The 72,089-nt window shown below is 44.8% G+C and overlaps 1 long non-coding RNA gene across 2 annotated transcripts; it reads right to left on the bottom strand.

Moving 5' to 3' along the window:
- Positions 1 to 44,421: 44,421 nt before the first annotated feature.
- Positions 44,422 to 52,808, bottom strand: LOC129604738 (uncharacterized). 2 transcript variants are annotated; one of them, XR_008695921.1, is made up of 4 exons: positions 45,492 to 52,808; positions 45,314 to 45,401; positions 44,938 to 44,976; positions 44,422 to 44,722 (listed from the first exon to the last, which is right to left on the bottom strand). It is a non-coding gene; the product is annotated as an uncharacterized LOC129604738 (long non-coding RNA). The 2 variants fall into 2 exon arrangements; XR_008695920.1 differs by lacking the exon at positions 44,938 to 44,976 and having other exon boundaries at positions 44,424 to 44,722.
- Between the last annotated feature and the right edge of the window lie 19,281 nt (positions 52,809 to 72,089).

Here is a 72,089-nt window from a genome sequence, read left to right as displayed (position 1 = left end):
TATTGCCTTGGTTGCCCCATCCTTGGACTGCACTGCTTTACATTCCCCATTTGTACCTAATAATATATTTCAAAGAGCATGACAGCAAACGCGGAGTATTTTTAATTCCCTCGATCCCCCCATGCACCACCCGCCAACCCCCCCCCCCCCCCCCCCGTCTTCTGTGCGTTTTAAAAGGCATGAAGTCGGCTGGGTTTGTCAGTAATAGTTGATAACTAATTCATTGGTCCTCTCTCTTTTTCAAAACCCAGTGGTTTTTCATCTTATTTCCCACTTTAGAAGTTTCACTTTTAATCTTTTACTTTAGTCGGACTGTCTGGATGCCGAGTCCCATGCTGGGTGTTTTATATATCCTACCAACAATAAAACTGTCTTTATGAACTCACTGCATCTTTAAACTTATCATTCCCGAGTGGTGAAGTGGAAATGCTGGAAACCTCAAAAAAAAAAAAAAAAAAAAAGTTTCAAATTTGTGTGTTTGTGTGTTTAGGTTAGTATCTAATTTGAATGTTATCTTCAATAATTCCAACATGAGAAAGGCGAGTTACTTCCACATTTCTAAGCAAAGCCACGCCGTGCATAATTTTCCATATCAGCCGTAACTGGGGGCTAACTGACTGGAGAGCCACCTCAGGCCAGCGCTTTGGAGACTGCAGGCAATATCTATCACAATCAAAGGCTTTTTTATGCAAATGTGTGCTGACTGACTCTTTTAGAAGTAAAAAGGCTTTTGTATTTTCCCATTGAGAATCACTCTCATTAGGAGATGAAAATCCCTCTAACGGAGCCACCGCAGCAACTTACAGCTGCCCTTCCGTGTGCATCATCAGCGCTACATTAGTAAATTTGGAGCTACATGATAATAATTGTCATAAAAGCACAGATCGCACTGCATCACTGAGTCCTGGCAGCGTCACGGTGCATCGGTGCAGCTCTGGGAATGTCTGTGTAACGCTTTCCACTGGATTCATGATTATTAACGGCTGTGGACGTCATCTGGATAGAGAAGCTTCATAGCTGCATCTGCTGCAGTACTTTGTACAGGACTCATGACTTTGTCACACTGACATTTAATATGAAAGCAAGTCTGTTTTTTTTTGTTTTGTTGTTTTTTAATTTTTGTAAGGTTGCAGCAACCTGCCTGCCAGCAGTGTCATCAAATAGCAAGCAATGGCCATTATGAAAGTCACGATAAACATCACAACGCTGAGAGAAAGCCTATTGAAACATCTGAGCTGGGGTAAAACTCAAAACTCTATTATGCAATAAACTATTGCCCTCTGTTGGGCACTGCTACTATCTGCATTGGCTCTGGCTCTGAGGTATCACAGCAGACAGACTGAGAATGACGCGGGTCCCCCACCCTCACGTTTCCATGTGGAAAATAATTTTTCACTATTTATACAGAAACTCTGTGACTTTAATGTGCAAGCAGGGGCCTGTGCTTTCTATTAGTATATCCTCTGTGTATTTTCAGTCTAGGGCAATAACGCTGGCAGGACTCCACACCTTCCTCTTTTTTTGATGTAGTTTAGGTGGATAATTGGATAACACAGGTTTATCCTCAGCAAGCACTTTGTATGAGCAATCCAATTTCACATCCTCCTGAAGGGAAACCATTATTCTTAACCAGGGCTTGATACTCTACTCACCCTTGCACAGAAATGAAGCACAAGGTTCTCCCCAAATCCTATCAGCTCCTAACCTTGTTAGCAGCCAATCTGTATTATTGTGCTATAATTCCATATTTTGCCCTGTCCTCACCGTGGCACCGCCGTTTGAGAAGATAAAGCTTTTGCTGCGGTTCTGTTGTCAACAATGCCTCGGTGGACTGTTTGTCTTCTATTTGGGAGCGCTGGCACGTTCCACCGCGCTGTTCAAACATTTGTGGCGATCCTTTAACAATTCTACGTTGTGCTTTAGGAAGCGATTGCTCGTCCATCTTACATGTTAGGTTGCTTCACAGATTATGGCACTGAGACTGAAAAGAATATATACACACAGGGAACTTTACAGTAATATGACGGTTTGTCCTACATCTGTGACTCACTGAAGGCCTGGTTTCATTCTTGGCTTTTATACTTATAAAATCTGGAACTATTCAAATGCAAGATACTTGTATAAATACATACATTATATTAAATGTGGCCCATAATAATAAAAATAAGTAATGGCAGTTTTTAATAGATGGGTCTCAGATGTGCTGCCTGCTTTTGTAATTGCAGAGAAAGTTGCCTCAAGCTCGTTTCCATTTTTGGGCAAATGTGGTTCTGCCTGATTGGATGATTGATTTCAGGTTAGCCGGCCAGAAGGCAAGGTAGGCCAAGGATTTTAGCTCGGAAGGCGTGACATTGTGCACGTTGGGAAAAGTTTGCGAATAAAACCCACATTGATTTACACGTTAAGCGCTTTTTGATTAGAATAGACGCTGTTTAATTGGTGGGCTTTTAGGGGCCTGTGCAGGAGCCTTGAAATGAGGAGAACTGAATGATAATAACGCAGTCTTAGCTGTAAAGTGGATGTGACAGCAGCATAGCACTGTGCGTTGCCCTGCCTTGTTTACTCAGTACAGTAGGTGCTGTTCAGCAGGACATCTGCTCATCTGACAGGTGTATCTTGTGAAAAAAACAAGTAAAAATTGTCTATACGCCGAGCACTGTGGGGATGTGGGAATGAAACACACAGAAGTCTTAGTCGGGGATTTCCAGGACTCACTGAGAATGTAGGATGTAAGCCACATTATTCGCTGCATACTGCTTTCAATATACGTTTCATATCCAATGAAAAATTGGTGTTCATGAAGTATCTAGTGCCAGAAGTGAAGCGCAGACAGGAAGCATCACAGTGGATATTCAAGGAGTTGTCAAAGAGATGTGTTCTATTCAACACCAGAACATTGGAGCAACTGTTTGATGGGAGACACACAATTTAAATAGTTCTCAGGTTTGTTTTCTGGGGAACAGATGAGAAGATTGATATGAAACACATACACGAGCCAAAGTACAGCAGCCCAGCAGCGTGAGGTCTGGATAAACCAGTAGCCACCAACTCATCCAAGGCTCAAACACAAAAATGTGTTTCCTGTCCTCCATGAAAGAAATGTGCCGACATGAATATGATCAGTGTAAACACACAGTGCATCATCTTCAAAACACTCTGGATGATGTGCGATGGGCTTTTTGCATAATTGAAGACAATTTAGACTGAAACAATGCAGATGTGCATCCAATACTAGATTAGCATCAAGGGTTTCGATCACAGCAGCGTGTGGATGATGAGAAGCAGGAAGGAGCTGCGGTCCGGTACCGCTTAGAGCTAGAGTTCTGGTTCTGCCTCGGTCCAGCCGTTTGCAGGTCGCACCGGCCCTTTGCGAGTCCGCAGCCCTGTACCTGGGATTAAACACGTTGTAAAGCTTGTTTCTCTTCCAGTGGAAAATGGACAGATCCCAGGAGGAACAACCCTCCGTGGCTGGCTTCACAGCTCCCCGCCCGCCCGCCCGCCCAGCAGCCAGCGTGGCCTCGGGTCTTTTGCATCGACTGTATAGGGAGCAAGCCAAAACAGTGAGGCAGCAGATTTGCCCCTTGAACAGTCAGTGTGAGAGGCCTTAAATGACTACTGCTACTGTTACTAGTGTTTTTTTCTGAAGAGACAAAACAAAACATGTTAATTGGTGAAACGAGGGGGTGGGGGTTCTTATGGAAATAGGAGCAAACATGCACTGTACTGAAAGCTAATAAGCTTGTAGACAGCAGTGCAGGTCCAACCCATTGTTATTCCATCACGCTGTTGACTAGCGACTCAGATAAAATATGGCTTATGGTGGCATCTGCTGCAGTTGTGGTGTTTGGGTGTGCAAGCTGTTGGTGGTAATGAGAACCAAGTCTGTGACCTGTCAGGAACTAGGTAGCATTAAATCCTAACTACCCTCCTGAATCGTCCCCTCGCTTGCCTTCTTCAGCTTTTATGACAATCTCAGTGGGTATATCAGGGAAGCCAAATTGTATATGGAACTGTGCAAACAACCAGGTGTTTTTGTGCTGGTTCACAAGGTCCCCCGGGCCCCATCTCCACCAGCTCTCAGGGACTTCAGGGATCACGCCTCAGACAAGCCATACAATATTGTGAGCAACAACGAATAAATACACAACACAAAAACTTACTCAACTTCAGAGGAAGATGTAACAAAGGCCTGGTGCGGTTCAAGGAAGACTGGAGACATCTGCGTCCCTCCGAGATTTAAATGTGTGTTGTTAGGCCTTTTATTTTTAGACCCACGGCTCCCAGTGGGGGTTGTAAGCGTGTAATACTGTGTTTGTGTGTACCTGCAACTAAATAACTCACTGTCAAGTGCAACCACTCTGCTTTCACCACTGCCTGAATAATCCACACATCTAATTTTACATTTTTTAAACATTTCTACTATTCCAGTTGGGCAAAGGAGCTTCCCTGGGGACCTATTACGCTGCTGGCTTGTAAGCAACTGTTCAGGAAATGGAGGCTTTTTAAAGAACACAGAGAAATTATTTGTTTACAAGTTGCCGTTGTCCTATATGTGCGGCATAAACAAACTTTATGTAATAGATCATTACTTTGGTTTGTGCTCATTTACAGGTGCAATGAAGAGGTGGAGGAAGCAGGAATATCCAGCAGCAGTTTAAATAAAAAAAAACAGGAACTAGACTTCAAACAGGTGCTGCCCTTGGTTAGACAGATAAGATTAAATACAATCATGAAACTTGAAGTGCTCAACAGCAAATCACTGGTCCCAAACCTCAAATTATGTGGGAATGACAAATACTCAAGGTTTTTTAAAGCTGTGGCAAAAAAAGGGAAAGCATGAATTTAAAAACTACTTTCGCTGCCGCTGCCCAGACTGAAAGAACCCAATAGATGAAATCACCTCAGCTGCTAAACGGTGTGTTCTTACATATGCTGTGTTCCTACTCGTTTGATCAGTTCACGTCGTCACACGCACACAAAGAATTAAAAGTGGATGCTTGATTTCTGGTCAACAGTCACTGTTATTCAATGGTTATTTACTCAAAGGTGTGTTAATAGAAATACCAAAACCAAAATGACTGGAGGCCACAAAAGCAACAACTAAACTATTCCATTACTTAACACAAGACAGTTCAAGAAACAAGTTAGTGTAGAACCACAGGAACCTGAACAGGTGACCTGACTACTGATTTGGAGGAATAGAGAAAAAACAGGAAGTGGGCGTGGACACAGAATAAACAGGAAGTGGGCGTGGACATAGAATAAACAGAAACACATGGAGAGATCATGACAGCACTATTGTAATGAAGCCAAATCCAACATTCACCTGGAGCTAAGACACTTTGAAGTACCAGCATCAGCATCACATAGTGTATGAGTTACTGTAACTGGGAAATTACTAAAATTACACATTTGCCCACAAAATGAGAGACATCTGACAGTTACTTAAGTGTCTTTTCTTCTTTCAATAACACCTTCAGACAGAGAAATTATCTGATTATCTATGTGTATGATCCTAAAAGCATCTGGATAATGTCTTTGCTCTGAGATGATGTCGTCAGTGTGTGTCCTCCTTTCAGGCTGTGTTTGCGCAGAAAGATTTCACAATTCGATTGAAAACGTTAAATTATCTCCACAATAAGATAATTTTATGCTCCGCTAGGTAATCGTATACCTTTTGTATGAGACGTGTATTTCAGGAGAGCACATGAAACCATTACTCCGGTTGATACCATGGCTGGTAATTGTCCCTTTCCAAAGCAGAAACACATCCCAGCTTAGCGGCTCCGCCTGTAGATGGAGATTTATTTGCGGGCGACGCGCTGTGGTAGTAAACACAGCTTGGTGCAGAGCCCCGTTCCACATCTTTGGTGTCTCCAGCAAGATGGAGTTACACTTAAAGCTTTTCCCTTGCAACGTAATAATAGATTAAAAAGATCTTATGCATGTAAGCCTTTTATATTACTGCACAATAGTACCGGAGGGCATGCTGCTGCTCTGAGCCTCTAACAATGCCATATCTCATGAGCTGAATGAGACATTTCCAGCCTTATAAATACTGCTTTTAATGTCCCACCTGGGCCTGTAGGTCTGCCTCCCTCAAGCTGTATTTCTACACGTGTTGCAGGATGAAATGATGAATTGATACGCGCTGTTTAATAGGCCTTTGTTGACTCATTAACACTACAGCTATACATAAAGTTTACTTCCTCACATTTAGGTGCAAAAGGGAAAACTTTCTCAATATACTAGCATGCTGTCAAAAGCACCAGAGCACTTTTAAAATTTCTCCTGGGTCATGTCCATTATTGATCTAGCTGCCATTCCTGCTCTCAGCTCTGGCTCTGTATGATGTGGGACCTGTCAAACACAACATGCATGCCTGGGCGCTTCCCACACGCAGCCACACTGGAAACCCAGCCACATCCAGCCCCGTGCACTTATTCCTGAAAAGAATGTTGAATTTTTTTTTCCGCTCCTCATCAAATGGCGATTATGCGCGGAGCTACTTGAAAATTTGACACATTTCTCTTCTCAGTTCTACTGGTCTGACATTTGGAGTCTTTGAGGTGAAGCCACGGCGACGATGTTTTGAAGAAGCAAAGAAAGTCAGAAGGCAATGAGAGACGATTGGGTTTAGATACAAAAGGAGGGTATTTAAAAATCCACACGTAATGTACTGAACAAGCAAACACAGGCGTACAGTATGTGCATTGTTTCTTTAATGTTAAAGGCGACGACAGTAATAACGTCCCATTTATTGGAGTCGGAAAGTGCTGAGTGCTGTTACTGTGGCACATTTCATCGAAAATTTGTTTTTCATTTCATTTATATTCATTCATTATCTCTGATAGTTTGCAGTGCAGTGTGATTGTGTCAAGTCATCTATTACTGAAAATGCCCAGCTCCAACATATTTCATGCACATTCTCCTCCAATTAATATCCAGCAAAGCTGCCGTCTTTTTCATATCTGATGAAAACTTGGGGTGGTTACCAATTAGTCTGCTGTTAATTATCTCCTTCTCCTTTGATCTATGACTGCTCTGTCAGACACACTCATTTATTCATCTCTTTTGCTTGGTGAGATGGACTTCTTGAATATTGCACAGATTGATGCACATTAAAAATGGCTTCAGAAGCAGGCTGCAGTCTTGTGAGAGCGAACACATGGCTGTTGCATTTTGGGCGTGAGCGTATCTGTCACACACACACACACACACACACACACACACACACACACACACACACACACACACACACACACACACACACACACACACACACACCTAATCTCCAGTTCCCTGTTGTGTAAATCTTGGACTATTTTAACTCATGGATTCATCTAAAATGCACTCAAACTAAATGTATTCTAATCAATACTGTCTGTTAAAATCTCTCACCTGCAATACTCCATAATCATGAAGCAAACCTCTAGTTTGACCCTCCCTATTAGTCCAGGGGGGGGGTTTGGGTGAGACTTGCACTGCTACAGTAAACACTATAACACCATTGTTTGTGCGTGCAGATAATATGCTCAGTTCTTCTTCTGTGCAGTGGACAGTAAGTTGAATGTGCTTGACACCCAGGATTAGCATTAACGTCAGCATCGGAGACAACCTCGACAACTGCAACCACGCAACAAAAACTACGCTGAGAGGGGATAGAGGCGTCTGCTTTGTGGTCGCGTACGGCGCCGCTCCGCTGAAACACTGTGGCAGTGTTCAACTTGCCAGGAGTCTGAGAGAGCTTGTTTTGAAATGCTAAAGCGATATCCTTGCTTTCACTCACACCTTTATTCACACTAAAACAGATTTCTGCTCGCTGTGAGTTGGCAGACGGCCCGGATTCTCCCGATGGCGTTGACCCAAACGAATATGTAAATGAAATATGGCTCGTGCATTTAAAGCCTCTTTATCAAAGCGGATACTGTACATACAGTGCCGCTCCATACGTGCGCAGCCTGACAACGAGCTGCTAATGTGCATTCGGGTTTTAAACACAATCACTTACTGTACACAACGGGTCGGTATGTTGGATCCACGATTGGGTATCAACACCGAGAGGAAGTGAGACGACACAGTGGGAAGAGGGAGGGGGAGAAGAGTGGAAAACTAGATGGAAATCTGCATCCCTCAAGCCCCGTCTTTGAGTCCCTCCAGTGAGGAATCCCACTCAAGGGTAAAGGATAATCTCCAGCCGAGAGATGGTTCCCCATTGGCCAAAGCCTCCGCTGTAAGACGGCAACGGACCTTTGATCATGCCACAACAGGTTAAAGCGATTACAAATGAGCACAGAAATAAAATAATTCAAAACGAAAAGCTGCCAGTCAGTGAGAAGCACATGATGTACCAATGAATAAACACGGAGCAAGGCTTTAAGCGAAGGCTAAGGATCCCATTTACTTTCATGACGGAGATAGTTTCATCAGAGAAAATTAATAAAAACATAATCATTGTTGCAGCTGGGCTAATCTTCTCGTGGTGTTTGTTATCAGTTCATGCAGTGGAACAATTAAGGTTTTATTGTTTTTAGAATTAATGATATTTCTAAAGGAAGTTTGCTGCCAAACCTGTGGCAATGATTTAATTCCGCCCTGTTAATCAATCTGTTATGCTCTTGACATTTTTGTTGTAAGCGTTTTTCACTTAATGGAGAAACAACATGGAAAAACAAAGCATATTAAGTTTGCTCAGTTTTTGGCACAATGAACTGAGCCGCATGCTAATTTGTGCTAATCGTGTTCCTGGTGCTGTTAAGGGATGTTCATTTTTGTGCTGTCTACTTGGAGAAGGATGTCATTGCTAATGTATGGCCTGGAAGGAGCAGACTCACCGCGCGTCCTCCTGGGACAGGACTAATTACGTGTTCAGAATCTGTAGCATGGCTCTCTGGGCTTTTATGCTTCTGTCACTTCTCATCCACTCGGCTGGATTGGATATATCCCAAGAACAACCTACAGCCTTGATTCCCTCTGCAACAACAGGTCACAGCGAGTTCAACGGGTGTGGAATGAGTCTAATTATTGGGGTCTAGATGGGTGCAGAATACATATTAGGGGAGCAGGCTTTGACCCCCCCTCACCGACACAGAGCAAGTAAGACACTGGCTTTCCCACACGGCAGACACAGCCTTGTTACAGCCCTAGATGTAGGCTAGGCTACTTCTAAGAAGATTGGGGGTGTTAGAAATCAGGCATTCTTGGGCTTCTTTGGGATTAGGATTTGAGGATCAACTTGGATCAGCTGAATAATGTAATCTTATTGACATGAGGAATCGCTATGACAGCCTAAACCAGAAATACAACAATCTGCATTAGACGGGGAGAAGAAAGTCTGGCGTGATCTCACTTTGCGAGATCGTATCGCGACTTATCTCGTTAAAGCAGCGTTTCCTCCCAGAGACACTGATCATTGCTTCGAGTTCTCAGCAAAGTTGTGGCGCGCTGGAGTTTTGATTGTTATCATGTGCCCTTAAAAGTTCAAAGTCAAGGATGTTCCTTCAATGCCAATTTCATCGCTGAACCGCGGAGGTTTAAAATAAGAGGAGGGAGAATTGAGCTGTGATGAATTGCACTCGGCACAGGAAACGCCGACACCCGAATGGAACTTTCCTCCTGCGTGTGCACCATTTTATTCCTCTCTAATCTTCAAAAGTAAACTACAATTCTGAAGGGTGGAAAACAAGCCCATTGACAACCTCCAAGCCCAAGGGATGCAGTTGAACGCATGCCTGGTTTGTTGTATTCGCATGTAGACCCTCCCAATTCCCCTGTCTGCTTGTGTCTCTGTCTTCTGTCGGCGGGGCAGTGGATCAGAACCCCCTATACATGCCGTACACAGTTAGCAGGTCGTTCTTCTGGAGCCCCACATAGCTGTCAGTGAGCCGGGCCCGCCAGATTTATCATAGTCTCTGAATTTTGTATTTCAGGCTTGTGAGGGCAAAAGTTGATGCTGACGTTCTGAGTGACAAGCTGCTTTACCATACGGAAATTCCAACCGGACCGTTCCATATTCATGGCCTGATTTAAATTCTGGCACTGTACATGGGTTCCTACAAGATATCGAGGAAGACAGTCAGTGTATCCTGTTCAAATCCCAAACAGCGCCGCGGACCCGCCTAAGCCGAGCCGCGGCGCACGCTGCTTGGTTGAACTTTTAAAGGTTAGTTCCACACAAAACAGCAACAGCGATCTTCACGCGCACAGAGGCTTTAACGCGCGCCGACGTCTGAGGTTTCTGAGGATAAAACTCCCAGTGCTTCCACACGGTGCAATCCTTAAAAATGCAGATGCCCAGAAATTGAAACTCTCTGCACAGACAGGAAGTGATGACATTCTGAGGTCCGTCGAGTGGTTTTAGCCTCACCTCTCAGAGCAGAACCCGGCGAGTGGACCGGCCGCGGCCCGACGGCCGGGAGACCCGTCGCACTCGCTTTTCCCGGCGCTGACGCGCACTCGCGTGGACGCGGTGATGGCATTGTTACATCATAAGCGCGCCGCTCCTCAGCATTATCACAAAACGAGCCGAGCAGAGAGTTTTCTGCAGATTTGAATTTCTTGTCGTGAAGGTCTCAAAGTTGTTTCACGGGCTTCCGAACGCTGGCAGGAATAAAGGAAGATGGTGGATATTCAAGACATCAAGACTCAGAAGAGCCAAACCAAATATGCCTGTAATGCCAAATATTAAAAGCTGCTAAGTATCAGAAGTTGGTTTAGAATGTTTGGACTGAATCTCAGCTCATTTCCTAGCCCTTGATCAGCAGAGTTAGATACTGAATCCACCTTCAAAACAAAATCCCATTTAATGAAGTACATCTGTTATTTGGGAGCTTTTCTCGCAGCTGTAGCGAAACATCCCACGTCCGCGTGTGACACTTTGCCCGTGAATGTTTACCGCCACGTTTGTTCACCGCGTGGCTCCGCGTGGCCCCGCAGCCAAGGGGCCCATAATCAGAGTGCAGACCTGTTGTTTGTGTGTTTTATTGACTTGCTCCGGGGGCTTCAGCGGGGTCTCACTCTCACGCGTCCGCAAGACTAATCGCAGGGCGGTCGCGAGCTCACAAGGAGGGAGCGCACGAGGCAACATAACAAACAAGTTCAAAGCACAAGTCTCTTTGAAAAGACATGCATGAGTCCCTTCCCTAGGCCAAATATGATGTGTGCGCTGCCACAAGTATTACGTTACAGAAGTCTGGGAGCGAGTGCGGGGTAAACTTCAGCATTAGGTTCCTGGGGACAATGAGATTTTATTGAGGAGCCCGACTCGGAGAGCTCTCCTTCCTCAGACGCCACATCTCATCGCACCTAATGAGTTCAGGCCGTCTTTGCTCGCGCAATTTCCGTCACTGCTCTCTCCGCAATGAAATAAAGCAACATATGTTCACGGCGGGAAAACGCGCTTTATCAAATCTAATATTTCTGGGTGGGCGCGCGTGCAGGTGATCAGGCGCGAGCGCGCGTTTTCCAGCTGCTGATAAATAATACATCGCAGGTCGGCGCCTTGTTGTTCGCGGGCTCTGATTTGCCGTCAGCTGCGGCGGCGCCGCCGCTTTACTCGGCAACAGCAGCCGAGGAGGCTCGCGTCTTTATTGCCGCTGTCACCGCTTTAGTGTCGTGTTGTTTATGCCGCATATGACTCAAAGAACGCGCCGTGTCGATGGAGACGAGACTCCGTCGGCGGGAACAGAGGGAGCGCGCGTCGCGTTCTCCACACGTGGAACCAGCTGATTCTTGCCTCCTGTGGCTCTAGTTGGGGAAGTTCATTTAAGATACGTCTGCGAAACATACTTCAAGCTGAAAAAGAGTTTAACCTTTAACTTAATGGGCAACACAAATCAAAATGGCCTCAATGTGACAGTCAATACCAGCGGTTCTAGTTATTATTTGTATCTGTGTCTTGCTCCTTTGTTATTATTTGTAAGAAGATTGTGCTCTTCACCCACTGGTGTAGATTCGTATGGATTCTCCTTATTGCACTTTCTAAGAACTCATCCTACACAAAGATAATCCTGTCGTAATAAAGCTACTAGTCTTTTGATATGAATTCCACCAAAATAATTGTCTGAGGGTCACCGGGGAAAGGGCCCTTAATTCCTTGAAGTTTTCCCAATTTACTGAGTGATTATTTAATTTCCTCTCATGAATAAAACAGTGGGAGACGCGCTGCGCGTCCGTCCGGCGTGGGATGTTTTGTTGCTGCCTCCTATTAGACGCTGTCTCCCATCAGACCGATCACCGCCGCCGCCGAGGACAAACAGGGTGGCGTGCGCTTGAGCGGCATGACTAAATCACTGGCGTTAACATATGTGTGTGAGCGCGCATAATATCTCTGCCCGAGACCATTTACAATCTGACAAGCAATAATGAATGCCAGTAGACTTATTGCCCTGAAAGATAAACTTTAATCAGGCTCCTTTGCCTTCCTCTGTTTGAGCATGCCGCGGCATATCCTGTGTTGTGTGCTCCGTAGCCAAGGCAAATAGCGAACGGGAAGTTATTTGAGATTTTTCATTTAAATGTGAAGGCCTTTGCTAATATAATCACCTAAGAAATTGCCAGGAGTGACCCACCAATCAATCTCTGTTTGATTCATTTTAACCACAGACTGTTGTTCCATTAACTGAAGCACATAGTCTGCACTTTTAAACTTGCCTTGAGATTTTTATCGCTCAATGTCAAGATTCAGTCAATTTCTCTCGGGTTTAAAACCTAAGTATTACATGTAGGTGTGACATCACCGCAGACGCGGGGACGCACGTGTTACTGGGATTTCGCATGATCATAATGAGGTGGATGCTGTTAAATAAGTCCTCTCAACTACTACAGCGCGCAGGGAAGCTCGTCTCCGCCTTTGGAGGGGATAGATTTCCAATCTGTCAGTCAGTCTGCGGCAGACGTGATAGCATCTGCATGCTAATGATTATTTTTAAATTGATTCCACAAATTCTTTGGAGAACTCAATTCATTTGTCTTTTTAATAATGCAGAATTTAATAATGAATCCAATTTGCTTCTCCTCAGTGGCCTCCTGGATTATCCTAGGATGCAGAATACCGTCCTGGCATCTAAATGTCTTCAATACAAGATTAACAATTGACAAAGGGGTTGCGGGTTGCAGGGTGATTATTGGCTGCAGGCGGAGATTAAAGCAAAGCAGCAGCACAGCTGACAGTTTGGTTATCTCTTTTTGACTAAATGAAAATCATGGCCTGAATCCATCAAAGGAGATTAGGAAAATGTGAGCCCATTACTGATGTCCTCTCGCAGGTTGGTCTGTCCGCGCACGTCCGTCTCTTCGGGTCTTCGATTGGCAGCCGCCGCCGACGACCGGCCGCCCGGCGACGCCCCCTCGCGTGGAGTTATTGCTTTAACTTTTGTCAGCATCCAGCAGTTCCTGGGTAATAATGCGTTATTCCACTACAAATAATAAGCCAGTGAAGCCTCAAACGAATCCGGTGAGACGTGCAGGTGGCTCCTGCGCTGTGTCTTTGGTAAAGTTATTAAAGTGCTGGTAGGCCTCTCTAAACTACCCAGAGACCAGACTGCCCCCTCCAGTATTAGCATCTAAGAGGTCTCCAGCACCACAACGCTTTTTGCCCACTGAGTGACAAAATCACAGCTGACGTGGGGACTGTCAAGGGCACATTTCCCTCAACTAGAGGGGAGATCCGCGGGGAGAAGCAGGCGAGCGTCTGTGTCAGGCAAAACGACAGTGTTTTATGAATTTCTTGGCCGCGCGCGTCTTTCAGCCCCCCCCCCCACTCCCACCACCACCACCACCACCCTCCACTTACCCTCCTCCACTCGTACGAGGGGAGAGGACCGTGTGTGATGTGTGTTTTATGTTAAATCTATGGTCTCGGGGCAGTGTGAATCTAAAAGCAAGCCTGTTGTCAAAACCAATTTTATATATCACAGAAGGGTGCCATGCATTATCATAACACCAGCTCAGCAACTACGGCTTTGAATTCATAATCAAACAAAGCTGGGGAGGACAAAATGTTTCAAGGTTGCAATTCAGATATCTAATATGAATGAATGGAACATGATAGTGGAATGTTACAATTCATCACATGAGGAACAACATGTCAGTCACATCCTTGACTCTGATTTGATTTGATTTGATTAGCGGCCGCGGCTGAACACTGACACAGACTTAAACTTATTTACGCGTGTTGCTTCGATTCTGCACACGTGCAACACGTGGATGATTTTGCGGGCGGCCGCAACTTTTTTAAATCACTCACTATTTTGCATGTGCCCAGCGTGACGGAATGTGACATCATGGTGTTCGAGCCTGTTGCAGTCAAAACGTCACAGGCCTCGCGTGAGGAAGCATCAGCTTTCGACTTCTGTCCTCCTGTGAAACATGCCGTTTCGGGACCGCTGTAGCAGCATCTATACACACAGTATGATCATATGATTTTACGGGCTCATTGAAGCAACAAAGTCCCGGCGAGACAGGACAAAACTGCACCTGCAAAGCGGTTTGACAGTGATGAGTCAAACGCGGGAGCTGGAAGCATATGGGCTCGTGGAAGCACTTACCGGCTCCTTAGCAGCGTGCTGCGATTCTCCATCAACCTCCATCAGGAAGTTACATCTTCCAACCTGTAATGGTGACACTTGAGCCCAGCCTCAGATCAGACTAATTAAGAACAGCGAGAATTAGTTTGTATAATTATTCTGCTCCTTGGAGCTTGCGTTGCCGAGACATGCGTGTCTAATGATAAAGCAGTGCCAAATGCCAGTTGTTGGTTAAGTACCCTCTCTCAGGCCAGGCCCGTCATTAGCAGCGCGAAGAACCCACTGGTGTGAGACAAGGTGAGGTGTGAATCATGTAGCGCCATGGGATAAACAAAGAGCGGGTCAAAGGCTCGGCTGCAGCCAAAGAGAGGAGATCAGAACTTTGTGTGTCAGGGAGCGCCGGCGCACGTTGTCCTCATTAACGCAGAGGTTTTTCACCGTTTGTGGACATTTTGCTTTCGGATTCGCTCCATGAAAACGCATGGTTTGCAACACAGCATGACACTCTGCCTCATAGTAAAAGCTAAACCCAGTCCAAAGTTGAATTTATGTCCGAGGAGGCTTCACGGCTTGTCTACGGAAACGAAATCCACCCAAGATCATATCCAGGCTTGTTAGTGTTTTTGCAGAAGCTCACTCTATCCGAGGATAATGGAAAAAGATTCCAGCACTCTTACAAGAAGTAGAATATAATGAAAGAGACAGAAGCACTCCAAGCACTAAAAATAGAAGAGGTTTTTAATTTATTTTTGAAGCAGAGCAGACGTGGAAAGTCATTTTAGATGTTAATGCACACGGCTGATATCAGAGCAGATATGTTGTTGTTATACGCGTACTGTAGTATGTGTGGCATTAGCAGGAAAACACAACAGGCACCGCTTGGTGCTGAAAACCTGCACAGTGAGAAATACGTAGTGTATGTAGAAATAAACCTGACAGGCGACGTTTCCCACATGGAGTGAAGAGGGAGAAGCGTCTCATCACAGTGATAGCGTGATTAGTCTGGATGTTTTACCTGGAAAGCAAAAGTTCTGCCTCAGACGTCTCTTCGTTCACATGCTTGATTGCCGAATAATGTGGTTTTAAAAAAATTAATTTAAAAAAAAAAAAATTGTAATAAAACTGAATCGAGCCTGTTTACACGAGAAATACAGAACTAAGTACAAGTGGGTTAAAAGACACATTTTATGATAATGTGGCAAATGAGAGTGTGCTGAGGTACATGGAGAAGCACCTTCGCAATTCCCAGAGACTGTGGGGGTCTAAAATAATGGGTCCTTGGTGGAGCTCGCACTCCGTCTCTGCACTCCAGCAGATCGACACATAAATGCCATTGGACAGCTCATACTTATTATGCTCAGATGGTTTTGGAAATGAGACCCTGGCTGTTTTCTCAATTTGGAGCCTTAAGGCAGTGATTTAAGAAGATAAAGAGGCTAAATTCAGGCACACAGGCGCCGTCCAATCTATCATTGACATGACCTTGACTCGTGAAGGCAAAGTGAGACATGAATCTAAAGAAGCATTTCTGAAGTTAACGGCATCGGTGATACAAAGGCGCGTTGCTGGGCTCCACGTCTGCTACGAGGCGATCTGTGCAAAAGCAGCGAGGCCACGGTCCTAATGAGGACGTCTGAGCACACGTGCCAGTCTAAAGCCATTTACTTACACAGGCATGGCCATATACACGCTGCTAACTGTAAAGCAAGCACAACACGTAAAAACTAGAAATCCTTTGAACTGCTTTGGTAGATATAATTAGGAGCAGGCCTTTCCCGGGGTTAATAACTAATAAACCCCATCTATGATTTGCCCAGTTCCTTTTCTCCCACACACACACGTACTATTTGAAGAGTTTAACCTCCACAGAGAAGAACCTTGGACAGAGAAGCACGCTGAATAATATGCATCATTAATTTGGCTTAATGATTCAGACGATAGTGGCGCATTCTGTCGATGTGATGGAACTGCAAGATTTTGGATGAGAGGCGACCTCGGGTTCAGACTGTGAAATCTTTTAACAGGCAGTCCTTGTGCTTGATGAAAGTCCAAACAAAATGTCCGCTCAAAAATGCGCCGGTGCCAGACACTCGCGGGGAAACCAGCCATGGAGAGGGCTCCAGTGAATGGAAGCAGAATATGTCAATGCGCAGCGTAAATTATAGCACATGCCTTTATGCCTCAGCTAATAAAACTATTCACGCTGTAAAATGTCTGTTTCTATTCAAAACATTAACGTCATGGCCAGATTGCTTAAAAAATTAGGCAGTCTAGAAAATACAGATAGCAAAATATATTAGCAACCTCAGTTCAACATATTACTGCAAATGGTGTGAATGCAAGCGATGGAATGGTTTTCAGGTGTTTTTCAGAAGCCTCTGATATTCATTGGCCTCCTTCCTTTGACTGTCAGCCTCTGCGTTCCTGTCCTTTCCTTGACATCGGAGACAGTCATCTCATCGCACAATGATCTGATTAGACCCTCGGTGCCAAATTAAAGAGCGGCAACCTTGGGCGGCCGGTGAAACAGGCATGTTGCAGGACATGCGAGATAAATGTTGTGGCGCGGCATCCGCGCGACCCGATAGTGAAGTGGTAGAAGTAAAAACGTCAAAAAGCCCGGAAGAATGGGGGAAAATGCTGCATCTGGACCAGTGCACTGAGAGGATCTGGGGCATTTCTGGATACAGTGTTTGCTTTATGCCTCCAATTTCCAGTAAATAGTAAAACTAAAGAGGAGATAAAGGCTCATTACAGGGATTAAAGACCGGCTTAATGTCTCCGGCCCTTTATAGTCTCCTGTATCACCACTTCTTACATAGAGGGATCATTTCCATTTAATGAAACTGCAGCACAAATTATTTTCAAATAAAAAAAAGTTATTGATAAGACGTTTGATGTTTGGAAGCAGTAAAAATTATGCAAATATAAATCTGTATGACAGGACAGTGAGACTAAAGCAGGTACCAGAAGCTACGTGCTTTTAATAATCCTTGATGAGATGAACTCATTATGTAATAGTGGCGTTTACCAGCAGTTTATTCTATGTGATGTGATGGAGGTAATGTATAAACACGTTGAGGCTGTCTGAGGACTGAAGCGGTGGTTGTGTTTGTGTTGTTGGGTTTCCCTCAGAAAACGTGATCTACACAGAGACACGCACAGATGCCTTCACAATGACACCACGGCTCGTGAATAAGTTGTTGCTCCGCTGACGAGACGTAAAAAATGACAGCGTGTCACGCAGCTCACAGCAAAACAAGCGCCGCGCTCAAGAACTTCAAAATAAATCTCCTGTTAGTGTCAGTTAACCTTTTGACCCGCGAGACGGCCCGCGCTCTCAGATGACCGGCGCACAAAGGCTTCCGCCTTAACACGGGCGCACAGCTTTGTTTATTGATGCAGACACCGCTTTACTGGGTTTTACACTCGTTTACAGTTTAAATACAACATTCAGTTTGAACTGAGACAAACCTTAAGGTGTCTACACAGTCAGAGAGAGGTTTGTGGAGCCCAGAAGAAGCCAGATTTAAAACTTAAATACAATTTGTTGTTATTTTTAATAAAGTCCCAGCATTTGAAACTATGCATGTAAGGTTTTTTCTACATGAACAATGAGAGTTACAGTAGTCAAACATCATTGACTGGTCTGCTGCAAATCTGTGAGAGCTGCACTTGCTTTAGCTCTGATTTCCACCTGTCCATTACCAGCCTTTGTTGCTTGAAACGCCCAACGTCGAGGGCATGTGTACAGTCAACGCTCAGTGGAGGCTGGAGCTGGAAAACAAGCTTTTATTCGTGGAAACCAACCAGAAACACAGCAATGAGCTGAATGTCCTGTCAAGTGCAGACGTGAGGCTACAGACTCAGGCTAAACGCACATTTAGTCGTACACGCCTCTCAACAAAGACCGGACTCATCTCCATTCCCTCTCAAATTCTCAGCATTGCTCATGTGCCCCCGTCCGCGAGGCCTCCGTTGGACTCTTTAGACTTCAAGGTCACTGGATGCACTCGCGCCACACAACTCGCGCGCGCTGTAATTACATTAGATTCCTTGCACGTTGTTCAGCCAAATCCACCACTCAGAGGGACCTTTTCTCCTCGCTGAGAGGACGCCGCCGCGTTCCCCGGCGGAACGTGGGGGAGAAGCACTCTCTCCAATTCGCCTTAAACGCGGCAGCAGCTACTGTCGTGAAGGAGAAACCTGTCAGAGCTTAATCAGAAACAGCGGCCTGTCCGGAGGAACGACACGGAGCGAGTATTTATCCTCCGTTCGGCTGTTTTACCGCTGCTGCCGTTATGTGAGAATAACAGCGCAGCTTCCAGCGTGTATTTACACCACATTAAGGTGTTAATTCACAACTACCATAATTAGACCTGTCCAAGTCACTGTCAGATTGAAAAATGGGGGAAAAGCTGCTTCATATGTTGATCGGCGGTAATTAGAGCGGGATGGGACTCAGCACGCAGCGAAGACAGGCGATTACTGTGGACCCCGAAGTAACTGACAGGTGTTTTTATTTATATGAAAAAAAAAACATAAAGTCTAATTTAAGGTGTAATGTAGACGCTCATTAAGGTTCCATTGATTCCATCCCCGTTCCACTCCAGCTCTCCTCTAATGCAGATCGTGCACAATGTGGCAGCGATTACTCTCGCATACATGGGGGTTTTATTCTGTTTTATCCCCATGCATTTCAGGAAAGCTGTAAATAAAGTGAAGACATTAGGAGGAATCAGGAACAAGCTGCAGTTGCTCCTGTTCGTGGGTAAACATGAACTCCTCTGGCCACTGAGGCGTAATGCTCCAGTGACCGTACGTGTTTAAAAGTACTTTGCTTTTTTTAAACGTCTGCTTAGAATAAAGCACTTTTCAACTTTAAGAACTCATTGCCTAGAATCCCTTTCAGATGTGGGATTTATTCATACTGTGTAGTTACTCTCCTCTCCTTCTCTCTCTACCGAAATCGCTTTCCGTGCTTTACATAAAGGTGGAATCAAGTGCGCGTATTCACTTTTGTGCCTCTGATGGACATCAAAAGGACACCTACAGTAAATGAAAGCAGGAGATGTTCAAATGTCTTGAATGGAGAACCTTTACGGTGCAGTACGTCCCCGAGGTCACAGATTAGAAAGGAGACGGGCTGGGAAGGTGAGGGAGGGGGGGGGGGGTTCTACCGGAGGCCGTGCCGTCGCGTGGCAGCGCGAAAGCAGTGGCAGGAAATCCGTCACGCGTGGCCGGACGCTCCGCTGACCCCCGCCCTCTAATAAAGCCGTCGCTAATTCCCCGGCAATGAGGCCGAGAGCGGCGGCGGCGCGCGCCCGTCGCCCGACACGCCCGCGTTCGCGGGGTGAGCGACGGCGAGGCCGCTGGGCCATCGCGCCATCCGTCAGCGCGCTAATGTTCCGAGACCCGAGCTAATGTGAAAGATGTGTAAGTTAGTTAATTTCTAACGCCAGTTTTAGCTTTATTCCGGAGTTAACATCATCATCATCATCAAGCACTGGCACTTTGCTCCATTAGGCTCTGTGCACGGCCACTCAGAACCATTTGAGAGTTGCTGACATTAATAATGATCTTAAAACAGGGCTAATATTCCCATTCGCCGGTTTCTTAAAGTTTCCTACCAAGCGGAGTCACACGCTGTATAATGTAAAGCTGAAAGCATTCAAACGTGACATTTCAGACATCTTAAATAATAAATATGGTGGAGCTGCTCATTAGATGATGCACATTTACTGTAGGCCGTGTTTTGGTACGATCCTCAAAATACATCAGAAATGTCAGCCGTGAAGCACAGCACGCAGAAAAGACACAGGTGGTGGAATAAAACCATGTTTTTATCCGCGATAGTAATTCAAGGAATCGAACAGTTGATTTTGACCATTAATGATGTTTACGCTTTGTAATAAACTGTCAGTCAAAGCCATCTCAGAGGCTGTGAGTGATTATCGCTGCGTTGCTGTCATTGGCTGTTTTCGCAGCCAGTCCCTCGTCACGCTGCCGTTTGAGGGCTAAAAGCTCCATGTCGCAAGGCTTTGTTGCTGTTGCGGTTTGGAGCATTTGATATGTGTGACTGAAACCATAGCTTATCCTCGCCCGCCGGAGCGTTCAAAGCGCAAGCGTGGACTTTGTGTGTGTTTGCATGATAAAACAAAACGGCGCTCGATAAGGAGGCGCGTGTGCAAAGCCGATGCCACGAGGGGCGGCGATACTGTGGGTCTGTCAAAGCCGAGCCTCACCTAACGCGAGGAGGCAGAATTACAGTAATTTCCTTTTAATGCTCTAATGTATGCTTTCAGGAATTTGATGATGTACTTCACAAAGTGAAAAATTGCTTATTTCTTGGCGCTTCTCGCCTCGCTAGCGTTAAATCAAGCCCGTGAGCTCCTGGAAGGTCTGAGGGTCTTTGAATTGGCTCCTACTGTACTGTTGCCATATCAACCATATACTCTACTTATTCTCATCAAGGCAACAGAACAAAGGACAAGCCGTGTCAGTTCAAGAGCTGTGATTTGCCAATTAAATATTTTCGAAAATGAATATAAAAATGAAGCAGCGCATTCATTTTCACTGTTCACCGTTAATGTACGTTCGTATGTTTGTGGGAAAGAAGCACAATAATTCCAGAGGAGTGACGTTCAAGCGCTTTTGTTGAATTGTGCAAAACTCTGAATCAGCTCTCCAGGGTCAGACCAATCATGTGTCTTTATTACTCCCCAAAAAGCAGTGGGGTAGTATAAGTTAAAACACGCCGTGATGCCTCTCTGCATGCAGCCACTTAGCGAACTAAAGCAAGAACACACAGAATGAGTTAGCACACACTTATTAGACACTCTTATGGTTTTCTCACTACATCGCATGGACCAGCATCAGACCACATACGTGTTATAAATGTTGGAGCCGGTGCGGTGACCCCGTGCCGATTCCTGCTCTGTGACTTTACTTCAATTAATGAATAATTCAGTCACGTGAATTTGCACAATGTTGCATCAGAAATGTCGAAATCAAAAAAAAAGTCCAATTCCTTGAAGTAGAAAAAAGCCGAGCATGAATGTTTCATTGTGTGCGCAGCGCTGGGTTTCCAAACGCAGGCGGGGTCACCGCTGACATAAGGGGGGTGTCGAGGTCTCACACTAATATCAAGCTCTAAAATATTTGAATAATGGAAGAAACAGAGTCTTCCTTTCAAATCGTCAAAGTGAATTTCTGTCAAGCAGCAGACAGCGGAGCCAGTGAGAGACGGGGGGAGAACTTTGGCCGGGATCCGATCCGACAGGAATGACATTTCTGCTCTTGTTTGCTTGACAGAGAGCGATTGTTTCTGGCTTTTCACGCGGCTTAATCCATATTATTCCTATCAAAGGACATAAGCTTGATATTTATATCAGTCAAAGCAGCCTGTGACACGCGAAGAAGCTAAAGGCTCAGTGCTGCCGGAGACGCAGAGTAAAGGTGGACGGACGGCGCCGATGCAGATGAATCCACACACGCTAATGCTAAAAAAACGCTAAAGCTCAAAGTTGAGCTCGGGTTCGACTCCTCCCACTCTTTTACTTCAGGAACTTTTCTGAACTGCTTCATACTTCCCCACACATCGAGGTGTTCACCACACTCAGCTTGAGTGCATGAGGCTCGAGAACAAGGTGGAATGGAGACGCGCGGGAAAGCTAATGGAAGCGCTGCTCTTTAACATATTCATTTTTAAAGAGATAGGTTCCTCCGCAGCCGCGGTATCACAGGCGACGCCGCCTGAAAGCCATTACAATAATTCTACATTTTCACAGATTATTTATTAATCCGACAATGAAAGGTGCTGGAAGCCGGCTTGGAGGAGACGCCGCGCTTCCACCGCGGCTTCCGGAGCAAGATAGAGTGAAGGTATAAAACCTGCAAAGACTCTTTTCACCCCGCACCCATTGTGGTTGCTTTTCCTGCTGCCGCTGTCAAAAGCTGACAAGCCTGAAACGCTCTAGACAACAGTATCCTCCAGATATGTGCCCTTTCTGGTCTGCGGTGAGAGCTCGGAGGGACTATTAGAGATGAGAAATAAACTTGTGTGTCCTTGATGGGTGACTTTAGGCGCCGTGCTTCCACACGCCGGTCGCTTGTGAACTCCTTTCGTGTCCAACTGGGTTTTTTTTTTGTTTGATGAGTGAGTGAGTGAGTGCATTAGCAGTGTGTTTTGCTAAAAGTAATGTACAGTGCAGCTTTTAGTCTAAAACAATGATTTACACTGCGGAACCCTCGTTCGCCTCGACTGCGCGGCACCCGACGTATTTTACAATTGTCAGCGCCAATTACTGAGCGGAGCCTAAAATGCACTTGAAGCCAGGAAACACTGTGCACGCGGTCCACGCGTCCCAATGGCCAAAATCAATCATAATAGACTTCAGTCAAAAATTTGCACATGCAGCCGGTGTAAGAGGATGATATGTTATGTTTATCTGCAACATGCGTGTCCATTAGAGAAAATGACCCAATCAATACAATCAGAGAACGGCTCTCGAGGGGGAGAGTGGGGAAAAAAGTGGCACGACCACTAAACAAATCAGAAGTGGGTGAATGTGAGTGGATGAGACGAATGCAGGGTGGGAGTGTTGTAACGTTTAAGGGGATTTGCTTTTATTACTTACTTAAGTGTGATTTTAAGCTTAGAGCTCCGCGCCGTTCACTGGCCAATCGCTTGGCTGTGTCTAATTAATGAAGTGCTTCGCGTGGCGTAATGAATGAATACATCATTGGTGGTGCAGCCTGATGTGATCCAGCGCTTGATAGAGTCAACTGCACCGGCGGCAACCTCATCATCAGCCTTCGGCCCAAGATGGCGCGCTCTCAGTTCAGTAAACTTCAGGCTCGAGCCGTCACTCGTGTTGCATTTTCCAGCGGCCTGATTAAAATTGATAGAGGGCAAAGAAAGCGGACATGTACACAGAGGCACGGAGGGAAATTATCTGCAGAGGAGCCGCCTGTTCAGAGAGTCGCTGTGCGCCGGTCAAAGTGGTTGGGACTAAAGTAATCGGAGAAATGCAGAAGGGCTCAGTGTTTGCAGCCAATATATTCACAAGGTACAGTGGAGGAGGCGGGATGCAGATGGTGATGCTCGGAATTTTTATAAGGCGTGGTTTTATATTCATTTGAGCGCGGCGTGTGAACAGAGCCTCCCCTCTAACCCTGCTTTGACCACATTATGTGTTTTGTCTATGTACACTGAATGCTTGATTCCTTCCCAGTCCCATTTGTCAGCGAATCAGGATTCAGCGAGAGAGAGACAATAAATAACGCCAGTCCATCACGGAGCAGATTAGCTGTCAGCCAACTTCCGCTCCGCCCCACGTGCCGCGTAGAAGCCTCCGGGGGCCCGTGTCCCAGGAATGATGGGTAATAAAAATGAATCATAGATGAAGGCCAGAGACAGGGGGCTACAGGAAGAGTCTCGATGCATTAAACAGGAACAGTCGATATGTTCTCTAGTGATAATAGAGCATACAGGGGCCGCTGCCAAGCTATTTAACGCTTGTCAATCTAAACCACAGAGTCGGGAAATGCTTTATTTGGGAGGGCAGCGTTGACGAACCCGCTCGCAATTCAAATCAGCATCTTGATAGCAAAGAAAGCTGCGGCTCTGCAGCGGGAGCAGCTCGCGGAGCCTGGGACGAAGCGGAGGAACGGGTAACGCGGTGAAATTTGCACCAAGCGCGGCAACAAAAAGATTCTATAGGGAAAAAGATGCTGCCTTTATTACACTTATTCGAGCTACTTTAGTAATTAACAACAACACAAACAACAGCCCAAATTGCGGCGTAGCAGGAAGATTTAGAGCGCGGTGACTTTTCTCCTTCAGTACTTAATTGCTTCTGATCTCACTTCCTCCGGTCATTATTCTGAGGAATGCTTTCTGCGAGCGTAAAAGCCACTTCCTTGTTGCACCTTTCAGGAATAATTACGTCCCCTTCACACTGATGAATATATTAAGAACAGAGGCAGAGAAAAAGCCTCTAATCCCGCGCTTTCTCAGAAGCGCGCCGAATTTTCTGCAGCGTGTCACTCTGGACGCGCTCGCTCGCTCGCTCACTCACTCTCTCTCTCACTCTCACTGCAAATTGGAAGTGTATCAAATTGGCCCACAGCAGGGAAATCTGTTGTAGAATATGTGTCACTTCCTTGGAAGTAAGTACATCAGTTACATCAGTGTGGCCCCTAATTGAATGGGACATGTCAGTCCTGGACAGCTTTCGCACCGGATGGTTTTGCATAATTACATTAATATGGTGCATATTTACATGACAGTGTACTAAATGCGAGGCTGCCACAACAAGGCGACAGGCCACACTAATCAGTGTCAAACACAGTCAGCTGACCTACGCACTGACACTGAGCGAGCGCGTGTGAGCCGTGACCTCCCGCTGCCCTCGTTGTACATAGTTAGAAGTATTGACAGTGACTACAGTCAAATGTGTGTGTGTGTGTGTGTGTGTGTGTGTGTGTGTGTGTGTGTGTGTGTGTGTGTGTGTGTGTGTGTGTGTGTGTGTGTGTGTGAGGAGAAATCCCCCCCCCAGCTGCTGCAGACGCATCACCGTGTTGAGACAGCGTTGCTGCGATAGGTGTTTTCATTCAAACGCTGTCGTCTTCCAGCATCTCCTCCTCCATCTGCCGCCGCCGCCCGCCGCGGATCGTCGAGACGCTGACGGACAGACGAAAGGCGGCGCAAATATTGTGCATCAATAGTGTCCATCAAATGAGAATAAAAGTGAGGAGAGCAGCGTCGCTGCAGTTTAAGGGTTCACGCTTTGTGTTGCACCTTCACAATTAAACTCCTCTAGTCGACAGAATCTGAGCTTTTATTGTGAAATGACGAGTAAATAATAATTAATGTTATTTTTCTTAATCTACACAAACCATCAACGTAACCGATCTCAAGGTATCTAAACTAAATATCATTTAAGTGGTGTGTTTTTCCTCTAAGGAAAACTTTATTTCCTTATATTGAATTAACTTAACGGCCGTTTTATGTACAGCACTTCTACTTTGCTGCAGTGAAACTTGAGGCGTTCTAATATTCAAAGGGTGACATGTACTGCAGCACCTTATGTTAAACTTACAAACCTCGTGCACGTCCACATGAGAGCTCCCGTATAGATGTACTGTAGGAACAGGCACTTCATGAACTACGGCTGTTCATATTCACTGGTGTTGATATATTTTTGAAGCCTTCACACTGTTGTCAGTGAGGAGAGAAATCAATTTCTAAAGAAAAATCAATGCCAATTCCTCTCCCTCTGGGCCTGTCTCTGGCTTACAGTATATAGAACAAGTGCAATGGAAATAATGATCTTGTTCTTCTGGCTACACTAGCGCACTTTTCTGACCGTCTGAAAGTGCTCTTGAGGTCTCCTGTGGAATAGGCTTGAGATTTGAGTTGGCTCAAATTAGTGTAAATTACCACAACTCTCCCCCCTCTTGCCTCAGTCAAAAGTCCCCGTGCTGCGTACGGCGGCTGGGAAGCGAAAGGCTCTTTTTCAGGAGGAGTCTTCGGATTACATTTCTAATTGTGCTTTAAAGTTTCACCCATGTTTGTATGCAGCCATTGGTCCCGGGTGAAAGTGTGGCTGCGACGCCCTCCTGTGACACAGAACGCAGTTATTTTCCATTAATCTGGATGAATTTGACCAAACATAACAGCTGATACACGTGGAAGTGGTTCAAAGCTGCAGCCGTAGCAGTAGAAACAGTAATAGAAGTCCCCGGTACAACATCATATATTTATAGGAGCCTGCACTACACGCGCCCTGATTTAAGATGAACTGCATCAATGTCAACTCATTTTGTTTGTTTGTTTGTTTTTTTTCCCCTTTCCACAAACGCCAACAAATTAATGTAGAACGTGCACATGTTGGTAACGTGGACTCGGCCGGCGTTGATAAAACACAATCTTTTCGTAGAGGGCAGTTGTGGAAGCCACGGGGAGCAAATAAACAGATTCATGAATACAATGCATACGCAAACAAACAGCACCATCTTCTGAATACCAAAACAGCAGCAACTACCTCCTGCTTTGATTTAGTGCCACTACATTTATTCTCATCTATTGAAATTTCACTCTTGCTTTGTAATCAGCGTGGGGCTGCTTCTTTAAGGCGACTGCGGCCTATGCGATACGTATGGAGCCGAGCGGCTTGTTTACTGGGCGCTCTTGCATATCTTGTGCTTTTGTGTTGTTTTTCCTCCATCGCGCCCGCAGCTACGGGGGTCCGGCCTTTTGATATGCTGACAGTTTACCGAGGGAAGAAAGATAAGAAATTATTTTGGTTTAATTGAGTTGAAGACCTAATGAATGTTAGGCCACACTTATCTGCTGGTTGGAAGCAACAGTCGATGGTATCTCTCGTTCGCCCACTTCCTCGCTCGCTCTCCCTCCCTTTCCGTCCCCGCGTGCCTCGTTCTGCCCGTCGACCGATCCAAGTTCTCCCCTGCGCGGGTTCGCGAGCCGGCCGCGGCCGGAGACGGCGCGGGGACGACGCCCCTTCGGGCGACCGCCTCCCGAATCTGAGGGGATGAAGCACATGTTGCCACAGATAAAGCAGTGTGATCAATCTCATGGATGCACAACGAATCAGTGGAGCGAAAGGCTTTGAAAATCAAGCTCTGTCCCTGATGTGCCCAGCAATGATTATGTGGTCAGTGGCGCCAAAGGCAACCAGTAAACATCAAGGAACTAGGAGCAGCGGGCCTGTCAGTTCTCAACACTAATTAAACATACACAAGAAACCCAGTGATATGATGCCAGCAGGGCAAAGGCTGACATCCTCTGCTGCTTATTAAGTTGAAAATCCCGATTGCCAGTTAAATTATTTTATTTTGGCGCGATAATAAATTCATCTCAGACGGACATCTCACCTCGAGGTGCGGCGGCTGAGGCCGACTTTCAGCCCCCCAGCACCGCCGATTAGCAGCTGTTAACCAGACGCCGGCTAACTAAGCGCGTATCGATTTACAATGCGGCGGCGAACGGCCGCGCGTGACTCTCACAGCGGGCGACTGGGAGGGAGGGAGGCAGTTCGTCAAAGTTAAATCCACCTACAGCTGGAAGTGACTAACTGGAAACGCTAACAAGGCCGCGGACGCCTATTTCTGCGCAGGCGGCAGGAGGACGGCCAGAAAAGTGGGAAAGTTACATAAAATATCAGCATCTCACATGTGTTAACTCTATAAATGCCATTCAATATGGTTCCAGTAGACTTTGTGCATGAATGGACATCTTAGTTTGTTTATTTCTGATGTTCAGCATCATCTGGCATCACATCCTGAATATACTGATGTATACAGCAGCAAATACATTCCTCACGAAGCTCTGACTCCAGTTCATATCAGGCTGCTTGTCGCCACTAAACAGCCTTTGTTCCAGATGTTGAGAGAAAGTAAAAGCAACTTTTTTGAAGCCGCGGCGTTCGACTTGTTGAGCAGTTGTCAAAAGTTGCGCTGACGAGCGCCTTTAGTCATTATAAGATGTGACCGACGCCGCAGCGCAGATACTGACACCGCCGGGTTCATTCCGGGGATTTCGGCGTGTGACAACGTAAACAGTGCGACTTGTCAGCGCCTGTGAGTCGACTGTGGCTCTGGACATGTTTTATTGGCGCCGTCAGGTGCGACGGGAGCTGCTGCGGTGGAGCAGATGAGCTACAGTAACCGCCGTAACATCGTTAAGGTTCACAACGGCATGCGACACATTATGACAACAACATATTGAGCATAAAATATTTATGGCTGTCGGCTTTGAAGTGTCATGAATGCAAGTTCCTAAATTCAGAATCATTTAAAAGGAGACTCTTATAACTATTATTAGGGTTAGTTCAGACACAGTGAACCACTGTTCCGAGAACCACTTTTTTTGCTTTGAATGCATATAATTTAGGAACGCTTTATTATGTTGCTGTAAATGCCAATATTAAATCTGAAATACCATGATCTGACTCTCGGTGTGCATCAGCTACCACGTAACCCATTCTGAGGAGTGTGCAAGGCCAAAAAACTTCAAGTGATCTTCAACGCAATCTTGAAAAGCAACAGAATCAAAAAATGATGTCTGCCAGACTAGCTGAAGAATTCCCACAAGCTCACTGAGCTCTTGACATTTGTAAATTTGAATTTTGTATATTTTACCTAATATAAAATGGCAGTTTTAGGATTGCAGTTCAATCAAGTTGAGCCTGGGGATAAGCGTCCGCACCGGCTGACTGGCTGCATTTAAAACCAGACCTTGACACGGCGGAGTTTTCTGTTTCTTGGGTCATTTCATGTCTCGTCTCCAGCCCTTCAAGTGATGACGCTATCAAAGAAATTATCAATGCCACGAGTCCAAAGGAACCCACAGCATCGTCAGTTTACCGGCAGCTCCTTCTTGTCACTTGTGATCACTTCCAACATGTAGGTGAGCCCAGGACCTGTGGAGCTGCAGGATGAAGCAAAACGCCGCAATATCATCTATCATCCTCATTCACACTTTGTCAGAGACCCACCTGCACCGTGAAAGCGCCGTTGTGCTGTGATGACGGTGACCCCGCGGTTAAGCAAGGCTAACACTGTGTGATGTGTTGGGGGACTCTCTCGCCTTGATCTGGAGACACCGCCGGCATAAATTATAGGCGCGTTCCACGGATCCTCGGCAGAAGCCTGCGCTGGCAGCCCTCCAGCTCAATCACATTGATTTTCCATAACAATATGAAGAACACTGCTCACTGCCGAGGATTAATGAATTGCATCTTCAGAGTCACTTTGGCATTCTTAATGAAGGTAGATGAATTTCCCAAAGCAGGCCAGCTGTGTTTGAATTGGTGCTGACTGTGCCAGGGCACATCCATGGTGAAGCCAAAGAAAAAACACAAACATTTCACGGGCTCATAAATCTTCCTTTGGCATGTCAGATAATTTTAGTAAAAACATATGACTCAAAGTGTGACATTTATCACCATCAGGCTCGTGGCCCCTCATCCTGATTTTTCCTCCCTCCTCCTTTGTTCAGCAGAGCTGAACATGTTGTTGCTGTTGGCCCGAATCGACTGGCCTGACACTGATAATGATCTCATTATTTTAATAAATCTCAATTGTCCAGTTGTAATAGGAAAGATGAGACACGTACATAAAATAAAGTAAGGTCAAGCGCTTTAAACAGGTAGCGCAGGTCGAACCTTAAAGCCAAGTCTGCCTGGTGTTGTTAAATTCTGCCTAAAATAAATGAAGGGTGGGTCCAGAGTAATTCCAAGGCAGAAGGAGGTGAAGTAAAACAAAAAGGTTGTGACTAAATGACTAAATACTGACCAGTGTGTCATCATGTGGGAGACCTTTATTAGTATAATTATTTAGTGATATTTTTAAAATAGCAGCCACTTAAATTTAAAGCCACTCATCCAAAGCTGTTGACAGACAGACAGACATTCAGACAGACAGTCAGACAGACAGACAGACAGACACTAACACACTGAGAACACCGCTACTAGCGAACTGAGAGCCGCTGACCCGACCTTCCATCACTCCTTAAAATACATCAGCATAACATTAGTGCTGGCATCGTATGTGTCTGGACGCCCATAGCAGCCTTTCAAGACATTTAGTGGAACAACTTATTACCAAGGGGTTCATGCATTTTTCTTTGTGATGAATAGATTAATGAAATGGAAATGAGAAAAACTCGCTGTGACACGGCTCCTTAATAGACCGGGCAGGAGCTGGAAACAAACTATTTTCTGTCGTGATATAAAAGTACACATTCACCCACAACATGTCAGGCTGAGCTGCCTCTGTGGAATATGCAAAGGCGAGGAGACAGACCTGTTTTTTTTCCTTCTTCCTCTTCTTCCCAGTGAAACTGTTCCGTTGAACACTTTTACTTTTAAGAGAGCATGTGTATGAGATGATACAAGTGGCTGGGATGTGGCAAACCAAGGTGGGATGGCTGTCACCAGTGGGCCCCACCTCATATGGGCTGTGCTGGTGTTGTCCTGTGGGGCGTTCGCTGCAGCTCCGTCCCCAGCTGATTCTGATAACAATTAATTCAGCGAATCAGAATCTCTGCCTGACACCCATTCCCATTTCAGAGCAGCCGTTACGTGCACATTGACTCAGGTATAATCATTTGTTGAACTTTCAAACCCGTCTTTCTTGATAAGCAAACCTTTGAATTATTTTTCTGCTTGGCTGTCCCTGTGAAATAGCTCTCGGCTAATGTAAGCCTGTTTTCAGATACAGTGAGCTGGATCTGCGGCTGCGGGAGCGAGACTGCGTTGCCCACCAACACCGATCTGCCGAGGTGAGAAAGTGCCGTGCACTTTGCATTTTAATCATCGTCTGTTAAAGTGAAAGTCTACCTTTCATGGTGGAATTTTTAAATTGGCGTCTGCACAGCGGGCGCCAGCAAACAGACAGCTTGTTTTTGCATTGCATTTTTTTTTCGCGCTGTGATGTTTTCTCTGTAGTGAGATGACTCTCAGCCTCCCACAAACTATCCCTCTGTGGTACGAGTGTGCTTCAGTCGAGAGACACGTAATAGGGAAACAACAACAATGCGAAGTGTAATGATCATGTCTGCCTGAATGGAGCTTGACCATGTCACCTTCTCCGCGGGTTAAGGAGATGCTCGGGACACTGCTCCGAGTGATACAATAACACACATAGCGGGCGCAGATGACACCACACCCCTTAATCTCTGCGTCCTCCTGTCCCGAGAGGAAGCACATGATACAAGTAATGTACAGGTCGTATTTCACACAATGACAAGTTGCCTGAACCTGTCCTTCCCCCTCCCTCTCACACATGCACCCTTCCATCACACTCCCCGAGTTTTCCAATATTTTCAGCAAACACGGTAAAAGCATTTGGGAAATGCAGCTCTAAATCCAATTTTAACCTGAAAATATATTTAAAAAAAAAAAAGCTTTTTAAACAGAGAGCAAGCAAGATGGACCGTGTAGCCTGTTTGAGTATGTATGTAATTTGATTCCTAACAAGCATGACATCACTTGCAAGCGGCTAAAATAAAAGAGAGAAAACACGGCGGAGACGCGCGCGGGGGCTGGATCCCCAGTCGCCCCAGAGCCGGCTGGAACCAGCGTGAAGCGCCGCCCGCGGGCAAACGGGATGAGGCACGCTTGGAAAGGGAGGCAAACAAATGGGCTCGCCACACTTGCATATGCTGCGTTCCCGCTGCCACGCAGTCGCACAACGAGCGGGGGGGGGCGGCTGCGCCCGCGGCCTCCTCCGCGACACCCTGGGCCGCGCGTGGCTCTGGGTGCCAGCGTTGAAATGTCTAACATTCGGGTCAGAACGGGGAAGTACATCTATCTTCCCCCACGCCGCGGCCCGGCATTGATGGACGACCCGGCCCGCTGAGTTGTGGCGGCCAGGTGACAGTGCTCCATTAATAAACAGATTGCAGGGCTCCTCTCCTTTGTGTGCCATCAACAAGAGGTGCGCTTCTTTATTATTTCCGTGCCACAGATAATAAATACTCATAAACCTAATGACGCCTGATTACTGCTGCAATTTTTGGCTCATTAGGCTGATTAGCTGCAATTGTGCAACTCTGTGGATGCCGGATGTTTAAAAATACACTCCTGGTGCTTTGTGCGTGTGTGCTGTGGGTTTAACGGCAGCTATACTGTGCGGCTCCTCCGCCGGCGCCGAGCACATCCATTCCGGACTAAGTGACACTATTTTCTTAACACAACTTTTTAGCCGCGCCACACGTTTAACCCCGAGCCCCTCGCCGGCTTGTGTTTGTGTGTTTTGCATCAACAGGGGTGTTCTGCGGTAAAACACTTCAATCATGTTGCCTCACGCAGGCTGCTGTGGTGCAGGACCGTCTCCTAATTTACAGTCCTTGGTGGTGGGAAAATGTCCTTCAATGTCAGTGTGAGCCTTCTGTGTCCACAGACAAATCAACAGAGCGGGTGGAGTCACTGACCCCAATAATTTAGTGCATTACTCCAGACGTTTTTCAGATGCTGAGGAAAGTGCCCATTTTTCCCAAATCGAGCCTTGGCCCCTCCTGTTTATTACAGGTTTGTGACCCTCGCTGGGCCCCGCTGAGCAGGGGTGATGGAGGGGGGCCGTGTTGTTGCAGCAAACAGGGGTCGTCGCAATGACACCATGCATCTCCACATCAGACAAAACAGCCTGTGAGCTGTTTAAAAAAAAAAAAGCCAAGAAACCCCAAAACCCATGAAGCTTTAGCGTTAGCGGGATTTGCCAGATGGTATACGTGACACTGATAAAATTGAATGGTCAATTTTAAAGCAAGATTTTTTTTCTACCCATTGGCCTAAATGAGCTTCTCTAATTGAAGGATACAACTGGTGAACGTGACTATTTCAGATTTAAAACTAGAAGCAAATGGCAACGATTTCTCTCAAAACCCTTCAACTACTGTATACAGCACAACAAACTTTGTGAGTATCACTTGTTAAAGATTAATTTTTACTCTCCGGAGAGATCAGAACAAATGCTGCGTTTGTTCTGTGTGTGAACTTTCTCCATATAAGCAGGAGGAAATATGAGAGTTTAGCAGTTCCACACTCACCGTGTCAGGTCGCTGAGCAAGTGCCAGCAGCACGTTGCTGCCGATCGCTGTGCGTACGATTCAATATAATTGCTGCTATATATATACATACGCACTGACGCTATGATGTGTTTTCACAACACCTTGCATGGAAGATTAATTAGAGAAACTGCAAATTTAGTCATATCTCATTTTAATATCCATCTAATTAGCAGGTGGCATGAAGGTAATGGCTTTTTTAATCGGCGCAGGCACCTTTACTTTCACTTCAACTGTCACGAACATGGAAAAAATTGAGAAAAAAGTTGAGGTTATTCACGTTAGCGTGTGTGTAAATTCACCTGCTGCTTGTTGCGTGACAAACAGGGCACTACAACAACGAAAAGGACAGCTTTTCTAAACTTATGGGGGGCCCGAATTTTGGTTTGGCCTTGGGTATATGATTTGAAATGCTGGATGACCCTGAAATGTAGACGTGGGCAAACTGTCCACCACAGAAACACTGCGCTGCTTTACCTGGTGTCTCTTTGTGTTGTTAGTCGAGTACATGAATCATTAGTTTAAAAACCTGAAATAATCTGATCCAATCAATTCAAAATCGCATCTGAAGCAATGCAGAAAATTGACACGAGTGCACGAGCGAGAGAGAGACACAAGTGATTAATTCTGCCTCCTATCTACACATCTCTGGGAGCGAAAGGAGAAACATCACGACAACAGTTCATCACTGAAGGTAATAAAACTGTTTCAGTGACAACAATGGCACTTTTATTGTATCTTTCAGTGACGGGGGGCACAGAGAGGATCTGTTTATGCACTGTGGAGGAGGAGAGTGAATAAGGGATGGCAACATTGATCTAAGACCCCAAGGCTTCATTTTCCCATGGAGACACCATGGCTAATTAGGCTAGCATGTTGCCTGTTCCAGCACAGCTGCAGTGAGAGATTAGACAGACAGGAGCTGCCAGCTGTTACTCAGACGCAGCATCACTGACTAATTGAGACCGGCAAATGTTCACGGAGCAAGGCCCGTGCCAGTCGCTCGCATCCCGGCGTTCGCGGAGCGTCCAGAGTATATCATCCAATGATAAGGTTAATCAATGAGACCGCTGTGGAACAGAGGACCTGATTAAAATGTAAATACCCCCAATGTAAATGGCTCAATTGAATCGTGGGAAATTACAAGCTTTCCTCATGAGAGCTCTTGTAAATGATTTAGGGTGTTGTGAAAACCAGGGCGGATTCGCCGCTGAAGGCGGATCCGTGGAAGCGGCCGGTGCGAGGCGCACTAGGTCATCGGCGGTCGAACGTCAACGCACAGGGACGTCTGTTTGGGGTTCGTCACATGCAGAGGTTAGACGCTTTAAAGACGTCAGCGTCTGTTTCCACGCACGGTGTTTGAGGAATGTTCTCTTTGCTTGGCAGCTTCGTCTCCACTCCGCACCACATACTGTGGAATTCAGTACGGCAAGGCCAGTAGCGTTTATTCACAACACTGGCTATGCTGGATGTCCTGAGAGGTTTCTACATGAAAGGAAAAGACTGGATATTAATTTAAAAAGAAATAAAAAGACAGGAAAAGAAATATATAATAAATACCGTATGTCTCAGGGCCCCGTGTCCCCACAGTCCAAGAAAATAGGCAAACTATGCAGCATTTCCCTGCTGTGCTCTATAAAGACGCATGTTAGGCGTGTAGGTGTGCTGTTTGCTTGGCCCTGCGCTCCATATACCATCATTACATACCGTGACGAGCCTGAGTGCCGAGAGTCGGCTGCTTTATGGGTTATCAGGACTGAGGGAGAGGAAGGATGACAGTGAACGGCGCTTTGACGCAGCTGTCCACTAGAAGAAACGATCATCTATAAGGCCCGTACAGTCACACACACACACACACACACACACACACACACACACACACACACACACACACACACACACACACACACACACACACACACACACACACACACACACACACACACACTCTTGACAAACTATCATGTACAATCCTGCCTGTATAGCGCTGTCAGAAGCCAGCCAAAATAATCTCTCCTGCAGAAGAATTTAACTCTGTACCTTCTGGCACAGTCAAGCGATGCAATTTAATGGCTCCTGTGATAACTACCGGAAGAAACTCTTAAAACTTCAGAGCTTATAATAAGCTTGTCAGCTTATCATATTAGGCTTGTGAGCTTATAACATTAGCATTTAAATATTCTCGCGGATGGCGTGATGTGATTGGAGGGCTTTGCCATTTTGACTTTGTCATTGAGCAACGAGGGAGACTAGTTGATGCTGGTATGACAAGACTGTTAGATCATGTCGCGCCATTGTTTCCCACAACTGTGTGAGAGCTTCACAGGCGTTTGGATGCGCTGAAATATTACAAAAACACACCAGATGTTGGAAGACAAGTGCTTCACAGTAGATTCTGTCAGAGCCTGTTATGAAGCAGCGGTTACCTCTGCGTTTTAGCCTAACCAATATTAAAAATGTAACCATTAATATTGATTCAGAGTCTCTGCATGTTGGAAAAATGCCCCATCCACTTGTGTAATGAATGACCCACCTCCAATGAAATTACAGGCAAAATAACTTAATATATTTGGCAGTGGATGTGATCAATAATGATGGATTCGCCCAGCTGATAGTCAGATTCTTCTTACTGGCAACAAGCCGAGGAAAAAAAAAGTTGTTGGAGCAAAGTTGTGCGCTTTGCATAACATCGCTACATACAGTACTTGTGAAACATTTTGTGGGCCATAGACTTTTCATCCTTTATAATTTCAGGCAGCTGCTTATAAACTAGACAAGTCTGCTTCAGGGGCATATAAAAGCACAGCTTGAGATTTTACGCTGGAAAACAGAAATCAATTAAAAATGCAAGACACGAAACGACTAATCTGCTGTAACTTTATCTGCAGCCGGCGTCCGTCATCGCAACCGGTTTAAACCTACGGTGGGAAACTCAGCCGTTCGTGTCACTTTTCTCTCGTTCGCATCTCCAACCCTGGCTATTTTTCACATGTATTGACGGTGCGCGACATACGAAAGGCCGCATCGAGGTCACGATCTCCTCGCTCCCCGCCGTACGAACCACCCGGAGGAAATGAGACACCATGTAACTTATGTAACCTCGCAGGCGTCCACATTCAATCGACGCGGAGAGCCGCGCTTTGAGCATGCAGCGAGCCCGTGTGCTGTTTATCACCTGATCACCGGCGATGCTCGCTCACCAACCACCCAACCACTCTCAGATTAATGATCTTCTCTGGGAGATGTGGGACCGAGAAAGTGAGCAACTTTAGGATTGACAGAGATTATTAAACAAAACTAATTATAGTCATTGGTACAGAACAATAATATCCTGCATACTAAAGTATTCATGTGGGAGATTAAAATAGGCTTATCCATTAAAGATGTGATATTTCATTCTATCTACAAGAGGAAATAAGTGTAATAGGTCTTTTTATCTACGAGGAAATGGGCGCCAGCAGAGGTAGATCAATTAATAATTGAATATGCTTTTCCATCAGATAGAACGTTGGTTGTGTACTTAGCAACCGGCAAATGCAAGTGCTAATACATTGAGATGATCTGGCATCAAAGTACACAGAAAGTGTGTAAATAGCTCTCCAACCTGTTTGGCAGGTTGCTGTGCAGGTCCTGCTGTGAGCAAGAGCACATTCCGTGCCTCAGGATATTCTGATTGAGTTGATTGATGGTCCATTGGCGCCAATGCTTTTTTTTTATGCCGGTAAATTGATATGGGAAGAATGTTTGACTGTGTTCACCAGCTTCTCCAATGATGTGTTCTCTGTAACAACCAGCTCGCAACGACAACAACGCTTCATAATATTTTATTATTGTATCACTTAATATCTGTCAAATACTTTCTTGTGTTTTGAGGAGGGTGGTTCTTACTGTGTGAAATGAAGAAGCTACCTAGAAACGATCACTGTTCCCTATGTAGGTCATCCATCGCACTCATTAATAAGATGACTGCACAATTAGGATAAAAAAACGCTTCCTAATATAATTTTAAATGCATTGTTGTTGAACTGCACTAATCCCCCGTGTTGCTTTTAACTGTTAATTTAATGCCCCTTTTCAATCCAAAAGTAATTTTCTAGCACTATTGTGCACTAAGTACCAATTAAGTCACAATATTCTTTACTTTAATGACTATTCAATTGCAGAAAGTTATGGTTTAGGAAAAGAAACTCAGGTGAAAGCTTGCTCTGTGCATTATTATTATTTTAGACGTGAGCCACAACCACCACAGCTTCCAGAACAGCTGGAGCCGATAAGTGTCTTACAGTCTTTAACTATTTAACTTGAACCTGTGCTCAAACTGTGACCTCAGGCAGCTTAAAGTCAAGCCCATGACAGTGGGATGAAACAGGCTTTTTTTTTAAAAAAAGGGTTGAGAGCTGTGTTGTTTTTCTACAACAGTGTGATCTTGTTCCAGAACATGTTGCGAAATAAAGACTAAAAATACGGCGCTGAAACAGAAACGTCGAAGTCCTCGCAAAGCCTCCAACAACAAACAGAAATTTAAATCCCCTCTCTGCTGTTTACTCTGAACAGTCTGAAGAAACGGCGTCAGACGCAAGCTAGTGCTCACGGCATCCTTGTCACCTTTAAGACATTTCTTCCTCCTCACCTCATGCTAAGAAACACTGGTAATAAATATTAATGATTAACTATCAGAGCAGAGCTGATTAAATTATACATGGATCAATGAGGTTAGTGAGTGAGGCATTAATAGTTAAAGAAGGACTAAACATACCTCTTCCCTCAGAATGTCTGTATCCTCTCTAAATGGCGCCTCATCACATAATGAGCTACTTAACTGCTCAGGCCCACGTCTGTCTCCTGCATGTCTTATGATCCACTAACATACAGTATGAAAACAACAAATCTCTCATTAATTAGTAAGAGGAGCGATGTATTATGTGCTATTAGACATGAACAGTCAGCGCTTGTCTGACAGAGCCACAATTTAGCGGGGACCGGGTTTAAAATGCGATAATCAGGATTGTTTTCCTGTTCAAAGAGGTGTCGTCTCTATTATGTTTATTTCCTAATGCTTTAAGTGACGCTAGTCCAAGCGAGAGTTCTAATAATGTGAAACTGCAGCAAACAAAGTGAGTCCTCAAAACAGGAAGGGGTTTGGGTTTAAAGGCTGTAGGCGTTCGTCACGTTCTCGTATCACATCAGCGACACCGTCGAGCAGAGAGAACGCTTTGTCTCCGCGGGACAATCAGCTGTGTATTCAAATCAAAATGACAGACAGGGATATTAAAGCTCAATGACATTTTATGAACCTCTAATATTGCCTTTATGCATTGAGGGATTTAAAGCCGGATCTCTATGGAAGTTCATGTTCGTCAGTTTGTTGTCTGCCAAACGCGGCGTCGCTGCAGAGGCAACGGACCTGGGAACATAATGTGTCTAATGTTGGCGCGTGAGCAGAGCGTCGTGTTGATACTGTAGCTGCATTAGGACTTTTTATTTTTGGGAAAATGATGCACATGGTCCCATTTTGTGTCTCCTCTAAGTGAGAAATCAGACGTAGTGTTCACATGGTGCGTAAACAAGCAGACTCACCCGGTGAATTTGAGCGGATTCGTTCCATGATTGGCTTTAGGCACTGAAGCGTAGTGCATGGTTTAATTATAAAATCAAATCCATGAGCATTAATACTGTACTCTCTGACCTGATATATAACCTTAGGGATAACAGCCAAGGGCAGGGGGGGTAGGTGTAGCAAGAAGGGAAGTGATAAAGGATGAGAGACACTTTTTTCAAAATTAAGAAAAGTGCTCTTTGTTTAGTCAGGTGTGGAGCCCTGCGGTGATTAGGCACTCATATGGCAGCCATGGCGGCTGGAAGCCATGCAGAACTAACAATAAGCCTGATCTCCATGGGCCAATTAGCCTTTGGAGTTCCCATGTAAAACCTTTCATGAAGAGCCTGCGAATGGGGGCCATTAGATACAGAGAGCCGTGCCAGAAGAGCCCGTGTCTCCAGTGGATATCTTCTTCCCTGTCCAGTCAAGCCTGCACTTGTGACAAGCAGCCATGTCCTGAAACTGTACACGTTGGCTAGCAGGGAATAGAAAAGTGACACCGTGCCCTACTGGAAACCAATTACAGTCCTCGAATCAAAGCCTGATCGGCCATTAGGGTTGGCATAAAGGGTCGATTGATCCCATATCAAATCTTTATAGACAGAATCACCTATAAGCCGGGAGCTGTGGTGATCATGAACTGAATCTTTGGGCTTGGGCTCAGTGAAGACCTTCAGAATCAGAAGAAAAAACTGAGTTTTCTATTGTTAATTCTACACTTCTGCACACGGAGAAAAAAACCTCTTAACTTGAAAAGGTTTGAATGACATTTTGTGGCTGGGCCTTGAAACATCCCTCGGTGGCTGTAACGCTGCAGGAGCAGCCTCGGCTTCGCTCGGCCCCCGTACAGCATGCAGAAAACTCCATTTGTCACATGGAGAGAATGCGGCATTGTTCAAAAGTAGATAAAGCTGTTGTTGTTGAGTGAATGTGGCGAGTCTGCTTTTTCTTCGGAGGGCACGTTGGACGGCCCATGTTTTCTTGTCGGCAGTCTTGTCGGCTGCCGCGCTTTGCTAACGCGGCGGAGTACGCGCGTGCGTGCTAGCTGGTCCTTTGACGCGCGTGGAAGTGCTAGCGCGCGCGGCGGCGGCCGTGCACGCTTATGTTGATGACTTTTCCCCCGGATGCGCCACCTCCCCTAATCACAGCCGAGGCGCCGGCTCCTCCTCATTCCGGATTCTCCTCACGCCCCAGCGCTGGGTTTGAGTCGCATTCACACTGAGAGGTGAGCAAAAGCCCCAGCTGCCAACTTTTCCAGGAAACAAGAGCCGAACCCAAAACAACAAGAAGGAAATAATTTCCAACGCTTTGTTTTTCATATTTGCTCCAGTCTCCTGGGGGACTGAACTCTGAAGAACAGTTGGGGTAGCAGCCTCAAAGCCTGGCATTTCCAGTGAGGATTAAATACCTGGAATTTGAAGTCAGTAGAAAATGAAAAACTGTCTCGCCTGCATGAAAGAGCAACCTTGTCATTATTAGCTGTAGAGGGAAAATATGCAACTTGACAGAAGCGAATATTGTCTTCTGCTTTCTTCTTTCAAGGTGTCCTCCTTTTCTCTGTCAAGATGCTTACATTGTGGCAGCCTTGAAGTGGAGGAATGTTGCCATTTTAATTGGGATTTTGTTAGATACATGTGCCATTAGCACCGCAGGAGTTAACTTGCCGCGATCAACATAGTCACATCGCTCAGAGATATTTTACTTGAAAGCGGTGCTATTATTGGAGCCTTTTAGCAAAGGTTAGAGACATACGGTGCAGTTTGCCCCAGTCGTTTTATTTAGACTCGCTCCCTATGTGATCTTTCATCTTATCCCCGAATATGAACCACAAGTCACTGTCAAATTACAAGTAGCACACGCGACCGCATTCGCGTGGCAATTAATGACCCCGTGATGTGAAAAAGCTCCGTGCTAATCAGTTTTGTCATCCATACATCCAGCGGAAGCCACAGTAGCATGGAGCCATGTGTTGCCAATTCAACATCAATCCGCGGCGTCTCACTCTGTGAGGAACAGCAGGGGTGGAGGCGTAGCCGCCCTCGCTGCCGCACGCGTCCCAATCTCTGCAGAATATGACTGTTATTTGACTAAATTGAGAGCCTAGTCTGCTGAAATGTTGTGAAATGAGCACAATGCCACTTAAAATGCGGGCTCCGCGCATGAAGAGATGCACTTCCCCGCCGTAAGGATTACCTGAATGCAGACGTGCTGCTGCTGACGGCAGCGCGGGGACGGAGTGGGTGGTCGGGGCGCTGAACGGGTGGATGCATTCGTCTTGGCTGCTGACAAGCCACAGCCCATAATGACGGATTTTTACAAATTGTTTCTTACTTAACCGTGACCAAAGCGTTTAAATTTTAAACCCTGACTCATTCTGAAACGTGGATTGTTGCTTGATTTCCAGGTTTGACCTTCACCGTGCTGGAGAGCGTGACGTCACCGTGGTCTGAAGAAGTCTTTACTTTTTTAGGTTTATGATGATTATGAATAATAACTACTGTTAATTAACGCCGAGTGTGTTTAAAGATTGACTGCAGACAAGAACAATCATGAACCACAGATACACTTGTTCTTGTGATAATGGTGCTCACAGTTTGAACGTGTGTGTGTGTGTGTGTGTGTGTGTGTGTGTGTGTGTGTGTGTGTGTGTGTGTGTGTGTGTGTGTGCGTGTGCGTGTGTGTGTGTGTGTGTCTAGGAGGAAATGAAGACAAGCAACCTGCATTGAGACACTCCTCCCCTTGTCCGGGCCACACCGAACCAAAGCGAAAGGTACTGTAGTCCTCTCCGAGGAAAATTGTCTGACTATGTTTGATAGATCTCGCTGTAATAGATTTGATTTTAAATGAAAATTGCAGTCACCCAGCTCAAGCGATATCTAAGGGCTTATGATTTGCTGTGTGGATACACAGCCACCCCTGCAATTCCATCAGTCCCCAGTAGCTGACAGGAATGGATAGGCTCTATTAACGTAGATATAGGAGGCCTGAGGCTGTGTTGTAACTAGTGCTATTAATCCATATAGCTGGTCTATCGGTGCTCCCCTCTATGGGATCAAAAGGAGCCGCCTGCCGTCATCAAAGCGCCTCCTGAATTTGAAACGATTGTTTCTGGAAATGAATATAAATGTTTGGTTTGGATGCGGCTGCTTCTGTTCTTCATGCGGGGTGACATATTATGGTCTACACAAAATGTGCCCATTTTATCAACTATTATACCGTTATTTCATGAATTAAACAATTATCAGCCATGATCCTTGTTTGAGTAGCAGCAGTTTTGGAGCCATTAGACAACAAGGAGGGAGCATGTTTCCGAGCGTCTCGGCGACTCCTCGGTCTCTGGGGGAGAAGCGTGACACGACTGGCTCCTTTGATCAACACCAGCGCCATCAGGTCCATGTCTACGAGATATCCACTCTTGAAAGGGCCTCACTGGCTTATACACTGTGTACATTAGCAATTTAGATCCAACATGAAGAATATTGTAGAAGCATTTGCATCTCAAAGGCACAATTTTAATTTTTGAAATTGGTCTGAAGCTGAGGTGGTTTGATTTTTTTTTCTCTGGTCCTTTTCTTTGTGGCGTCTATCACATTGACTACTACTCACTGAACACACTGCATTTTACAATAAAACTTAAATAAATGGAAATGCTATTATCTCTCACTGAAAATGCTGCACCTTTAGTATAATTTATTAAAAAGGTTATGGTGACATCCGCATTGATGTAAAACAAAGAGATGCTAATGCAATTTTCATTTCATTGATGCTGCTTTCATTTGAATATACATCTATTGTATTTTGTTTGTGGCTCACATGAATAAGTAGATGAACAAAGTCTCGTAGTAACTTCACAGTGAACAAAACTCCTGCCGACTGTAACTTTGCCATTTCAGCGTGTCCACATTGCATTTTATCTGCTGTTAATATGTATGTAAATGCAGCCAACGCCGGCCTGATTAAGAAGCAGGACAAGTCTGTCGAAGGATCACGTCCTGTCCAAAAGCCCACAAATCATCAGGATCTTTACCGCGTTGGGTAATGAATGACACCTGCAGCATCCTGCAGAGTTCTTCCATCAGCTGCAAAATGTCCCTTGTAAAATGCGCAACTTGATTGTTCTAAATGTTAATGTCCTCTGAGCTTGGACATCTGATATTTCACCATTAAAGCAACAATAAAAGATGTAATATTGTAATGATATTTACCAACAGCTGTTCCTCAGCTCTTCCCAGGAGCTTTGGGGAGGAGGCTTAATGCTGCCTGGGTGGTTGACTTTATTGATCTTTGGCGGGAAAAAAAATGAAATGTCACAAGACATTTTCCTTAATGACATTTCTGCAAAAACAAAGCTAGAAGATTTCACCTTCAGTTCGAGAGAAACCGCAGCCGTCAAAATAAAAGCATGACAAAATTTTAAAATGCATTTGTCAAAACTGAAATTAAATGTTTTTAAAAATGTCTGAACGGTCACATTCTGCCGTGCAAACATTTCAGTCACTCAGCAAAAGAAATGCCTTGTCACCTGGGACTAGTGGTAAATATTGATATTTATTATGAAACATTCATTATTAAGTTACTTTATTCTGTAAGAAATTGAGAATTAGGCCATATTCAAATGATCCGACGTCTCAGGAGCCAAAACAAACCTTTGATTAAAAAAAACTGGATTTCCTACCATTTCTTAATACATGAAAAGCTTGATAACTTTGTAAGAGAAAAGTAGGGGTTCATCAAGGAAGGAGCTGGGAACAGAAGCTGCCGTGCAATGTAGTAGAAGCTGTTCCCATAATTGCTTCGTTAAAAACCAGTTGCTTTGTGTGTCCTAGAGTAATTAAGCAGTTGGAATTTTACATTACACTAGTGAAAATTAACAAAGAGCACATCTGGGTGTCCCATAGGTTTAGTCATTAAAAAGCCCATTATTTTTCAAATTACTTTTTCAATCTTTCAGCCCCCCTAATCCGGAGGTATTTCCCAATAGGCAAGTTCCCGTTCTTGTTTTGAATGACTCCTTTAGGAAAGTTAAACATTTAGCGGCTGGTGTGGCCTGCGAAGGCTGCTGAACTCTATTTCCAAGACAAATGTGGCTGGGGAGCGCGAACACACCACAAAGATACTAGAGCCAAATCTGTTGAAGCCATGAAGCCTGGCCGTTAACGAAAAAAAGAGACAACGAATTAATCCAGAAATGATGATTCCATGATTCTACTCAGGTGAAATGACAATAAGCCACAAATTGAATAAATCACTGAACTAGTTACTTGTGTGAGTAGTTTCTAGAGGCTCCCTTGTTGACCAGTCTCTTGTGAAACGAACTGCTGTTACTGAAAAGCAATACTGTCATTTGCTCCTAATAATAATATTCCTCCTGGGGAAAGCTAACATCAGAATATGTCACTAAAACCACTGAATAATCGTTAAGGAATGTGATGTTTGTGTCCACTGAGACCTTGACGCATTCCCACAAGAGCCTTCATTCATTTAAGTACAGTGGGGACGAGTGTGGGACGTGAAAAACCGCAGGTAAAACAAGCGAAGGTGTGTTGATGGGTCCTGGTGCAGTAGCGCTTCTAGCATCTGGCCTAATACACAAACCATATGTGAGAAAGTGCATCAGAACTTAACTGCATTACACGTGTGTTCATTTGAATAAGCTCCCGATATAAATTTGTATATAAACTGTGAGAATCAGTTTCCTTAAACTCAAACAGTCTCAAGCTGAGAAAAAAAAACACCTTCACTCATTCTATATCATAATATTAATAATATAATTATATTTTATTATAATAAAATAATAATTAACACAGGGAAATCAACAGTGGCTAAAAGGCCACTCTAAGAACGTAAATGTGCCTGGACTGAATGCATCAGCTTTAGTTGATATTACAGTAAACCTGATGGTCACTGTCAGCATTACTGTCTCACAGCTTCATGACTGGCATGGCAACAGCGCTCTCGTCTCTTTCTTCAGGCTCCGCTGCTGTTCCAACATCATAGAGGTTCCTTTGGTAGAGACAAATACATATACATGACTTGCTGTAGACGTCTGAACATCGCTGGCTGCACCACTGTGCTATTGTGAGCAGCCATCTCCTGCTGGCCAGTCCTAGACATTACCTGCATCCTAAGTAAAGGGCTGATTATAATTCATCTTACAGTGAGGAACAAAGATGCAAATGTGACAGGCTGCAAAATATAATATTTAGTGAGAGACTGACCTGTTAATTTTACACATATCTTTCCGGGTGTGTATGCACCTGCAGTGTGTCACACATTCAAGTCCACCATTCACACAGTGGGGAAAAAAGTTTAATAATGTAGATTATGTTTAATTATTCACAGTATCACAAGCACAAATTAGCATCACAGTGTGATTATTAATGTAGTTATGTATAGCCTATGCAGATTCTAGTGAATAAAAACATTCAATCTTTCAACACTGTCCTGATATAACCCCAGGCCCTGGTTACCTCTACATACAGTATATTTATATATATTTTTAAGTGTGTCCCAGTGTAGGGAGCATGGCATAATGTACTCGCTCCTCCTGAAAAATTCTCAAAGAGTACAAAATATAGGGGATGAATTATTTACCGACGTCAGAATATTTCTGGAGGTTTGCAACAGTGGTGGAGAGTAGCCAAGTCTTTCATCCATGTGAGACTCTTGACAGTGGTTGCTTCTGTAAAAGGCAGAGCCCGAGATAAGAGAACGCTTTGACCAGCCTTGCCTCCCCATGATAAATCTTTATCATTTTAGGTGATGGCCTGACCTCTAAGATGGCTGCTGGCCAAGGGGGTCCTCATTAATACAACTTGAAATCCTCTCGGCTCATTCTGTCTATTTTCTTGATGCCTGTGACCTTTCCAGGATTGCTGCTATCAAACAAAACCATTTTTGAAGCTAAAGAATTGGAGGAGTTTGAAGAGCAGATTGCATGATCGCGTTTGGTCAAAGAAGGAACAAAAGCTAAAGGTAGACTTGTGTGAGTTGTAGACACAGCGAGTGGAGGTTTATAATGATGCAATAACCCACAGTTCTATCCAAATCTGTTTTGAAGCAAGACATCGGAAAATGTAAAAGCAAGACAAGTTTCTGACTTGGTTTTGAACTACCCAGCAGGAACACAACTGACCTTCAAAGTTGAAATATGGTCGAAATCAGTCAGTTGTTTTTTGAGGTTGATGCTAATGTTAAAACATTTAATGCTAATGGCCGTAAAAAGGTTAACAAAATACTTAAAAGTTAACATTCAAATAATGTCAGTTGTTTTTGTGACATGGATGCAAACTTAAAACAATGTCTGATGCTAGCGTTTAATGCTGTTTCGATGATATTGAAATTGAAAACTTTGCTCCATCAACATTAATTCACTTTTTAAAATTAACACATTATCCAGTGGTCATTCAACCATAACTATGACATTGATCCAACTGTGATTCAATGTTGAAGTGCCTGCTGGGTATCATCACAAAATGTTGGGATTATTCATGAATATACCTGATAAATAAAAACGAGACAAAAACTTTGATGTGTCAAATAAAAATTAATGTTTTGAATGATTTCATTGATCTTCTTATTTTTTCTGAATCTAAAAGAAACATTTCTAAATAAGAGAAGCTTTCTCAGCTTTAAGCAACATAGATTTCTTCACTGTAAACTGTAAATTAGTCAAAAATAAGTTTCAACATTTATTTTAATTGCTAATGTACAGTACATTAATTCCAAGGCAAATGTGTTGCCAAGTACTAAGTAGCGTTTTACATGAATACATTTTACATACAACCTTTAAAAAGCCTGATTAGTTCTAGGTTTGTATTTGTAAAACTGGCCCCCAGGCAAATTTTGTCTCCAAGCAACCAACACATTAGAAACAGACTAGATACATATATGTACATACATATATATACATAGCATTACTCTTATGGGAAAGACACTATATAAAATGACAGTTTGGTTAATAATCCCTTTCAGAAATGAAGGTTTTGTGTCACAATTAATTCACTGGCTCTAATTATAGGATAATAAATGATATGGTAATTGGGACCTTTTTGAGAAACACATTAACTCGGTCAAAATAAATTATCTTGAATAAAAACTCTCAAATCCCGATAATAGAATGTCCATGTCAGGGGCCAAAGAGGAAACGTCTGCTAAAAGCTGGGATCCATGCGGAGCACGAATGTAACAGGCTGGAGTCTCAGTGGTGCAATAGTTTAAGATTAATAATGAAAAGTGCAGGCTTAGCTAAACGCTGCACCGCAGTTAACTTAGCATATGGTTATAGACGATCATATTTATTTTTAGTCTCCTTTAATATGAACTACTCCTGTTTTAAATAACTATCATAATGAGACTTTTAATTCTTCTTCATTTCACGTGTCTAATAAAATAAATTTATAGACCAACACGTAGCTTGTCTTTTCTAATAAAATATAATAAAGATATAGACTTTAAAGATTTTTACAGAGCATTTTAAGCAGCAATGCTTTGCTCTAATTCATGCACATGTTATTAGCTGGTCTGAGGGGGAAAAGCCGAGACAAATTGGTCTTAAAAGGCACAAACTGGTGCAGACTGCCCCTCAGACATTTGTTTAGTTGTAGTGTTTATCCCATCACACAGCACCTGTAATTTCTCCCATATGGTGCATAACTGATATGGATTAAACAATTAAGACTATTTTCTCTGCGTGACTTCTGGCTGCTCTCCCTGCCTTGAAGAACTGCGTTTCAAATTAAATTGCCCCAAAAGATGAGCCTGCTTTACTTCCCCCGAACAATTAAATATGGCAGGTCTTATTATCTATAATTTGAGGAAAAAGAGACGCGTGGAGAGTCGAACTTTCATTCAAAGCCTCGTTGTTCTTTTTAACGGGGAGATAACTTGCTATTTTTTGTTTTTGCTCGTCTTTTTAATGAATCTTCTGAGACCGACGCTGGCTGTTGAGCGGCTGTAAACATTCAGGTCGGAGCAAGGGCTGCTTCATAGTCAGGGCACTAAAATGAAATCCCTTTAATTTAAAGATGAGCCACGTGCAACATGTTGCTTGTGCACATAAGGCTCTCATTTAACATGGGTGAGGCCAAGCGGCACCACAGTCTTATCATCCACTGTTGACAGACGTTTAAGTCATTAGACATTATAATAATATAAGGACATGCCACCTCACACTGTGGCGAGACAGAAAAAGGAGGTGGTGGTTTTTCGATTGAGGAAGTCTTCAATCCAATTACGCTTTATAAAGAGAGCGAGGACAGGTGCACTAGTTCTTAAAGATTTCTGACAATACCCCAAAGCATAAGCTTCAACCGCACAGAGGACGCCCAAGTGTGTTGGGGTTAATTGGATGACCCAATCCATCTCAATTAAAGATTTTAAGGCGCACGTCCCCTTGTGTGTGTGTGTGTGGAAATTGAAATCAGCTACAGATGGCTCTTCCTGTGGGGTTGCTCCAAATAATTGCTGGCAGATACCACCCGCAGGAGGGTGAGTACATTTGTTCGCGGAGTCATAAAATACTTTTAAGTATTTGGGTCAAAGTCGGTGTTGACTAGCACAGTGTGTGCACGATGACGCTAATGCTACAGCAGGTTGGGCTTGCACAAACAGCACACGGAAGACTGTGCTGCTACAAGTACGACTTAATGAGGCCATATTTCAAAAAAGAACTTCAGGGGGCAAGAGTTCACGAGTAGGAGGGAGCGAGGGGGTGTACAAGTGTGTGTTTATTTTTTAGCAATCACTACACTGCACCAGCACTTGACTTAAAAGTGGGAAGATGAGATGCAAATAAGTGTGATTAGTGGACTCGGTGGGTGTAGTTCTGAAATATTAACCCTCTAGTGGTGCAGGATTGTTATAGGCACGTGGTTATTATTGACGAGACCCGACGGTCAGGCCGTTGCAAAGTTACAGTAATTATCTGGACTCATTCTGAACTGAGATCCAGACATTATCATTTGTAAATCAAGCGGTTCATGTTTGGAGTCAGTGGGCGGGTGCTACACCTAAAAATAAACTTTCATTTAGATATTTGGCTGATATTGATTGCATATTTCATCCTGCCAGATTCCTGCCAGACAAAGGCCACTAGTGCCAAATTGTTCCATTCTATGCAAATGACCTTAATGGACACAATCACTTACTGCCCTCCAGCTTCATTTGACACCGCCACACCGTTGGCCAATCACGTATCACCTGCCTTCACCATGACATTCATTGTTTTTAAGCACATTTCCTAATATATCAGAGCTTTCAAGCTTCCCCAGGTTGGTTGGATCCAATTAATATTCCAGAAGTTGTCCACAATACGGACTAAACCTCACGCCATCCAAAGCTATTGAATTACATTAATGTAGATGGTGCCATTCAATTAATTTAGCTCGCTGAAGGTTTTCTGCTGCTGGAAGAGATTACAGCTGTAGGAACATCTGCCATCAATGCCTCAGTTGTATTTTTGAGTGGCTTTTTTGCTTTTCATCCAAGCATTTCACAGAATTATGATTGATTGGTGGAGTTCATTCATACTACTTTGATTAATTATCGTCATTATCACAGTTAGGAGATAAAAAGCCATTCCTTTCTTTGTGATATATAATCAATGAAAGAATGACACCATTCATGAGTAAAATATACAGTATGCGCCAAATGTGACTCATACTGAACATCTTATGGATAAATCATTTGAGTATGGAAAATCATTTTACTCCATTAGGACTAAAAGTGGTGATTGTACTGATTATGCACATTATTGGTATTTAATATGAAACGCAGCTCAAAAACACCACATGCTACATGACAGGCTTACTCCACTGGCACATTTCTGAACCGCTGCATTTTAAAGTAACCGCGGTTACGTGCCGAAACCTTCGTTCTTCGATTGAACCATTAAAAAGGAAACGATCGAATCACTGTCGAAGTCAATGACAGGCTCTAGATTTGTTTGACTCAGATGGATGCTAGTGTGGCTAATAAAGTGGCCGGTGAATTAGAGTTACCACTGCAGACAGAATTATTATTTTATTCAGCTTATGCTGAAGTCACCCATATGCACCTTTCATACTCTGTGGCTATATCATATATAAAGAGCCTAACGGTTATTCATGCAATGATGTTCATTGGTGGTTCCTGCCCCCATTTCCCCAAATTCATAAATCACATAAACATTTGAGATTTTGATGGCTATGTAATATTTAAAATTATTTATTGTAATACATTAACAGCAAATCCCTATGTTTGACTATTGGTCTATTATCATATTTTATTTGTCAGGCTTCTACCGATCCTATCAGTGACACCACTGCCCCATTAGTTAAGTTATTATAAAGGGATAAACCTGCTTGCTTGAGCAGCAGCACCCAGACAGACGCACACCTAAACATTCCCGTCCTGACTCCCTCACAACGGCCATCTCAGCCGTCTGTGTTGACACCTATGGAATTGATTTCCCATGGCAGCACGGTCCATCTATTGCCACAAACATTGGCTGAGCCGCAGTCACATCATGTTGACACAGAACACAATCACTTCTGCTTGTCTGAATTGTTCCTGTGGCAAAATAAAAAAGACAAGGACTAGATGACGTCCGGCGGGATGCAGCAAATCGTCGTTGAGATTCAGCGCTAACCTCATTTTGTCATTAGTGCCGCGACGCTTTGGTCTGCACAACAAGCAGGGAGAGAAGCAGTTCTGTAATCAAAGGCTTCTGCCCTCCCAAATATGCTCACACACACCCACCCACCCACACACACACACACAATCTATTACCTATATCAACAGGAGAAAAGAAAGCGAGGGCTCAATCCCAGTCACACGGCTTCAAAGACTTTAGCAAGTTAGTGAACGTTGTTGGTTCTGGGACACAATTCAAACAACAGCAGACGAGAAAGACGAGTCTGTGCATCTGTACATGTACAGTCAGTTCACTGCTCTTTAGGTCCCCAGCATCTATTACAGGCTAAGAGAAGGTAACATTCACCACGGTCGTCAACAGGACAAACGCCTCATCAACAATGCTGTGACACGAAATCAATTGAACCCGCCGCCGGGTGAGGAAATAATTAATAAGAGGGAAACGTGCTAATGATGGTCAAGCTTGTCTGAGCCTAATTGTGCGGCTGTGCAAATACAGGAGGCAAACACGCGCATAGCAATCCCTTAACACCTGGGCGATAATGTTGATTTTGTGATTATAGGACATTCAATAGGATTTAATCGCTGCCCACACAGACATATTTACATGCTGCTGTGTTCTTGCTTCACCCACTAGTCATATTTGTAGTGCCATCATTGTTTTCTGTGGGAGAACCTGACATTTTTTGGTTGCTGGCTCTCTGCCTTGTGCGTTGCAGCATCGGTTCTGCGCCGTGCTGTCAAAACGTGAGAAAATAAATATTGCCCGTAAGAAACATTCAGCACGAACCTTTCGTCTTTTATTTAGTGCCGCACACACGAATCTCGGCAGCTCCGTAATCCTTCCTCTGTCCAAAATTGATATTTGCTCACCGGCTGAATATGGCAGAGACAGTCTACGCAAGCTCTCTCACTCCGACAGCAGCACTCAACGTTTTGTAAATCTGACGAAGGTTCACCCTGACGCTGGCAAAAGTTGACTTATTTTCTCCTTCAAATTCACATGAAACACACAAATACTGGCCACTTCATCAGGCACACGTGTAAAGTTCAGCCCAGAAGCTTCTTTTTTCAAGCTCTACAAACTATAACGGGGTAATGGAGTCCTACTGGATTGCATTAGATCAGGAGGTCGTTCCCTCATTCATTTTAAATATGAATGACAGCTACAGCCTGGAAAAGAGACGTGTCTAAATGCTGGGAGTGATGCAGTATTGGGTTTCAATTCACTTAAGAGGTGGACTGTATTGGTATTTAGTTAGAATAGAAGATGCAGCAATTATTAATGAAGACATGCCCTGCAGGTAATTACATCACTAATTTGGTCATGGTAGACTAGTGAAGTATCTGATTCTTCAATAGAACCGATCTGATTGACCAAACATGAGCCTAATTACCCCCACGGATAGGCAGACTGCTAACGGTGTCACATTAGCAGGTCCCCACCACACACTCCCATTAGTAAGCAGAGCAGTGGCTGGTGAAGGGTTCGACTGCGGCGCCCGACCGAAGGTTTCCCCTAATACAGTGTGTAGATTGATTCAGTGGTTAATGACAAGAGTCAGTGATAAAGCGACTATGCTCCGCTCCGAATATGCTTCAGGTAAATGTGAAGTGACAAATAGAGATGTTTGCATTTATCTGCGAAACTGCATGAACTACCAGGCAATTGAGCCACGGCCATTTACTTGTCTGCCCCGCATGATAATGTGGATAAATGACAAAGCAACTAAGTTTGGCTGCACACACACAAATAGCGTGCGAGTCAAAAGGCTAATCAAGCCGCCTGCCAAGCCGAGACAAGACTGTAAGTGCCTTTAAGTTCCTGTGCTCGTTACAGCATGTGGGAACATTATCACGCTGAACCAACGGGTGGCCACACTTTAGTATATTATACTTTTAATGCGCTGAATCGATATCTATCTAATAAATGTCGTTTAGGTTAATGCATAATGTTTATGTTCCTCTTATAGTTAATCTTATAAGAGTCAAAGATTTGCAGTCGGAAATAATGGACAGTTTTAATTTTACTGCTTTTCTCCAGTAAAAAAACAGAAATTATATATTTAAAAATGTCTTCCTGATGTTGCCTGCGATTGCTACATCTATCATTACAGCCTCGGTCTCTAGTTTGCCCACCACTACTATGTGGGTTGTTTGGCCATTACCAGCTTGTCAGTCTGTATCCGGAAGTCCCACAGTCGTTCTCAACCACCTTTGGGGGCGTCTCCCACTTGGACTTTGGGACTTCCAGCCTGTACTCAGCACAGACGTTCCTGTACACTACGCCGGCCACTTGGTTACGGTGTTCCTTGTGTGCCCTGCCTGCTAGCATCTCGCATCCTGCGGTTTTGTGCGGGATTGTTTCAGGGGCATCTTTGCACGGCCTGCACCTGGGGTCCTGCCTGGTGTAGTAGATCCCCGCCTCTATTGATCTAGTGTTCAGAGTCTGCTCCTGAGCTGCAAGGATTAGTGGGAAGGAAAAAAAACTATATATATATATATATATATATATATATATATATATATATATATATATATATATATATATATATATATATATATATATATATATATATAGTTATATATAGTTATATATAGTTATATATAATATAAAATTGTAATTACAAACTAATTCCCATTGATTTGTGCTATAATGGGCAGCCTCACTCAAACACTCAAGCAGAAAATCAGAACCGAGGTGAAATTCTATCGCGTTGGCTGAAGTTTTTTATTCCCACACTTCACACAAACTGCACTTTCCAGAGCCAAAAATCCCAACTTCCTTTGATATCATCATTAGATCTGTAGTACTGATGAGCCAACCTTGTGAACCTGGGCAAAAGCACGACTTGTAACGGGGCAGGAAAATTTTTGCTTATCGCACTTGGCCAGCGGTTAGTAAAGGTGAAGCCTTTTCTGACGGCTCTGACAGCGAGATAACACTTTGGAGCGCTTGAGCAATAAGCCTCGGCCGTCTAGGAAGAGAACAGCACTATCCCGCCAGAAACACACACACACGCATGCACACACACACACACACACACACACGTGCTTTAACATGCCAGTTTCTCCATCCCTACCACCTAATTAAGGCCCGTCCCTGCCGCTCGGCTCCAGAGAACCCGATTCCCTCTCTCCTTCAATACGTTCCTTGTATTTCCACGGCGCACTCTTTATTTTTAGGGGTGAACACCTGCATGTTTGACATCTTGTATCGTTTGATACCACTTTTCCTAAATGGCTGGAGAAGTGCGGTAGCTTCTAACAAGATGAAACATGGCACCAAATCAAACCCAGTGCAAAATACTTTTGAAATAGTTCATAATGACACATGCCTCGTGTGCAGACATTAATTTTTCAGAGCTTTAACCTAGTTTCTTGGCCAATTATTATTCAAATGACACTTTATTAGCTTCATTAAAGTAAAATAAAAACAGTAGTTTCTTGTCAGATGGCATAATGTCAATTGTTAAGCAGTAACCCATGAATGTTTGACGGGCAATAACGCACTGGCTCCACTGATCACCCTAATTATCACATTAATTGTTTACTTGTGTCTCCCCTCTGGTTTCCAGTGCGCTGCCTAAGAACTGAAGCATGTGTCCGTGACCACGGGTGCGCGAGCGCTCACGTTTATGTTCGACATTGTTTTCCCCCGTCTGCTGTCTGCTGATGCGTGTGCACGAGCGTGTGTAATCAGAGCCGCTTTGGAACTTTACAAGAAGTCATTAACAGTCAGGACTATTGTGCAGACACCGTGATTTCAAAGGTGCTCCACAACAGCTTGTGCGGCAAGGGCTGATTGAACCAGAGCACTTGAAAGAGGGAGAGAGGCGTCAGGTTCACAGCATCCTGTCGCGGCCCATCTGCCTCTCTCTCTGCTCCCACCGTCACTCTTCTTTGTGAGGAGGAAGGGGTTTGAACATCAAAGACCAGCCATGCTACCTTGGAGACAGAGACAATTAGTAAGAGATCTGGTAAAAGGTGGCACGGAGGAGAACCCCGCTCCATGATACCCATAAAAAAGCCCGGACAGTCCTGGAAGGAAGAGGCTGTACAGTGTCCCATCTACTGTACTCTACTGCAGCGTCCATGGAATGTCTGGACGTTGTTCTTCTCAGAAGACGCCAGAAAATGTTCTTGTTCGTCCTTCTTGTTCCTATCACTCGACTCCTTCATCCCTCGTCATGTTACAATGCAACCTGCAACACGTGGAATGATCCGGGAGACAACTGACAGATTACACCTCTGGCTGTGATAAGTATATTCTCATTAACACTTGGATCCCACAGTATCTCTACAACCGCCCGGCTGGAGTCCAGAGCAAATCCCTAAGGGACAGAGCCTCATATAGAAACACCCTTGAGCTGTTTCGTGGTATCTGAAATCTCCTGGATGTCTTTGCTGGCTCACTGAGCAGCTCCCCCTACTTTCACCCGGGCTTGCATTTCATTAATGAGTGTGAAGTCTGAGTTGGCTTAGTTGTTGTTTAATAAAGCATTTGTCATCCATGACCAGGGCAGCTGAAGGGGTCAGACCAAACAAACCAGCAACTGGGTCAAGATCACCTGCTCCACATCAAGGTCGGCCCCAATGCATGAAACACTTGGTGCAGTTTACTTTAGTCGAAGGTTAATTTTCACCTCAGTGACACGTACAGTTGACAGGAGTTATTCTTAGCAGTAAACTTCACTTAACACGTCTGAAAGTGTTCAGCCCTTAAACACGTTCCTATCACCGATGTACAAATTACATTTCATACAATATAAACATTATGTTGTTCGCAGAAGGCTCGAATCCATGGCAATGTTTGTGATTCACGTATGCACAATATGCATTTCTATACAGTAGACTGTGATCTGTGTATTGTATTAATGCGACAACTCGATGAGAACAGGGCTGTGTTCACACGAGTGGCTCTGTGATGCCAACAGATGCAAAAAGAACGGAGACGAGAGAAGACTGGTACACATAATCAATTTAGTAGGAAATGAGGAAAACATATTAAAAAGACAGACTCTGAATAATTAAATTCAATTATCAGCTGAGGCAAAAAAAAAAGTTAATAATAGACCAGAGAGCAATCATGGCAGTGTTCTTCACAGTGCATTTTCCTTACTGATGATTTATCATCGTGTGTTTCTGAAATGGCTCAAACTGTTTTTAACAGAAAGGCAGCGACTGAACGACGCGCTGCTTTACTGTAGGTGTAGCAGCACGTGGGAAACACGCGTGCGACTGAATATATCAATCACTTGTTTCACTGCCACTTAATCCTCCGAGTCAAGGGCACATGACAGACAGGTGTGTGTGCTTTTGTGCATGAATGAATATTATAGAAGATATACACAACGTCAGCGTTGGCATGGCAACCATTTACTGAAAACAAGTTATTTCTCCCTGCTTCTCTGATGCGACCTTGTCTCACAGAGAGTGTATAACCAACTTAATTTCTTTTTAACAGCCGATGTGTTTCATTTGCAGCCTGGATAATCTAATCATTTGATTTCGCTTGGTGGAGTAAAATGAGCGCTTTTATCTCCCAGGATGTGGGCGGACAGGAGCTGGACATTTTCTTGTGACACTTTGCGAAGCTTGAAGAGAAGCTTCTTTTATTTTTTTTTTAAGTTCCCTAGTTCTGGCTCAAATATAGTAGAAAATTTGAGATTTTTTTCAAGGTTATTGCACTTAATTCCACCCACTTTGGTGCTGGAGAGAAGACACAGACAGACAATCAGACAGACCCAAGCTGACCACTGAGCCCTGCAGACCTGTAGGCATGTGAACAGCAGAGGCGGTATCAATCCCTGGAATGAGGCCGATGACCGATTCCGGTTCAGGGCCACATCAAAGAGTGTGAATGCAGCAGCACTAACAGGGATGCTGGAGGTCAGGGACACTGGCTGAGGGATTTAGTCATTTCAGGGCTTATGTGAAGCACCATGGAGAGCAGCCATAAAAGCACAATGTCACTTTGTGACCTGCAGTTGGAGGGATACAAACCTGGAGCGATGGGAACTGGATGGGAGCGCCGCACTGTTCTGACACACTCACACGTGCACGGGGTTACACAAAAGCACACACAGACACACAGAAGAAAGGGAGCGTTCCGCTCCTTTCTCTCACTCCTGCCTTTTGTCGCTCTCCTTTGTCACGCAGAGACAGCCACATGCAAATCGACACATCTCCCTGCGCACGTACAGTAAATCCACAGCTGTAGCTTTCTATGATCTGCGAATGCTGAAACGCTTGACAGTGAATTTGTGCATTAATGGATCTTCTACTTGAGTGGCAGTTCAATGCACCTGCAGCACTGCAAACACCTGGGAATATGTTTCCAGCCTTCATGTAGTGAAGCTCCCATAGTTTATATGTGTGGACAATCACCACAGCACTGGTTCGTCCAGATGTTACAGTAGGTTTGCTTAACCAGGTGCTGAATAAATGGCCTCAATCCCAATCAAATCTATAAGAGTCATAAACAATGAGAGGCAAAAGCAAATAGAAAGCATCCATAAGACCACACTCACTGAAGGCTCTCATTTTTCCATAATCCTAGTGCTTATTAAAGAATTACTTACAGTATATCCTTATTATGCCCCTGCGTAACTCAGAGTCCATCATTAGCTTTCTATAAAGAGGAGACCCATCATAAATTTGGACCTCTCTTCCCCTCTCCTTCCTCTTTGTAAGCACACTGTCCACATCAGCCTAATGAGTTCCTACTGTTTCGTGCAGCTCTCACTTTCGCATCCACTTGTTAAGCGGTAATGAATCAAACTCTCTCATGAGTGCGCTGTGGCACACGGAGGACAAAACCAGGGAAGCTACTTAGTGGCACATCTCAGTTGGGGGGATCACAATGTCAGCCGAGTCGCTTAGCAAATGCATAGTTTCCTCTCTGTATTCCTTAAGAGAGAACTGGTATTAGCCGACATCATGCATAAGCATTCGCACACAACTTAAATGCCCCCACATAGCAATGCTGCCCCCCAGTGTTTGCTGCAGTTGACTCCCACCGTCCACCGAGTGGGATTTGTCCTTTTGAAACGGATCTGCCTCTTTTTCGCTAGCTGGGATTTGAGTTCTGAACTAAGTGGCGTAATTTGTTTGTGCATTCTGCATAATGTAAGAGAGACAATCGACTGCTCCTAGACTCTCTGCGCTCCGCAGACGAGTGAAGGGGGTGCGGGGGGGGGGTAAGTCAGTGTCACTGCCTGAGTCAGCGCCGCTGTGATTGTGCAGCTGGCAGCCGTCCAGGAGCGCGCCATCCCCTCCGCTCTTCAAAGTGCATTTATATTACTAGCACTCTTGGCAGACAGGCCTCTCCGGCGGTTAAGGCTGCGGCTCTCAGACAGACCATGATCACGATGGCTATAACGTGGAAAAAACTCCTGGCCTTGTTTGGCGATGGTTATTACAAGTGCCTCAAAAACACCTCACACGCAGGTCCCCCCCCCCCCCCCCCCCCCCCCCCCCCAACGCCACCTCTTCGGGGCTGTGGCGCATGCAGGCGCTAATGAATAGGTGATTTCAGTGATTCGACATGTGTCATAAATATTAAATGGCGCCCTGCCCTTGGTTACCTTTGCTGCCAGCCAGAGCCTGTGCCGTGTGTTTGGAAGCTGTTTAGCCCCTCACTTATTGACAGAAGTGACAGTAGGGGACATTTCAAAGGGAGAAACCTTGTGTAGCGCATTGCTACCTAGGACCTTTGGTGCAGCTGGGCCTGTTTCCGGGACTTTTAGCCGGTGCTGGAGTTCTTCCTTCTCCGCTTCTACCGGCTTAATGTGGTTAATAAGGCTGCAGCCAAAGCAGCTGATTACCTTTTATAAGCAGAGAGAAGAAGCTCTTCTCCAACCGGCGTCGGGGGCTGCTGTAAATCAGCAGCGAGCGTCTTGGAGGCTGAGAGTGAACAACTGCCTGCTTGCGTCGGAGCTGATATAAATCAGCAGGTAAGGTGGTTAACCCTCACCGGCACCAGTGGAGAAGCCCATTTACTTGGAAGCTAATAGGTGTGAATATGAGAAAGTAAATGAGAGTGAAGGAATGGTAAAAAAAAAAAAAAAAACTGTTCAGCAGATCTCCTCTGCCCGGAATAATTGTTCCACACAACGGTGTGCTATCGCTGCGGTGCTGCTCTGCTCGTTTACATATTTCTGTTTGTTTCATTTCCTACCGAATGGTTTTACATAAAATTCGTTGCTTAATTTTTCTTTTTTAAATACACAATATGTCTACATTTCTGAGGCAAATACGAATCTGACAGTGAGTGAATTCATAATAATATTTGTTTGCTACACCGTAATCCAATGCACGTCTCCTTCAGCTGTGGGAAATTAGTTTCCCTCATTGGCTCGTGCTGCCGATGAGAAGTGCGCCTGTGTCATACTAACGCCTCCCAAAGCATACGCAGTGTTTGCTTTAGAGCCCGGACAATAAGCAGCAATACAAACACTCCCCCACGTTTCTCACGGCCGCTGCTGGGAGGCCTGAGCTGTAAAATGCCCAGATTGATAGAGTAATGTTCAAATCCTCCCCCGAGTTGCAAGGGCAAACTCCTGTGGCGCTCCGGCATCGAGCATGCCCTCCCGGCGGCTCCGCGCTGGAGATAAACTTTCCCAGACAACAATGCCTCATCAGTGGCCGTCTTTTATAGCCGGAGCTCCAGCGTCGAACAATTAACGGCTCGACGTGGTCTCCCTCAAACAGAACGCTGGAAAGGCCAGGTGAGCGCGGCGTCTCTGCTTCCCGTTGGTCGCGGTGGCCCAGCTCCTCCAGTCTCCACACACCACCACCACCACAGCCCCCAGGCCTCGCTGCAGTGCATTCCTCATCGCTATGTGTTCTATAAATTGCCAACAGCGTGAGAAGGCAGATACAAATAAAGGTGATTTAGCCCAAAGAGATGCTGAGCGATGGCTCTCATTAGTCCAGAGTGGAGACCAAAGTCGAGGTTTAACTGAGAGGGATTTCTGGCCATTAGCGTACTGGCAGCAGCTGTATTGATAGGTTTTTAATAAGACGCTACATTAATGGTTATCATGAATGAGTAGGTTTATGGTAATGGGAAAAGGCAGGGGAGGGGCGAGGAAGTCTCCGTTGTGTTTTCTGTCAAACTCAGCCTCGGCCTCGGCCTCTGCTGCTGCCAGCAGCTGGAACACGCACCTTCTGGAGGTGAACAAGTGCAGCAGAGTCTCTCTGTGCTCTGCACATGGCCCGTAGAAACACAAATGTCTTTTTCAGGCAGGAGTTGAGTGACGCGAGTGCGGAGAGGGGGGTGTCAGTGATGAACGACACTGGAGGGACGTCTCCTGTGTGCGCAGAAGTCTTCATTTCCTCCTATTAATCAGTTGGACTAATTCTCTCCTTGTTCCATTTTTAACCCTACAGTGTCACTGACTCCAGTTGCTCTAATTGAATTATTAGCAGCCAGTTAAGTAAATGAAGACAATTTAATCAGTCGCCTTTTTGCGCCTTGCCTGTCTTTCTCCCTTATTTTCTGTGCTTTCCCCATGCGACCGTTTGATCTTTCTATTAAAGACAGAATTTGAGAGAGTCTCTTTTTTTAACTAAGCTGACGACTCTATTGCCTCTGTGCCAAACGAAGCTGCGATTAACCTTGCTTCAATGTGAACTTTGGCCAAGGTGTCTCCTCCTCTGCCAGTTTCACTTTTCACCACTAGTGATCCAACGGGATGAGAAGCTTCTGAGGCACTAGAAACAGGGCTGTCCAGGAACGTTACTGCAGCGAGACATTTTTATTATCGGTACATTTGTGCCATTACATTTAATATGATATAAACATTGCTTATTCATTTATAAACCCTTAGGTGTCTTTTTTCACACTTTAAGTCAGCGTCAGGTTAATTCAGAGGAACTGAAAATGACGAAAAATGATTTCTGCAATAGAAAAACAAAAACAAGACAAGTCTCAGAAAGGGGACTCCAGTGACTCCAGTGACTCCAGGACGCGCGGCTCCGTGAGCATCCCCAGAGAATACCTGAGTCGGCGTGTCGGCCGCTCGCCTCCCGTTTCCTTCACAGATGAGAGCGGGTTCAGTCTGAGCACATGTGACAGGAGCCAAGGAGTCAGGAGACGGATGTTGCACCGCGGAGCATGACCACTGTGGCAGTGGTGTTTTAGGCAGGGACACAAGGCCTCCAGGACATAGTCAGCGCTCGTCTGTAGGGAAGTGGGGGGGGGGGGTGCTTCTGCTGGGGTCACAAACAATGATTCATTCCCTAATGCAATCCTGATGGGAAAAACATTCAAATGCGGCTGATGAGCAGAGAATCTGTCAGGACAAAGAAAAAGTTCTCTTTTTAACTTTGGACTGTTTGTGAAGAACTACTTCCTAGTTTTTATGCAAATCCAGACTTGCTGTGCTTTTTGTTTGAGGGTAACAGGTCTTTAAGATTACATTAAATACTGCTACTTTTGCCTTTTATCATATTCTGCTATCAGCTGTTCTCGCCAAAATGTTAACACATGATTAATATTTAAACCGTGTGTTAATCATTTCAGCAGCACTGCTAAATCAGCAGCAGTGTATAATTGTATGTAGACTTTTCATCAGCCTGCCCTATTCCCTCGTGAGATGAATCACATCTCCGCTTCTCCTGCTGCACAAAGCAGAAGAATTCTTTATACTCTTGTTTTTTTTTTTTTACGGGGACACGGTGTCGAGCCTCAGGAATGCGCTCGCTCCTGACCCCTGTGCTGCTTCGCTGCGAAACAACAGAAATCCAACTTCAGCCGCACACTTGCTGCGGGTTGTGGATGAAAAGTATCAGATGTAGCAGGACTGTTGGTAAAAGTCAAACCTCAGACGCCTGTTACACCATGAAACACGCTCCGTTGTACCATGTAATTCAATGACCGCATGTATCTGTGTTTTACAATTACAAAACATTAAAAATCGATGAATAACATCAATAAAAATTTTAGATAGCATTTACTGGACCAAATGATCGGCCACACCTTTTATTTACTTTCAGAAAGTGTGCGCCTGTTACAGTAAAGCACATGAAGAAAGTGGCACAAAAATTGAGGCGAAGCAATCAGCTGATAAATCTCTTTTTTCTTTTTTTTTCAGCTTCCCTATCAGACGTGAAAGCCTGATAACCACTGCCACCTCACCACACCCCCCTCCTCTTGCCCTTCACATCTGTGTGTCTGCACAGCCGCGATAAGCAAATCAATATCCTGTCACTTATTTTTACTAGCCCAATTCTGCTCTCTGCACCTTCCACAAGGTGACAAGCTCCTGCCTCGCGGTCTGCGCCGGACAATCTCGCTCTCTTCTCTGTAGAATATTGTCTCTGCAGCGACGCTCTCTATCACCGGGATGATGCCAGCGTGTCGGCGCTAATGCGGCCGGGCTGGGAGTTAAAGTTTGGCGGTATTTTCACTTCATGCTCGGTTCATCTGATAGCGTGAAACAGTGAGGACGTGTCCCGTGGGATCATTCGCTCGCCTGTGTATGTGTTTGGTTTTGTGTCGAGTCCCAAAGCAAAAGGTGGCCTCGGACCCTTGAGCAGGCGCGATGGGGTCCAGCATAATCACGACAAGTTAGCATCTTAAACTCAAACTTTACACCTTATCTTAAAGCTGCATTCATTTGCAGCAGTTGAGTTAAAAACGTATTATTGCAAAATGTCACTGTAGTGAATTACATTGGAGTATTTCATTTATTTCTCTGGCTCTGCTTAGTTCCAAGCATCTAATTATATGTTAGTGCTAAAGTCTTAGTGGAGATTAAAAATGACTCCATGCCCTACACGGTGCATAGTAAACTAAAGAGCGGTGCCCTATTCATCTAGACGCCGACGCAGAGGAGTTATGCGTCTGAAATCACCATCATCATTCACCGACTTTCATGATAGATGCCAAAATAATCTAGCATCTACTGGCAACAAAAGGAATTCAGGGCAGAGTTTTGGTGAATTTGACTTGACAAGTTAATTTAGTAGTTGGAGGTTACAGATAAATCAGTGGAGGTTTGAGAAAGTTTGGGGCTCCATCAGTGCTGCCACTCTTTTTCGCCCAGCCGGGGCCTGCTCAATATGGCCGCCGTTCACCCACCAGCCACAGCAGTCGCTCAGAAGCGTAGAAAACACTCGTCACGTCAAAGTACGAGCCGGAGAAGTCGCTGCCAATGGCTGCGTTGGCCTTTTTGCCTTTCCCCAGACGCCGCGGTGGTTTGTGTTTTGTAAAAGCGAGGCTGATGGGCACACGTCGTGCCAAGTTGCAGGATAAACAAAGATAACCGAAGGACGACTCCGGCCTGATCCGTTGGTGAGGCCAGCTAACGTTCAACGCAAGAAGATAAAAATTAATTTGGCCGGATCCACTCAAGCTATTTATTCGCACATTTCTTGTGTGAGGGCAGCGGGGAGAAGATTTGTTTAAATATTCAGCGCCCAAGGCAATGTCAAATAACAGCCGACCCTGATAAGATTTTCAAGGCTTGCCACCGAAATTAGCGCCTTAAACAATGATTTCTTGGAAATGTTTCTCGGGGCTTTAGATTTGTAGTTTAGAAAATGAACTGTGGAATAGCAGGATGATGTGTCACTCCATCCAATCTTTCATATCCCGAGTTGAAAATGCCAGTCATGGAGTGGGCATAATGAAATATGAATTGAGCCATGGACCATCACCAGCACATTAATGATTTCTGCCAAATGTGTATCCTCCAGATTATTCCTTATCACTACCAAGACACACACTGCTGTCCTGTGTTGGGTAAATAAACACCAGCATCTAAATGGACAGGGCAGAACACAACTAGAAGGCTTCATGTCCGTTTTTGAAGTTTGGAACAGTGGGCTAAATGGAATTGACAGCCATGCATAATCACCTGCCGTTTCAGCTGGGGGTGCTTTGGCTCTGCTAGGAAGCAGACTTGTTGAGAGCAGATTCAACCCCGAAAGCCCCATTAAACTCTAATCCTAAATGGGGATTTATGCCTCGACAGAGAAGCACAATACAATTATACAGTGCCTGCTGCAAAGGTTTGGAAACTGCTCTGTTGTGATGTCCATGTCCGTGATAGAAATATTATATGGCTTACGGTGACCTAACCTAATCTATAATGCATATGCATATTGCTGTTAGTGTTCGAGTCCTCCACTGTGCCAGTCTTATACTGTATGTCTGTCAGAGGAATATGTTTTATTCTCATCTGTTTCATCCTTGGTACCACAGGGCCTGATACGTAACTAATTGATTCAACCTTTCAAGAGATTTGAATAATGTAATTGTTGCTTTTGTTCACATAAACGTCCCCACGGGACCTGCTTGATCAATTAACGTCAGATGAACAGTGGCTTTCATTGCTGTCTTGCTCTGTATAGCTCACAGGGAAGTTAACGAACAGAGTCAGGGAGACGTTGGGAGCCTTCATTTGATGCACGATTTAATTTGGTGTCTATTGTTTGGTGTAGTATGTGTATGTGCCCCGACTTGTGTTGTGCTCCTGTGAGGTATTTCTAGCTTTATTAGCTGTAGTTAATGTTTATGATATGGAAAAGGAATTGCTTGGCTACAGTTAGACATGGCAGTGGACATGAAGTGATTTGAGTTGAAGGCGCAAAAGCGGCGAAAGGTTTATTTTAATTAAAAATGCGTAATATTGCTTTATTGACGAGATTATCTTAAAATTAAATCCCCATCAAGTGTCAAAGTAAGAAGCTGTTAACACTCTGAAGAGTGCAGGTGTAGACAGTTTCCTTGCGTGTCAGGTAGGGTTCAGCTGAGAGTGAAGTGTGAGTGGGTGGTTGTCATCGCAGCCTCATGGGGTCACGCAGAAAAACTCGACGGTGTCACGGATCACATACTTCTTTAGTTGCGTAATGCTCCCGACCACGCAGAGTCAAGACGGTCAAGTTACAGTCCGGTCATGTCAACGGCTGCTGCTACACTCACTGCAGCAGATGCTGTACGGCTTCCTGAACGCACCCTGCTCCAAAAGTTCCCCTGGCTTCTCCACACGCAGCACAACTCTGCCGAGAACTCAGGAAGCGAAGTCCGCTCCACTTGGCAACTATCGAGTGTTTAAAATACGATTCCACTTGTGCTCCTGCTTTTAGGTTGCTGATGACTCGAGATTAACCTTGACTGGGCTTCACAAATGTAAAATAACAAATTGATTTGTGAAATAGCAAACGCACAGATGCTATCGCTCGCTCGCATAAACATGATTTTTATGAGATGATGCAAAGAAGTGAAACTTTCTGACAAAATATTAATCTTTCATCGGTCACGAAGCGCCTAATAAACTCTCTTTCACAGACCCGTCTGAAATATCCGTTAAATGGATGACTGTCCGTTACAGCCTGCGGAGGAACAAAGGCAGTGAAGTCTTTATGTTCCCTGAGAAACGACCTTGTCAAGTCCGAGGCGATGTACGGAACACACAACTTTACACGTTCACTAATAAAAATAGCCTGTAACGACACGAGCACACACAAATCCATACACAAGTGTACTTAAAGTGGTGAACACACTTACACCCCCGTATATATCAGTTTCACCCACACGTTAGCGCCCACACAACGACACCAGCTACCTCTCTCACTTTATTTCATCGAGCAGTTGGCTGAACATCTATAAATAGGCTGTAGGGCACTGCACAACCTCAATTTGCCACCCCCACACACTCCTATACCAATTATCCCAAGGTTTATTTCGGTTAAGCAGTCAAGCAGAGGGAATGAGCGACTCAGTCCATTCAGCAGTGGTTAACAGGAATGAGGACACTTAATTGCAGCCAGCAATCAATCCAATCAAAAAGCAGTGAGTAAAATAAGCTAATTTGCTCTTTTCAAATGATCTGAGAGAATTTGTTGGATTGTGCCAAATTTATTAAATCTTCTTGATGCCAGAACTTTAACTTTAACTCCACGCACCTGCTGAGGTCAGGTCAAAACTACATGGAGAGTCACGCTTTGAGCGATTAAAATGCATGCATGATTCATTTCCATCTAATACGCTTTTCTGCTAAATACGGAAAGGATGTCGCCTTATTCATTCAAATGCAGGGTAACATGTTAAATGGCTGTAATCCACTGCGACGAAGTTTAGTTGCTTCAGGAGATCACAGCTGATGGGAAACTGAGTTGTTCCAAACTTTACTAGTGGACAGAAAATAAAAATGCTCATTGCAGGTTGAAATGTGTTTGTTTTTTAAAGGCCTCGGGCCAGTGTGCAAAAATTAACAGCTCTTAGGCCACTGGAGGTGAGGCTGGAGCATTGCCTTGCATTACAAAATACATGGAATCACTTGAGTCGTATATATGTTTTATTTAAATATTAGCTTTTTCTGTTTCTGTGAAACATATATAGTGTTTCACAGAAAATATATATATGAAAATATATATATGTTCTGTGGAACATATATGTTCCACAGAAAATGTTAAAAACTGCCAAATTCTAAAATGATGAGACATAAAAAGCGTTTAAGCCAGGAATATTTACTGACTGCTGATGTATGCAGCCACCGTCTGTGGCCCAGTGGTGATTCTTCTTGGATCTTCGCCCGATGTCATTGAGCCATTTCTTTCACTGGGCAACAGTTCTCCGAGGACCAGAGCAACATATGTTTTCTCCTCCCATGCCTATTTAATTTAAGGTGCTGTTTATTTGCTCGTGGCGATTATGAACCTCTCACACAAGGACACGGCTTTCTGTTTGGGGAATGCTTTTGTTGTGGCTCTGCTCTGTTGACCACATTATAAACTCTTACAAAGGCAGTGAGAATGTTCATTTGGTTCAACATGAGGGGTGTCAGATCACACCCACTGCTTATTTCACCGCTACATGTTCATTATATGCTGCATCGAGCCAGAAATGTCCTCTCTTACTGTAAGTCGTGGTCAGTTTTTCGAGGTTTGCTTGTACAGAAATAATGTGTATGCAGCCTCAAGAAAGTTGGGGAGTTAGTTGTTGAGCTGCTCTGAGTTTGAACATGTACAGTTCCATATGAGCAGTGTTGCTGGTGCATGAACAACACCGGGCAAAATGTGGCCAACCATGAACCTGAATGTGAATTTGTCATGATTTTGCGAAATCTTGTGGGCAGGCTGACTGCTCACCAGTCAAATCCTTCAAACTGCTGGGAAGAAAGTGCTCTTCAAAGCCTCAAAAACGACTTTCCCAGAGCACACCACTGAACCCAAACTGCTGCGATTGATATGCTCAGTGGCCAACAGTGCAAACACAGCTGTAAAAGAAGCTGCAAGGTGTGCGTGTTTGAGTGGAACCCCTTCCCTCCTTTCCACCGCTGCCCCAGGACACTGCTAAACGAAAAGGCACACTTAGTGGATGGTTTGAAAAATCTTAACACGATACTGTGCAACAGTGATTCAAGACACTTTTGCATTTGCTTCCCAGCAACCGGAGCAAGGCCGGGCCTCGCCCCCCCCGAAGAATGTTCCAGGATACACGAGGTCGAAAAGAGTGAACTTTATTATAACTATACTCACGGCGGTGTAACACTGGGTTCGATTCCAGGGTCGACCGGGTTTTCTCTCCATCTTTGCGTAGGTTTCGATCAAAAACATGCCATCGGGTTGATTGGGGAGTCTGAAGTGTCCCAACAAGTCTGCAGCCCTCACAAGAAAGCAGCCATTATAATGCATGGGTTACTTTCATATCTTCACTTGTGTTTGCCTCCTGATGACAGATGATTATTATCTGGACCTCACACCAGACAGTGGCAGAACCTGCAGCAACCAGCGGAGGAGCGACAACAGCCCCACATCATGAAGCTCCCACCACCATGTTTACTGTAACTGCCTCTTTCTAAACCGATCAACAGATCAGTGGATTTTTGCTGACTAGGCTGATTTTTTTTCCTTTTGCATTTCTGACCACACCCAGGTTTGTTTTCTATCAGTATTTACCTGCTTGCGTATTGCCCTGCTGTTCTAGACCCAGAGACATCCACTATCTCTTTTGCAAGATCCAGATTGATTTCTCTTCCCCTGCCTACCAAGAATTTAGGAGCAGTCCCTCTCAATCAAGTGCTGAAGTACCACTATTCCTGTTCATTAGAGTGCCTTAAGTAACATTCAGAGCTGATTGATTTAAGGTAGCTCCCTTTCTGTTCGTTCTGTTCCTATTTGATGTGTATCTTTAAAGAAACCCAAATGATTGTAGACACTGATCATGCCACAGTACTTTGCTGCTAGGTGTATGATTTTCCCTCTTCTTGGCTGAGGTCATGTGTGCTGAATAGCAGGCTACATGAGATAGACTGCAGGACTTGGAGTTTGCATTTAAGCTGTGCCGCAGGGAAGTGAAAGTGACTTGTACTGAGGCAGCACATCAGAAACACACTGAAAAGAAGATATACAAACATTAGCAAGGAGGATGTTGGTGGGCATATAAAGAGCCAGGGCGAGATACAGTAAGAGAGGAAAAAGAAAAGAGAAAGGAGAGCTAGGTCAGATAAATAGCCTGGGTACACAGAAGGAGAGAGAGAAATACGTTACTGAAAGGGAACAAAGTGACAGAGAGGTCTAACTGACGCAGTGGCTTTGATATCCCCTCAGCTCCAAACTGACCTTCACCTGCTCCACATGAACCAAGCAAAGGACAAACAAGGTGGATGGACTGTTCCCTGAGCCGTATCTTAGCTTGCGCTCTAGTAACTGTAATAAAGGCGAGCTGTGGATGGCCTAGAGTGACAGCACGAAGGACCCAGGAAAGCGCCACCTGCGAAGAGACTGCAAAGAAGCACTGACATTAACATCTATCAATGATTCAGGTGAATTCCAGAAATGAAACCTGCTCCTATCATGATTCATAATGTATAATCCGGAAGCAGCCGTGCAAACCCACACCACAATACTGCCTAAGTGTTATTTGTCATTATACACTGTAGGACTAATACTACTATACTATAGGTATTTTAAACCCTCATCCATCACTATGAAACAGACTATAAAAGACTACCATTGCTTAACGTGTGTCTGTAATAAAGATGCTCAGACCCTAGTGTTTGCTGTTGCTGTGGCTCAGCACCATGGACAGCTCTCTGATAGTAGAGACCTCACATTGCATTTAGACACACACACACACTACTACCCAGTATTTTCTTTTTCTGCTTTTGTCATAATTGTGAACCTCTCTATTGCAGACTAGAAAAAAACACGCCCCCTTGTTCCAATTTTAGAATAATGTTAATTATATTTTAACGCTATTTTTATTATTCGACAGATCTAAAGCATGACAAAAGTTTTAAGTGTGTTTGAAAAATTGGGTGCTGATGTCTGCATCAACGTGTAGCTCGCTGTAGAAACCATATCACAGTGATAATCTCTCTGGAGAGTTTTCCTTCCCACCATCCCTGTAATGTGAACTGGAGTCTCCCAAGTCATACAGAGCAGCTTTATAGCTTTCTGTACATCCACTGATTTTTCTTCCTGAAATATTTATCATCTAGGTGAGAAGGGGTTAGCGATGTGCTGCGGGGATCTGATCCACCTGTGGGAGAAAGGATTGTGCTGAAATAGCCAGTCTGCACACTCCTTTATCTTGAGACCCAAATCCATGAAGTACTGTAAACAATCTACTTCACCTTCAGTCAGAAAAATAAGAAGGTGGCCACAGGGAAGCACTTTATGTTTACACAAACGGACAGTGTTCATCAATATGGAGTTTTGCTGAGATTTAATAATTTATTGTCAGTACAGCTGATTGCAGACTGTGTAATGTCTCCATGCCGTCAGGCGCAAGTGTTTTTACTTCTGCACAGTTTATAGCAGCATCAGGTCCGTTAAAGCCTAGCTGAATTAAACAAAATGGCTTTATAGTCAGACTGCAGTAGCCCTGATACCCAGTCATGGGTGACAGTGTGAGGTTCTAATGAAAGAATGGTCACAGGCTTCCTGGGTTTGCACTGGGCTATGCCATGGAGATAATGAGTGGGTGTGTGCAGGTATTAAATTAAAGTGAACGCAGGCGGACTGCACGTGGGAGGAAGAACATTTTGTTAAAGTCGGTTCTCAGAAAAAAAAAAACCTTATGCATTTAATGGCCCTTCTCAAGTAGATGAATTGAGAAGCAAGTGGTTTGTTTGCTTTTGTATTGACTAATTAAGATTTGGGCTGGAGAGAGAGAGAGCAGAGGGGTAGGCCGGAAAAGAGAGGGCGAGGGAGAGTTATGTCTGTTTCCATTTTGAATTTATCTGCAGGAGAGAAATTACAGTTGACTCCTCCACTCCAGTGAGCGAGCAAACCGATATGAGGGAGAAAAAACAACAGCACTAAAGCTTTGAAACTCTGACGCGGCTCCCTTCATTAATCGCACACAACACATTGACTCTACGCTCCCTTTGAACTCTTGCACCCTTTGAGCTTCCTCTGATTAACTTTGTTGGTACGACAGGTGGCTGATCACACCTGACAGATATAATCATGACCTCTATTATTTGGTCACTGTTAATAGATCTGCTTTTGTGTTCTCGTATGTCTCTTCTTTCATGTTTGCCAGCGTCTCTGCACAGCACTGACAGCCCTGCGAGCTGTATGTGGCCCCTACGAGCACTGGATGATTTCACAGCATTTCTTCTAGCACATTCTGTCTTGAAAATGCCTTGTGATCATCAGCATGAGTGAAAAGCGTCTTGAATAGAGGCTCGTCTCCTCGGCGGCTACGCATTCGCTCTCTGGGGAGGAACGTTCACCAGGCTGAACAAGGTACAAGCCGTGTTTTTCCAACGTGACATTACTGAACTAAGCCTGGCGCGAGTCACAAAAAGCATTTAAAGAGTGATTAATAGGATTAGATCATTCAAATATCCTGCTCCGCTGGAATCCGGGTGAGGAAAAATGAATAAAAATGAACTTTTGATTCAAGCAAATGTTTTGTTTGGCCTCTGAACTAACCCACGCTGACTTATAAATCATCTGCCTTATCTTTAATCTCACTGGCGGATATTAGTTAGGAGCAGGCCCTTTTTTCCACATTGGCATGTGGTCTTCTTATTAGCCTGTTAATGAAGACACATGCAGAATCCTTTGCTTAATAAGACGCGTGTCAGGCTCGTCTCGCCCGGGGAAGGAGCGCTAGAACTCAGGAACAAGCCGAGGCTGCGTCCTAAAGCCGCGACAACCCTTCTGCAGGAAGGGGACGCCACAGGCAAAAGCAGAGGGAGATAAGAATAGAGGAGAGGAACGGGAGGGAAGGGAGACATAGGGGTGTCAAGACAGAATTACTCCTCATTACAGTGCGGCGAGGAGGCAGTAAATGAAATGCCAGTGCAGCCTTTCTGCAACGTTCCTCCCATCATCAGTCAAAAGCCCTCCCCGTAAAACACGCTTTGTGTTCCGGCGCGTGGCTGCCTCCAGACCTGTAATAATAGAAACATGTCCCAGCGCCCGCACGGTGTTCGACAAGGTCGCCTCCTGTGTCTCCCATCTGAGGCGCGTCGTCCTGTGGGTGTGTGACCAGGCGACATGGGAGCGGGGGGTGAGGGGTGGGTGGGGGTGCGCCGCCCTCACGGTCAACACAAGGTCGATTGATGGTATCGACGCTGTTCCCCCCGAGTCGAGCCAGGTCGGTTTGACGCCTGACCGGCCGGCGTGCACTGGGCGTCAGCTGAGCAGGTGACGTCCTGTCACCGTCTTTTCACAAATGGCGCCGCCGCCGCCACGGCGGCACCTTGACATTGTCGTGGTCACAGGGTGAAAAACGATGTCGCACTTCATTAGGTCCCTGCTGGTGGAGAGCTGCTCGTCCCATTAGGCGCCGCGACGTGTCACACCATGTTACTGCAAGCCCCATTGCCATTTATTTCACAATCGGCCAGATGAAACGGCTGATATTAACAATCTGTTCCTTGATGTGTTTCTCTCTCTCTCTCTCTCTCTCTCGCTCGCTCGGCTCTCGCTCACACGTTTGTTCCTCTCGCTCACTCCCGGCCACAAACTCCTGGCACAAGCCTAGACGAAATTTTAAAAATCATTTGTTATGTTGGGTCACGTTTCAGGACACAATTAATGGAGGGAATCGTGTGGACAGGTAATTTGACTCATCAGCTCCATTTGTTATTTACAACTGTCAATTAATGCCGCCCTAAACAGCCCTTGTGTCAGCGCTCTCCCTGCCAGTTGCCAATTACTCTTCAGCCCACCTTGCTGACCTCCTGGCAGGGGAGAGGGGAGGGGCAACCAAACGAGCACCGTCCCTCCGAGACTTGAAACATCCCAGCCATCTGCCGCCCGCATTCATACTTCCCCGACCAAGACAGAGAGGGAGAAAGCGTGCGGTAGAGTAACAAAGAGGAAAAAAAAGTGATAGAGGAGACAAAGAACAGAGGAGAGAAATAGAAAACAGACATGAAAGCAGACTGGGGATAAAGTGATAAGGGAAAGGAGGACACGCCAAACGGCCTGGATTTTAGGGGACAGCTTTGACCTTTTGGCGGATTGACTCTGTATAGAGTTTCTGACCGGAGATAATCAAAATGATAATGGCTGCCTATTCTGCTTCATCTTTTTCTCCATTTGCCTCTGACAACAGATTGTGTCTTTGTGTGTGCGTGCACTACAGTATGTACAGAGGGGTTTGATGTCACCTCTGAACCACTCGGACAGTATTCAAACATCACACGGATGATAGATTGTGTCCCGAACTGCACGGCTGCTTGTCCGACCCCCACCTTTTATCAAACACATGGCCGTATTGTCATTCCCAGTCAAAACAATACTTCTGATACTA

Source organism: Betta splendens, chromosome 10, assembly GCF_900634795.4.
Source record: "Betta splendens chromosome 10, fBetSpl5.4, whole genome shotgun sequence".
Lineage (NCBI taxonomy): Eukaryota > Metazoa > Chordata > Actinopteri > Anabantiformes > Osphronemidae > Betta > Betta splendens.
This window is presented reverse-complemented; position numbering and strand designations above follow the sequence as displayed.